The sequence below is a fragment of the Chanos chanos genome, chromosome 8 (genome assembly GCF_902362185.1).
Source record: "Chanos chanos chromosome 8, fChaCha1.1, whole genome shotgun sequence".
Lineage (NCBI taxonomy): Eukaryota > Metazoa > Chordata > Actinopteri > Gonorynchiformes > Chanidae > Chanos > Chanos chanos.
This window is the reverse complement of record NC_044502.1, coordinates 25,368,758-25,439,956: the sequence shown is the minus strand read 5'-3', so window position 1 is coordinate 25,439,956 and position 71,199 is coordinate 25,368,758. Positions and strand designations below refer to the sequence as shown.

General features: G+C 39.5%; 5 protein-coding genes across 6 annotated transcripts in view; 4 read left to right on the top strand and 1 right to left on the bottom strand.

Moving 5' to 3' along the window:
• Positions 1-22,085: 22,085 nt before the first annotated feature.
• Positions 22,086-24,589, bottom strand: tspan13a (tetraspanin 13a). The gene is made up of 6 exons (XM_030782516.1): positions 24,527-24,589; positions 23,731-23,898; positions 23,424-23,504; positions 22,840-22,953; positions 22,426-22,536; positions 22,086-22,160 (listed from the first exon to the last, which is right to left on the bottom strand). Exons 1-6 carry the CDS (start codon positions 24,587-24,589, stop codon positions 22,086-22,088), a joined length of 612 nt encoding a protein of 203 aa, XP_030638376.1.
• Positions 24,590-25,512: 923 nt separating this feature from the next.
• On the top strand, positions 25,513-33,737 carry ankmy2a (ankyrin repeat and MYND domain containing 2a). Its single transcript, XM_030781980.1, has 10 exons — positions 25,513-25,687; positions 26,353-26,417; positions 26,826-26,964; positions 27,468-27,566; positions 28,400-28,560; positions 29,058-29,272; positions 30,260-30,395; positions 31,735-31,863; positions 32,311-32,440; positions 32,952-33,737. The coding sequence occupies exons 1-10, from the start codon at positions 25,621-25,623 to the stop codon at positions 33,092-33,094; spliced, it is 1,284 nt and encodes a 427-aa protein (XP_030637840.1). The 5' UTR covers positions 25,513-25,620; the 3' UTR covers positions 33,095-33,737.
• A 688-nt stretch (positions 33,738-34,425) lies between these two features.
• crppa (CDP-L-ribitol pyrophosphorylase A) lies at positions 34,426-43,321 on the top strand. Of its 2 annotated transcripts, none has more exons than XM_030782490.1 (11): positions 34,426-34,575; positions 34,742-34,965; positions 36,285-36,561; positions 37,968-38,117; positions 38,585-38,689; positions 39,075-39,120; positions 40,180-40,268; positions 41,531-41,608; positions 41,820-41,912; positions 42,327-42,458; positions 43,131-43,321. In XM_030782490.1, exons 2-11 carry the CDS (start codon positions 34,754-34,756, stop codon positions 43,233-43,235), a joined length of 1,287 nt encoding a protein of 428 aa, XP_030638350.1. In that variant the 5' UTR covers positions 34,426-34,575; positions 34,742-34,753; the 3' UTR covers positions 43,236-43,321. The 2 variants fall into 2 exon arrangements, with proteins under 2 accessions (XP_030638350.1, XP_030638351.1); XM_030782491.1 differs by having other exon boundaries at positions 34,739-34,965.
• Positions 43,322-44,030: 709 nt separating this feature from the next.
• meox2a (mesenchyme homeobox 2a) lies at positions 44,031-56,773 on the top strand. Its single transcript, XM_030783011.1, has 4 exons — positions 44,031-44,196; positions 46,750-47,313; positions 52,158-52,333; positions 56,540-56,773. Exons 1-4 carry the CDS (start codon positions 44,031-44,033, stop codon positions 56,771-56,773), a joined length of 1,140 nt encoding a protein of 379 aa, XP_030638871.1.
• Positions 56,774-59,757: 2,984 nt separating this feature from the next.
• Positions 59,758-71,199, top strand: part of agmo (alkylglycerol monooxygenase) — a 24,220-nt gene continuing 12,778 nt past the window's right edge. The window contains exons 1-3 of the mRNA XM_030781468.1: positions 59,758-60,026; positions 67,874-68,004; positions 68,440-68,591. Coding sequence (XP_030637328.1) covers positions 59,904-60,026; positions 67,874-68,004; positions 68,440-68,591 — 406 coding nt within the window. The 5' untranslated portion in view covers positions 59,758-59,903. The remainder of the gene's footprint in view (positions 60,027-67,873; positions 68,005-68,439; positions 68,592-71,199) is intronic.

Sequence of the window (71,199 nt, the reverse complement as noted above, 5' to 3'; positions counted from 1 at the left end):
TACTCTTACTGTTCGTTTTGCTTAATCGTTACTGTTCATTAAGTAGTCAAACTGATTTGTGGTCGTTGTTGTTCTTTTGTCAACCTAGGTGTACATTATATTTGCATTGGTAACACAGACTGTAACTGAAACGTGACAGGTAAGTTTCAGATTTGTCCGGTAAAATTAATTCTTTCCGGAAACTGGACCGGCAAGAAAAAAGTCGTCGCGGAAATTCTGATATCGGGTTGTATTTTCTTGGGTGAACGAGTTTAGCAACGTTCAGAAAATTACGACCTGAAAATAATATTTACAACTGGTTTCTGGTAGATTCTTTTACTCTCTTGAGAATAACTGACTTCATTTTGTGGCACTTGCCCCTCCATATAAATTGTGAAATAGTGCAGTGTCTCTGATCCCGGTAGCCAGAAGCAGGATAGAGAGGAAGCAGAGTTACAAAGTTAATTCTAGCTTGCCAGGGCTGCAGTTAGAATCACTCTTGTTGAGTCCAAGACAAGTCCATGACCAGGGCTAGTCGAGATCGAGTCAAGACAAGTCCATGACCAGGGCTAGTCGAGATCGAGTCAAGACTGAGTCTAAAGGGGGCTGACCAAATCAAATCAAGACTATATCAAGTTTGAGACAGAAAAAAACTGTCTTCCTAGAGACAGCTCACTAACTGGAATTCAAGTGGTTCCAGTACAAATTTGTTGATTCTGTAATTGATACAGCTATAGTATACTCCTGCAAATTTGCTTTGGATAATGAATTTAAGCATGTAACAGGGTAACCCCAGTGGTTGGACAGGGTGTATACAAGACACTGAAATAAGATGAAGATGCAGCTCTAGGCCCAAAGAAAAACAGCAAGAAAAAAAAGAATAAAAGAGGAGAAAAAGATCTGGTAATTGCACAAAAATGCGTAAATAGAAATTTAATTAATCTTTTATTATTTATAGAGGGATGCTAGAAATTAATATGGTACACTAAGATGGTCCGATTGCACTTTTATTTGTGTTGATCTAATTAGGCCACGTTGTTTATTTAAACTATGGTGTTTTCGCTTGATATAACACTCGACACCAGGGGTGGAAAAAGTAAAAGTAGAAGCACCCTTGCTAAAAAAAATTACTCTCACTAGAGTTAAACTGACAACCGTTTTTGTAAATTGGAAATGAGTGACTATTTTACTCTTACCTAAGTATTTTCCAGGACGGATACTTTAACTCTACTTAGTAGGGGTGTGCATCTCTCCCTTATAAGACGATCTGATACATATCTAGATACATGGACTGCGATGCGCTTCAGGAACGATACATTTTAATACAGAATGCGATGCGATACGATGCAATCTGATACAGTTCTTAACATTTGTTTTGTTATGCCCAGCCTAGGGGTTACCGAGCATAACAAAAGTGACCCCCCCCCCCTTTTCCCTGTTCACTTTGAAAACCCGTGCCAGCGAATACAATTCAAAAAGTGATTTATTTACAACAAGTGGTAGTAAAAAGCTTCGGGGGTGAGCGCGGCCGAAACAACAAACAAAACAATCTATATTTTCCAAACTAAATAAACTACTTCACAAAAAGAAAAGAAAAGAAAATACAGAAATCTTCCCTAACTCCCTAACGAAAAACAGGAGAAAAGAAGAGCGAACAAAAATGGCTTCACACCCCCTACCACTACCCGAACAGTTAATACAAAAATTATTTACAATATTTTACAACGAAAGTCACCAACACACAAACAAAGTACAAACTACACAACGAATCTCTCTGAAAAACACACACGAGTTATCGAATCACAAACAAAAGACACGGTCAAATTGGCCAGGACAAACGAGAGGCAACCGGCATCTGGATGGCGCGTCTTTTTAAAACCGGCGCCGTCAACTGTGGGCCAATCCCCGATCGCCACCTGCATATATGGGAGGTAATCCATGCCAAAATGAAAATGAAAATGAAAACCGTAAAATGAAAGTTCAAACCCCGGTTTGACATTTCTTTTTCAATACCTGTGCGCACATATCCTGCCAAAATGAAAAATGAAATTAGATAACTCGATTTTCATTTTCATTTTCAAGACAAACACGGGTCTTTTCTGACAAAATTAAAAATAAAATTAAATATCTTTTTGTCATTTCATTTCATTTGCTAGTCTTTTCCTTTTAACAGATTTTGCGGTACAAATCGGACAAAATGGAAACGAAAAGACAAAGTTGATAAACTTATGGCAAAATCCCAGTTTGCGATTTAATTTTCGACATGAACGCGCTGAATCTGCCAAAATGAAAATGCAAAGGCAAACCAGCATTGCGTTTTCGTTTGCCTTTTCGTTTTCGAGTTCGCCTGTATGCAAATATATGTAAATATGTGTTAATGAGAAATGGGCGTTACCGAAGACATGGACAATATCTCCAAGCCTATCTAAATTACTTCGACTCTGAGTAAAACGAAGTCTTCATCCTGACAATTCGCTAACTTAGCTCACTCACCGTCTCTGAGAATGCATCCGCCATTGTTACCTCTATTAGGCTTTCGGGCACTTTCGCGGTCACGTGTCTTCGGTAACGCCCATTTCTCATTAACATATACTTGCATACAGGCGAACTCGAAAATGAAAAGGCAAAGTGGGAAACGAAAACGCAATGCTGGTTTGCCTTTGCATTTTCATTTTGGCAGATACAGCGCGTCCATGTCGAAAATTAAATCGCAAACTGCGATTTTGCCATAAGATTATCAACTTTGTCTTTTCGTTTCCATTTTGTCAGATTGGTACCGCAAAATCTGTTAAAAGGAGAAGACTAACAAATGAAATGAAATGACTAAAAGATATTTAATTTTATTTACAATTTTGTCAGAAAAGACTCGTGTTTGTCTTGAAAATGAAAATGAAAATCGAGTTATCTAATTTCATTTTTCATTTTGGCAGAATGTGTGCGCACAGGTAATGAAAAAGAAATGTCAAGGGATTTGAACTTTCATTTTACGGTTTTCATTTTCATTTTAATTTTGGCATGGATTACCTCCTGCAGAGTAACACATTAAAGACACAGAGAGACCAGAGCCGTTGAGAGAGACAAACGGGGAAAACACAACAGACAGGGGAGGACACAGCACCAAACACAGGCAGGGGGAGAAAAACAACAACACAGAAAATAATGCTCATTTATGACTCAGGGTCATAACAGTTTAATGTAGACATTCATTTTCCATTATAAAAAGACTTACGGTATGAACAAACATGTTAAGTTCTTAGCAATAAAACGGGTGCCGTGGTTACCTCAGACCTTGCCGAGCCGTGGCTAAGTTGTGGCTTGACAAAGTGTTTAATATCTGTCTTTGTATTGCCTGTTCTTGCTTGTGTTAGCTGCACCTGCATCCACGGATCCCTCCTTGCCTGCATAGGTTCCACCATGCCGTCTCACCAGGTGAGTGGTAAGATTTGTCGTGCTACCACTGTACTTAATCGCTGTTCTACAGACCTTACAAATGGCCAGACTTTCGTCCAATTTTCCTTCCTCCTTATAAAATCCAAATGTCTTCCAAACTTCAGATTTTAGATTTGATGGTGCACTGTAAACAGTGTCAGCACTGTCGGACGTGTTGTTCTTCTTTTTACTTCGCAAGCAAGGGAAATGTTACTCTAGTAACAGGTAAAAGGTCAATGCACAACGCTGTGCAGATTTATTAGCGAATGAGAGATGGTCATTATTATTTTGAGAGTAACAGGACTTGTAACGTTAGATCAGTGAGTCTTCTGCAGCAGCTAAATAGTAAAGTAGAATTAGCAGCAAAGCTTCAGTCAACCGATTTATAACTTTAGAATCAGGCCATCCACTGGTTCGTGGTACATTTAGACTGATCCAGGGGTCGGTGTATCAGTGTAGTTGCATCTTTAACATTAAAACCAGTTTCCAATTCGTATCGATGAATTGTTACACCCCTACTACTTAGAGTACTTTTTTCTTTTTTTTTAGCAAGAGTACTTCTACTTTTACCTTTTCCACCCCTGTTTCTTAAACTGGTTTTAACATTACTGGCCAGTTTGACACCAATTTCATGTCTGACCACTGCACACTTTCTGGCTGTATGATGTTTTAACATTTTCACAAGAGGGATGACCCTTGACCCAGACACCCTTTTTTCTTCTGAACACTCTACAGTGGCCTGGTAGAATGGCCAGAGCACTTGAAGGCACTGGTGGATCGTCTGATACTCCTCAGCAGAGAAGGGAATGAGGTCAGTGTTAAAACTGGTGAGAGCTGCTCCCAGTGGCTCCCTCTGGTCATAAAGCCTTTGCAGCGTTGCAAAAGTACTGTTCCAGCAGTTGTCAACCTACTGGATGAGGTTGTATTGTGGCCTGCCCATTTGTGCTTGGATCTTGGAGAGCTTTTCCTTAGCTGTGGTGCTTAATTTAAAATGCTCCACAATTCTGCATGCCCGAGTGCGGATGTCTTCAAGCTCTGGGATTTGCCCAAGTGACTTCTTCACCACCAGATTGACAATATGGGCAAGCAAGTGATAAGGTGCAAATTGAGCAGGGTTTCACAGGCGATCATATTTGCAGGACAATCTGTGACCGGGCTTCTCACTTTGCATTTAATTCCCCACTCTGCCATTAGGGTGTCCTTGGCTTCGGCTAGGTGAGCTGCAGTGTGGGTTTGAGGGAGCTTTTTAACTCTCTGTCAGTACCTGCACCTGGACTGTCACTCTGTGGCCTCCTGCTGGTCATTCTGTGTTTTTGTTTTACCATGTGCTTTTGTTTGTTTTGGTTTTCCTTGTCACTCTGACCCTGCCCTCACTTGTGTTCTATTTCCTGTCTTTGACTGTTTCCCGCCTTCTGAGTTCACCTGTTTCTCATTTTGTTTGGATTACTGTCTATTTATACCTTCCTCTGCTTGTCTCTGGTTTGTCAGATTGTCCCAGCATCTTGACTGAGTCTTTCTAGACTGAAAGCCTGTTTTTGAGTTCCTGCCTGTTTGCCTGTTGGAATCCAGCCTGTTCTGAATTGTCATTTTTTGCCTGCCTTTTGGTTAGTCTGCCTGAGTTTAGTTCTACAGCTATTTAGAGTGCTGTTTTTGTGTTCCTGCTTTTTCCTGGAGAGTCTGGAGATTTTTGTGTTAAGAGATCTTTTCTTTATTAAACCATTGAACTGAAACTGCTTTTGGGTCCGATTCTCCATTCTGAACCTGACAGACACAGAACAAGAGCACAAAGACATATCAAACTAAAAGTCCAAAATGGAGGTGCAGGCTGTGACACTCTCAGAAGAACAGTGGACAACTTCACCTCTTCTGTGATGAAGTGGCAGGTCACAGCCAGGTAAGCATTCATGTTCATGGACGTCCATATGACAGCTATTATGCTCCTTAATGTTCTTAAGCACGGTCTTTGACGTGAAAAGTATTTAGCTCCATGTCAGGTTTCAACTCGGTGTACGCACGTCAGAGGGAGTGGGGGCAGCTATTGAGAAATCCTGTCACCCAAAGTTTGGTGCTTGGTCCTGGTAGGATGGGACAGCAGATTAGGGTGTGTTGTTGAAGGTGGTATAGAATAATGATAACAATTACAAAATAAAATAAAACAAGACCAAGGGAAGGACCTCCAGCATTGCCTTGATCACTGTTGTTGGGTTGGGGTGTTGCTGTATTTTTGTGCTTGGCACAAAGGTGCCCCAACATTGACAGGGTGTTATAATTATATGCCAATTCTTGAGGACACAGTAGATGCCAAACCTTAAAATAATGAAAAATAGTGACCGTATTGAAATATGACCCGAGCAGGATTAAGTGGTTAAGAGAATAAATATTAAAAATATGCTACAATATCAAAAGTTCCACTACAGAAAAATAGTATTTTATTTACCTTATTGGGGGATAACAGGTCAAAATGCTCCCACACGCGTGATCGCCTCTTTCCACTTGTAATCTCCATATTTTATATCTCAGTATCTCTCAGCTCACTATGAAATACATGACCGGTTCTTTTATGTCCCCTTATAGCTTAAGGGCATGGGATAGAGCCAAAACTTCGAATCGGTCACACCCTTTCCAGTGTTTCAGTGATGTACGGAGCTTCAGACATTATCAGTCATGTGGAAATGGCAACAATTTGATACAAGCTTCAACTCACTGTTTCGAACCAGTATGCTTTGCGAAAGTGAAACGAGCCTTGCGAGTTTGTGATTCCATGTAGCATGCTGGATGTTTCATTGATTAAGCAATGCCTTTGAAGGTTTTCAGTCTGTATTGGGTTTTGCTCTGGTTCAGAAGGTACCCACGTACTGTATTTGGGCTCTTACGTTTCTAGCTTCCTATTGAAAGTCTTGTGCAAAGACTTAGGTCTCAACTGGATGAACCAGCTCTGCTTTACTTTAAGGGGTGAAAAGTTTAAATTGGAATTTCCATGAAGAGTGAAAGGGGCTCTCCTTATTTTTGTAGGCTGTACCATTCTTGTGCCTATATGAGTCAAAAGACAGGAGCTATATTCCCTTTTATTGCAGTAGGTCAGAATTGGTCATGTGTGCAAAAGGGAATTCGGCGTACACTCTCCGTTATCTTAAATTAGCGTGGCAGTGTTTTACATTTAGGCTCCTAGCATAGGATTACCAGCTTCCAGACTAAAGGGATTATCTTTCTGGGACTGCGTTTGTTTGGACCTCTGTGTGGATTATTACCCCTAGCTCCTCGAACCTCCTGCTGGCTCCTCCCAGGTGACTATTCTCTACCCTTCCTCCTGTTTGATATTCTGCTTATGTGGTTGGCAACTATTTCATGGGGTGAAGTGGTAGGGCCAGTTCCGAATCCCCACAAAGCTCCATATCAATAAGAGAGAGAGATCCAAAGCTTCCTACCAAGCAACTTGTAGTGGAGACCATGTACCAGTGAAGAGCAGCTGCTCCCACCAAAGTTTATGAAGAGTTTATGTAGGACTTCAAAGGTGTATTTAAGATGCTTTGGGTAGTCAATGCTGACAGCGTACAGGAGACCCATCATGAGTTCAAATGCCATGAAGACATCTGGCATATCCGTGACAACAAGCTGTTCTTCCAAAACAAGACAGATGTCGATGATCTTGTTTGGAAGCACATCTCTGCAGCTGTCTTCAGACACAATCAGAATGCCCATGTCAGTTCCCTTTACAATGCTGTCATTTGGATCAGTTGGCTGAAAAACAAGTCAACATCAAGTAAGATACTAAATTCTTAACCATGACAAGCTACTGTTGCATTCCTGTTCAATGATGGTCACAATGATCTACCTATTATCAATACATTTCATGCTTTATAAAAGATCTTAGTTAACAAGTTTGCATCTTCAGAAAGCAGCCTCTGTGTTTCAAACAATGGATCCAAATCCCTTTGTATGCCTTTGCACAGCCTTTAAACACACCTCACAGGTCTTGGAAAAGCTTGAAGAATCCTCACAAAGGAAGTGGGGCATACCAAGCAAGACAGTAGTTCGCTTGTTCTGGTTGGAATCCTGGAAAGCAAATGCAAACACACACACACACACACACACACATGTTAGAAACAGAACTCTGTACCTTAACTTTCACATCACAAAATGAAGGTCATATGTGCAATACTTACATTAGCATCAAGCCACTTCAGAATATGGAGCTTTACCATGCCAGGGTCCCTTTTTCTGTAAAGTTCAAGAAACCTGGGCAGATTCTCATCAAGTCCACCATAGAAGGATCTCATGAGATCAGCAGATACCAGACAGCTGAAATCCGCAAGGATCTTGACACAGAATGAGGCACAAAAATAATAAATATACATCAAAACAATTTTTGTTTGTGCGCATTCAACAATACAGGTTACTCTGGCAGTACCTGGTGATACCTTGAAACTAGATGAGCTAACAAAGTTAGGAAAGTGTAGAAAATCATGTTAAGAGTCAAGAGGGGAGCATACTACCTGTCTCACTGTGAACAATGCTGGCCATCTAGATTTAATTTCACTTAGAAGGGGCTCATCATCAATTATCTCCTTTCGTCTCAAAACATATGTGTTTGCTATGGTGACATGAATTATTTTGTTATTAGGATTCTTCTTTTTTAATTCCAACAGTAGTGTCTTCCTGTCCTCTTCAAGGGAGCTACAGGTTTCCCCATCAGGTAGCTCTGGTAAGAAATTGGTCTCTGATCGCCTTGGCTTCTTGATCTTTCGTTTACCTTTCCCAGCTGCAGACCTTGGGAGCTGGTTCACAGACAGTGCTGTACACCCTGCCAAACAGCACCTTCCGTTGAAAGGTGCCACCACAGCTCTGAGCAACATCCTAAAATCTGGAAACACAGAATGAGAAAAGTTATGGGAAGGATTGTTATGGTAGGAATATAGTAATAAGGAATACATAGTAATTAGGAAATCTGCCAACTCTTAAAAAACTAACTATACAATCCATATATGTAGCTTTAAAAAATCATGAGACATGGGTTAACTTTTAAATGAAAAGTTCCACCAACTAACAACAGTTCCCCATGCATACCTTGACATGACATACGAGAGCACGATTTCTCACTCACTCACGCACTCACTGATCATCTAAGCCGCTCATCCTAATTAGGGTCACAGGGGGTGCTGGAGCCTATCGCAGCATTCACTGGGCAAAAGGTGGGGAAACACCCTGGACAGGTCACCAGTCCATTGCAGCGAGAGCGCAATTTGTACCAGTAAATATGGTGAAATATGTTGTACAACCAAAGCCAGTGGGGTGAGGAAGCAGACATAATGAGAATAAAGAATTTGTAATACTATGTCAGACATGTGTTAATGAAGCAAAAAGACTTTTGTCGTCTTTGAATGGTGTAGCAATACAATGTAGTGGTTGTTCAATTCTTCAGGCTTTTTCCTGGATGAACTTGAAGGGTTACAAATCTCAGAGTCATCAATGTATAATCCTAGTGCAATCCTGAACACACCTGCAGAGAAAAATGAATTTTACTGAAAATATTTTACATCATGAAAACTTTGATAGAATCCAGAGTTTGACCCAAAAACCTCCTCATTTAAGACTTTGTCAAGGACATCATCTCTATTTAACAACTCAGTCAGCACAGGTAAAATTGGAGCATAAACCTTTTTTCCTGCCCTTCACCGGACCCAAAATGTATTCCACAAGCTCAACAATCTTAAAATTTTCCCTGAAAAAGGAAGTCCTCTTATGATCAGTACCCAATGGACCAGTCTTTGACAAGAATTAAAAGTGGGACTGTTTCATCTAATGTGTCTGCTATCAGTGTAAATGTTGACAGCCCTACATTAATATTGTGCAGTGAAAATACTTGTTCTATTGACTTCGTGCTTAGTTCCCCAGTGAACACACTAACCTCATAACACCCATCAGTTATTTCTTATGTGGCTAACTTTGATACATGAAGAAGTGATTGCATGCACAAAAAAGGGATGCCAGTTTACGCTGCAAACACACCTCATCACCATCTTCAAAATGTTCTACAGCATCTAAAACAGGCTCATCCAAATCAACCAAATCAACAATGCCTTGAACTTCAGCTTCATTCACACTTGGTGTTTGATGGTTACATGCCAATCCTATTCTTAAGTATGGCTGCCAGCTTTTGAGTCCCGCTTGGAGTGAAATTTATTTGGGGGGGGGGGTGGCATGGCAGCACTGCACTTATTTTTTTTTGCACAGTGATGTGCTTGGCCATCAAAAAGAAAAAAAAAAAGAAAAAAACCCTTGCATCACAAAAAGTGTATAGTGTTTCCTTCAATTTTTTGTCAATTTTCAAAATATTACAAGAAACACCTTGACAGATCGGAACTAACTGCCCGCATCCTGCCCAACACTACATATAGGCCTATTGCTTAATCATTGCGCATGCAGATACACACACAAAATAGTCCCTGCACAGCACATTCGCATGACAATCACGTCCCTTGATAATGGAGCCTGCTACGAGTGCCAGGCAAATAGCCAATCAACAGGTGTATTGTTAAATTGCACTATCGACATGTGACACAACAACAGAAAGTGAGAAAATGAGTGCAGACGGTGTGGAAATTGTTGATAAAAATAAGGTAGTTTAATTCTGAGATTTTGAGAATAAGGTCGTAAAATTACGAGAATAAAGTCGAAATACTAAGACTTTATTCTCATTAAATTACGCCTTAAGACAGGGCTGCCAACTCTCACGCACTGAGCTTGAGACTCATGCGGTTGACATAGATCTCACGATCTCACACCAGACACGTTGGGCATGAGTGGAGCAAGGCAAGGCTAGAGGAAAAATAGGTGCAGCTAACGTTAATTAACTACTAGGCATGCCCAGATGTTTGACTGGTACCATATATATGTTTTATCGTGTTTATAAGCATAAAACGATGTAAATTAGTGATGCAATTCTGCAATAACTTTGCTAACCCAGCAAGTCGCCAGCTCCACAACTTTACACCGACAGATCCTGACTAACACCCGACAAATTCATAAAATTAGACAAATGACCACTGCACCTATTGTTCCTCTAGCCTTGCCTTGCTCCACTCATGCCCAGCGGGTTAGCTGCTTGACCACAAAATCATTGTGATTGCGCAGAATGCGCATCGCAATGATTTGTTGTTGCACTCACTGCTGGTCTTTTGTTTAAAAATCAAAATTTTTACATCGGAGAAAGCGAAGGCGAAAGTAAGCGTGAGAAAAGACGTGTCTGGTGTGAGATCGTCAGATCTGTGTCAACCGCATGAGTCTCGCGCTCAGTGCGTGAGAGTTGGCAGCCCTGTCTTAAGTTTCTTATACAACCAGAACTGTCATAACAGCAAAGATGTCTGGTGAATGTTGCTTATACATTTGATTAGAATGAAATAAGCAATCTTGATAAGGACATTTCACAGTTTCCTTATTTTTCAGATGGCTATGTAAATGTCCTAAATACTACTGAAGATTACAAGATTCGAACCAAACTTCTCACTGTCACATGCAAGTAGTCATAGACAAAAACCCAGCCTAATTATTACAACACAACAGGGTGGACTACAGCCATCATATAACAAGTATCTGCATTGACGTTTGAATAAATAAAAAATGAACTGAGTATCCCTAAGAATATTGTGGAAAGATCTTTGAAATCTTTAACATGTTAATGCAATGTACATTATGATACTAAACTGTTGTCTAACATGTAATTGACATGCTTTAATATGTTTTCACCCAAAAGAGATGTTTTAGCTTTCTATGACATGTTCACAACGCTCAAAATAGCATCAAATAGCAAATACTCCTTCACTATCACTTATTCCCACGTGCTTAGTGCTATTATTTGTCAAGTATCAGGGTTCATAAGGTCATGAAAAGCCTGGAAAAGTCATGGAATCTGAAAACAGCAATTTCCAGGCCTGGAGAAGTTTTGGAAAAATAAATAAACCCAGAAAGTTTTGGAAAAGCCGTAGAAATTTGCTTCGCACATATCTGTTCAATAGCGTCTATGTGGCACAGCAGGGCGGTATCGAATGCCACTTCTTGCAAATCGAATTTTAGCCAAGCTTTTTCGAACGAAGCTTCAAATGTCTCTGACGTGACGTCATCGTTCTGGCCTGTTGTTTTGGAATACTCGACTTTCTAGTAATATGAAAAAAGAGATGATATATGAGAAACTACAAGTCACACGTAGGATAAGGATGCCCCCTATTCCTATGGATCAAGTGTTATTTACACACATCTCATTGAAACAAAGTAGGATAAGATTTGGACCGATACTAACACATGCAAATTTCTGTCTGGAGAAATAGCAAAAAAATCTGATGGAAGGCATAGATGAATAGCTAGAAATGGAAATGAATACACTGTAAAATAATTAACTTGGATGTTGATGGAAATGATTATGATGAAATGTGATTATTTGTTTGTGTGCTAGTTAGTGTGCTTATCATTTCCTTTGCTTGTGATAAATGTGTGTTGACTTCTGATGAACAATTGTCCCAAATAAGAACAGTAATAAAATGAAAGAACTGGTCATAAGAAAAAAAAACCCACTTTGACGCAAACATGCTCTTCCAAACTACATTTATTCTTTAAAACTATTTATTTACATTATTTACAAATGTAGGGTTGTGTGTGTGTGTGTGTGTGTGTGTGTGCGTGTATGTGTGTGTGTGTGCGTGTGAGACAGACAGAGAGAAAGAGAGAGAGTGCAGTCAGCGAGGCTGTCCATGCCAGGGTGGTGGAAATTGTGATTTGTGCCCTGTATGTGGCCTGTTCCATGTTCTTTGTCCATTAAAGCCCTGGGCTCCCTCTCTATTTGGCCTGCACTGTGAGCGACTGCCCCAGTATGGACCTGGCCTTTGAGGGAAGCTCTTGGGGCCTGGACAATCCTTTCCATGGTAGTTTCCACTGGCAGTTCCGTGCCGCTGGGGTCCATTGAATCGGGGCCTCTGGCTGTGTGGGTGAGGCAGATGATCATATTGAGGATGCTGGGGGGTCTGGTTTGTAGTGCACCCCACATTCATTGGCATCTCCACAGCTGTGGCAGCAGTTGTGCCAGGACCACCACATGTGTTGGAAGGTGGCCCATGGCAGTGCGGTGGTTGGGGATGGTTGTACTGAGCATGACAGGCGAGCTGGTTTGGAGGATAAACTCCTCCACTCATGGGCATCTGAACACTCACGTTGTTCATGTTTGTTGCTTGCATATCAGGACCATGGCCAATCACACTGTTACTCACTGTGAGAAATAAAAAAAAAACCTGATTGAATCCTTATTTTACCATAAAATTGGTGTATTTATACAATTATAACAAACTAGCATCTCTGTGATAATAGAGTGAAAATGTAACCTGGTGGGGAAGTGAATGGAGGATTTTTGCCCTGATTCTGATGCAGAAAGCGTAGGATCTTATCATAGAGATCAGGTTGCTTCAGCCAGTCGTCTGAGGAATTGGTGTCGACAGAATGGGCGGGGCTTTCCTTAACGCTAGGCAGAACAGGGGGCTGCTTGGAGCTTGTGGTAGGGGTGGAGGGAGGACAAATATGAGCTGTATTGTTAACTGGCTTCACGTTGTTCTCCTCCACCCTTCTACAGTCCTGCATATCCAGAAACATACACACACATGTCTTAGCTGAATGCACAGACAAATGACAGTAACATACAGAAAAAAATTAAATCTGTATTGTTACATTTGATTAACAAAACAATTAAATGTAACATTAGAAAAATCTTTCATCCTGCAGATATTTAGTGGAAGACAAAGTATGTAAGAAAGTGTGAAAGATGAGGGAGTGTTGTCTGCTTTCTTTCACTGACTAGGTGAGCTGCTTTTGGACGCTTGTCATAAGACTCACAGAGGCTGGATGCTGTCCTGGGAGGAGAAAATGTGAGAGTGTTTTACACATCATACTTCAAAAAATAAAGTTAACAAGATCCAGACAAACATACAAATGCACAGCTGCAGTGCAAGATGAAAACCAGACCAAGAGATCAACTGCACCATCACTGATTAACTTAAAAAAATAAAAATAAAAACTGTCTATACATGATTCCAGACACTCACCTCTTATGGCTGACAGAGGTCTTCTGCACCTCTCGCTCTCTTTTGGTGACCTTTCCAGTGCTGTTGGCTCCAGGACTTAAGAGGCTGGCAGGCCGACTCAGAGAGTGTGGACATCTCCAGTCCATCTTCCTCTCCATGGTGTCATGGTATGGAGAAGTTTTAGATGTCTGGCTGTCCATCACTAGTGCCTGCTCTGAGGCCTTTGATTTCATCACATTCTCTGAGATAAAGCCAAGAGAGAGTGTTACTAGACTATAATATTATTATTTGACTGTAGTCAGAGAGGTGCTGTGTGAAAGGTCAGTGTTGTTCCTCACCACTCTCAGATGTCCTGTCAGACATGGCAGGTGCAGCCTGAGATTTCTTTTTGAACTTGATTTTAGGTAGGTCACGGAAACTAGGAGGCCCTGGTGACACTATGTCAAATGAAAGAAAGGTTAAAAAATGTGCTTTTAACATCCTGAGACATCCAAAAATCTCTAAAAATCAGCTTTTCCAAATACCTGGACATATTTATAAGAAATATCACCAATAGCAACACCAATACTGCTCTATATTTACTTTACCACTTTAATATGTTACAATCACAATATGTTAAATGATTGAGCTCACTTTTTGTGAAGTCAAACTGTTTGTAGAAGCTCTTAACATTTGTGTTCAGAGGCTTGCATTTTTTCTCCACTGGAGGGACGAGAGATATCTTGTCCAATGTGGGAGAAGCAGTCCTAGGTTCTTTCTTCTTCTTTATCCCGATTTGAGATGCCGAATAAGGGTCAATAAACTCTAGAAGCCCTGAAAGGAGAAAAGGCAAGAAGAGTATTAATCTGAACATTCAGAGAAATCTGCTGAAAAAATACCAGTGAAGTCATCCATGTATCTTTTGGTGTTTTCTAAGCTACTACCCAAAACATCAGCAAAATTATTTGGAATTTACTTTTGAACTCTGTTTCATTTAACAAAGGCCAAATTGAAAAGTAGCAAACTCACGTTTTGTGCCTACAGTCTGTTTGTCTAAGCTGAGGTTTTGGGTCAGGGGCTTGTGTTTCTTCTCCTCTGGTGGGGTGTCAGAGGACTTGGAGCTGAGGAAGACAAAGAACAGGTCAGAGAAATTTTGAGAAGGGACCAGGTGCTGGCCCTTCCTCTACTGTCCATGCTAAATTAAATTTTGAGAAGAATATGTGCATGATTCCAATGAGAGAACAGTAATGACTCAGCTCACCTATGGCTGTCAAACACAGCAGGCTCAGTCTTAGACTTGTCCCCAGACTGGGAGTCAGAGTCTGGCTTCTTTGGAGCTTCTGGGATTTTGGTCTCCTGTCCCAAGCCTTCATCTATAACACACATCGACTTCCACTCAGTATACTCAGATGATATCATAAACTGTTATATGAAAATAAAGCATCAAATGTTCTTCATTATGAAGACATCCAGAGCCTGTAGACCTATGAGAGAATTGGAAGACTGACCAGTGCATGGGAGCTTGGCATGACTGGGAGCATGTGTGATGGGTTTTTTCCCCTTTTGTTCTTTATGCTCTGATTTTGCTCCATCTCCAGTCTTCACTTCAGGGCACACCTTGTCCTCCTTCTGTCTTTTCTTTTCTAAAAAACAGTTAGGAACACAGAATAAAATAAAATTAAAAAAAAAAACTCCAAACTTTTTTCCTTACCTTGAACCTACGTATCCATCGCACTTAGCTCAATCAAAGAGAACAGCATATGTTGTCTTTACAAATGCTTTGGCTTTTGAATGAGAAATGGTCTTTGAATGAACACTTTAACAGAAAGAGTGAGAAAGAGAGACAGAAGCAAGGAAATCAGAAGAGAATAATTACCGCCTTCTGAGGTATGACTGAGGGAACAGAGGAACATGTTCTTCCATTGATCCACTAGGTCTGAAGCCAGCTTTCTCAGTTCTGAAGGAGAGAAAGACACCAGATATAATAAATTGTTTTTGTAAGTTTAGCCAGTAAAACAACACCTTTGAAGACAACAATGAGAGGTGATCTTTGTGAGAGAAGTTTTATGGAACTTGTCCCTTCATCCATGCAACTCTGGAAAAAAAAGCGTGACATCACTTCTTTCCTCTTACCCTCTGTCTTTCCTCTCTTCTTCAGATGCCTCACCAGCCTGCCTGTATTATTCTAGGAGGGAGACAAGAAAAACAGTCCATCAGACATGAGTATGAAGAGATATCGAGAACCAGCATGTCAGAGGGGAGCTCTGTACCTGTTTGAGATGGAGGACAGTGAGCGGCAGTTTCTTCAGGCTCAGTAAAATCAGTCTGATCATGGGAATATTCTGGGTTGTTGAAGGGGAAGTGAGCCATAAGTTCAAGAGACTGTATCCTCCAACACAGATAAACCTGAATATGGAGATGGAAAGGGGGAAAATAATTATTTGTAAGAGGCTATTAATTGACTGCCTGCTTAAGAGAAGTGGCCAATAAGATGATATGATCTATTAATATGGTAAATTCATATGTGAACTTACTTGTTGAGAATGTCACAGGATTTGGTCCGCAGCAGGATTCTGAGGTAAGCACATCTGCACTCGGCTTTGTGACAGGCCTTCATGAGGCTGTTGGAAGGGACAGAGATTAAGTTAACCATGAGAATTCACATCAGTCAGTTCACTTGAATTTAACATGAAGTTGAATCTTTGCATTATCTTTTTTTTTTAATCTCACGAAAATCAGCTTCTTAAATTTTGCAATGCTGAAGTTAAAGAATGGATTAGTGAGACACTAATGGCAAAACAAGTGGCGACATTACTTGTGTGAATGTTATGTGTTACCTACCTAAAGATACTGTCAACCACCTCCATGGACTGGATTCCTCCATCCTTATTAAGCAGACCTTCCATTGCCCTCGGTACCTCCTGAGTAGGGTCAACTGGGCGACCTTCCATTACTAAGTAAGATCAATTATTTTAGTCGCTTTGCTTAGCCTTCTAAACTAACGATTTTCGGTCTGTAAATTATTCGTCGAGAAATCATAGAACTTTTAAGTAGATTCTATTGCAGTTGTTACGTAACGTGTCGACGCCGTTACTACGTTACCAGCGGATACCATGTTTATCATTTTTTATTATTTTTTTGAATGTCATCACTAATTGTGCCTGTATTTCATATTAGCGAATAAATAAGCACACGGAAACGTACACACGAAAAGACATAACAGAATGGTTTATATACTCTTAATTGGGAAATGTCATATATAGGCCTACTAATGGTTTGGCATCAGCTGAAAATATTGACAAAATAAGCGATAATGTGCAGTTTTAAAAAAAATATCAATTAATTGAAGAGTATATTGATCATTGAAATGGAAATATATAAGCTTTTACCCGGTGTTTTATGCCACAGAAACTCGATATGAACTTTTCATAGCTCAGCATTATTTTTAAATTCCGTTATTTACGTTAAAATCATTTATTTTACCTAGGCGTATGGGCCTTTGAAAGGTGGTAAACCTGGTAGACTAAAACTGTGCCCCCAGCATACACTTTGAATATCTCAAGAGGTAAATAAGTTGATTTTTTTATACTTAAATGTATTTTAGCAAAGGAAAAATCGATGGATTTATCACATCGTAATGTTAAGAGCGTTATTGAACAAAAAGGCATTTTTCTAACAGCTAATTATTATAGAAAACAGCGAAAAGCGTTACTTTTGAATGTTGCCTAAAATATCAGTGTCCTGAGCCAGAGATTTCCAGACAGTAATTTGTTGCGAGGAAAACAGAGTTTTACGTAAAGTGGGAAAAAAGATAGATGGGTTCGATCAACCAACTGTGTAAGAAATTTACCTGAAGTGATCGGACGAATATGAAGATGAATGAAACGGACGATAGAGAAATAAGTTCGTGTTAACTTGCTCGTAATACTTGGTCTTTTAATTTTTTTCAATGTCTTGGAACTTTTTAGCAAGACTGATTAAGTATTCAGAAGAACGTAACCAATGGATACAATTATTTATGAAATTTTGAGTGTCAGCACTACATCACTAGATATAGCTGTATTTCATAGCAGGAAATGTGCGCTACACAAACACACACACAACACACACAGAGACACACACAGAGAGAGAGAGAGAGAGAGAGAGAGAGAGAGAGAGAGAGAGAGAGCGAGCTGCATGACCTCAAGTGTACCACACGGTTATTTTAATGTATATTATTATAATCTCCAAATCAGCAGAGCTCCTGTACTGAATGGTCTCTGTTACCTGCTTGAAGAGGTTTGATGGTGTTTGGGCTTTGCTGGCTGATGTCTTGCATTTGGTCAGAAAGTCAATAACGTTTCTTCTACCCTCTACTCAAGCAAAACAATTATAAATGTCTTTAAAAGACAGGAGTCACACTTCTGTAGGCAAACTTGGTTGTAATATGTATTGTGTCCCTTGTAGCTCAGCTGTTCCCTGTTTTAGGCCAAGACCTGTATATAAGTCCAATATCTTACCAAGTGTGTTTTGTACACAGAGATTTCACACAGTGTTACAGTCATTTTTGATTTTTGACTGCAAATACCGAGGGAAGCAAAGGGATTGTGTCTACAGACAATTACAGAGAAAGAAACAAAGATCTGAGCTGTTGGAGGCTGTATCTTCTAATTTTACTGAAATGCTGTGTGTTCTTGTATCAGACAATGGCTCAGAGCTATATAACCTCAAGAACAAACTTTGAAATGTATTATTAATGTGTGTTGAATTAGTGGGCTTTGTTCCCTCTGGTGAGACAGCAGCTATGATTTTAGACAGTTTCTGGCTCTAGCGGAGGGCCAGTGAGTGGCTCGGTGGACTATATATACGATGAGTTTCAAAAGTCTTTTGACAGTGGAATATTTCCTCCCTGACTTTGTTTGCTCTTTGCACTTCAAACTATACAGTGAGATTGAGACGTTACAGTGCTATCCACAGGTGTTAATTTGAGGGATTCTTTTTAACCCCTATCGGATGAATCTTTTAAAAACTACAGACATTTTGAACATAGATGCTCCATTTTAGAGCACTATGAGCACATTTTGAAGCTGCAGCTGGGCTTTATTAGGCAGGTTTTTATGTTTGTGTCTTTGTGTGTACGTAAGCAGGATGTTTGGCAGTGGTCTGTGGAAACTGTTGTGTAGACCATTTCATGCTCATTGACTTCTTACTCTCTGAGTCCTTCATAAGGTTGCAGGTACGAGAGGAGAGGTATGAGTGTTGCTAATGATCTCAGTGGGGCTTGTTAGGATTCCCCTCCCCCTGGCCATGTGCTCCAAGGAGTTTGTAAACAGTGTTTGTCAGGCGATGGCTGTCCAGGGTGCTGAAATCTTTCTGTTATTGTGTATGAGCATCACAGAGTTACACTGATGAGCTGTCACAGAGTGGTACTGGTCTGCTGTCTTAGATAATATCCGTTAGGTAGATTGGCACTGACTTATCATAATTACATACCAATGATACACTGAAATCTTTTGAACAAATCAGAGACAGTTTTAACCACAAAGGTGGTCCCTTCAGGTTCTTATGAATAAGATGCTTCATAGAGGTCTGAATGGTGGATTTGGAGAATACATTCAGTGATTAAGGAGACTGAGAAACAGCTTAGGTAAAGAAACAACTCAGATATTTTCAGTGTCAATTTATCCAGTTACTACATCATTACATGACACTTGCTTTTGGTATGTCACCTCACACATACATTTTGAATTATAACGCTTAATAAGTAACAATGTGCTGATCACAAAAGTACCTTCTCTCAAAAGTAGTCTTACAAAAACAACACATCATTTAAGGATGGGAAGGACTGGATTTTTTTTCAAGTAAGAACAAAAACTTTACTGGATAGATAGAATTCAGTTTGTAACAATTTTTAAGAGGTTAAAACTTTTAATATTTGCTTGAAATAACTCAATTCTTATATATATATATATATATATATATATATATATATATATATATATATACACATACACACACACACACACACACACACAAACAGTTATCACATGCAGTACCTACATTATCAATAGTAAATTGTTTGACTCTTACTAATTCACTTTGAAACTCAGTTTAGTTGAGCTCTGGGGGCTGAGCAGGCCAATCCAGAGAAGTAGACTGACTGTCCTATCACTGCCAGTGCTCTGCCACAAGCTGAGAAAAGACGTATGGTCCTGCTGAGAGGATCTACGTGACAAAAGGTCAACTGCGGTCTGGCAGGGATGAGCCTCATCACCAGTCATGTTCACATGTAACATTTACATATTTGTCAGCTGCTAGATAGCACTGGAGAGTAGATGGTTCAGTTGGTAGATGGCACTGGAGTTGGTTGCATTTTATTAGGTCAGCTCTTTATTCTCGTTCTTCTGCACTGCATATTCATCCCATGGTTGCTGGTAACTGAGGTTTAAAGCTTGTATTCTACCTGTTATCAGTACAACTCAGTACAAATGCAATCTGACTAACCAGTCCTATAGAACATAACAAAAATCCATGTATACCACAAAAGTGCGTAATGTATTTAAACCACAAGAGGGAGACATTAAGTCACTCAAGCACGCCAAGAGTTAAAAAAAAAAGCGTTTGAGGTAACATTAATATTACTTCATATGATTACAACTACGTAAGTATTCTACTTGTATAAAACCATGCTTGAAGTCTACAGTGGTTCCTGTTAAAAACACATGCCATAAGAATATTAGAGGAGCACAGGAGGTGAGTGAAGTAAAAACTAGAAAGTACTGGACACTGTGTGAGGGAGGAGGACGCATTGGTTGCACACTGGGACAAGTGAAGTAATGAAACTTAAGCAGACCTATCTATGATAGCATAATCAAAAGGATGAGACAGTTATTAGAGCTTCTGTACAGGGTCCTATCAGCAAGTGCTCAATCAGTAAGACTGAATGCATAAAACAGCCAGGTGACAGCTCTACTGTTTTATTTCAGAAGAAGACTCTGGTATCTGAGCAGCTTTTCTACTGTGACTATAGGCTTCATTAGGGAAAACTGTCTATCTAAAACATTATTATCTGCAAGGCTGACTGAACAACCTTAGATTAAACATAAATAAAAGATTAACGGTTGTTGTCCAGTGGCAATAAACCTTATCGTTTATCGCAAAACATTTTTGGCACAAATATGCTAGATCAAATAAGCTAATTTCATAAAATTCCAGCATTGGCAGTACAGGCAGTGAAGTTTGCCTATTGTGAATGTTTGAGTTTAGCTGTGTGATACGCATGTGGTATGTGTGTTTGTGTGTGTGTGTGTGTGTGTTTTAGACTGGCCCCTTTAGGAGCTCTGGCTGGTTAAATGTTGACTGATAAGAAGTGGCTAATTGAGCATATTTGCTAAGAGGACTTTTAAAGGAGGAAGCTGACATCCTGGATCACAGATGATTGTGTAGAGATAAAAGATAAAAAGAATACAGTAATAAATGACAAAAAAAAAAAACCCTGAAATGTAAAAAGACAAACAGACAAAAGAATGACAACAGGGAAAACAGGTGTTTCCAGGGTAATGTATTAAGAATTGCCAAAGCACAGATACTCTGGGGCTTCTTCCCCTTTAGCCTTAAACAGAACTACCAGCACCAAAAATACAGGTATATACAAAATATCAAGATATCACATATACAGTAAGTTGAGATTCTGCTTTTAAGCTTAAATAACCTACTTGTGTTTGTGGAGGAAATTCAGTTCAAATTTTAAACTGACAGACAAACAGTACATCAGGCTCATTGAATATGAATGGTATGCATTTCCTCCCTTGGTATTGTCTCGTGAACAAAGCACATGCTCGTTGGACATAAGCAGAGTTTAACATTTCCTTCAAGTTAACTGGTTCAGCAGCCTTGAAGGAGGGGTAAACCATTTCTAAATAAATGACACAGCGCTTCCTGGTCACATCCTGGTTACGCAGTATGAGTGGCATATGGTGCAAACAGTCAAACAAGCACAGTGCCAAAGAGTCCTATAACAGTTGTTGGCTTGGTAAATTCAGGAAAGGAAAGTGCTCCATTAAAGTCTGGAAAGTCATTGATTTTGAGTCAGCTGAGGTTGTGGACTGAGAATTGTAGTGTAATTGTGGTGCAGGATTTTGGTCATACCACATATCTGAGCCATCAGATAACTCTGTTTGCAAAAGGTGATCAAAGGTGAGACTGAATGCTTGCCTTTGTTTCCAGTGTACTGTTTCTACTCTGTGTGTTACATATGCTTTAAGAATGCGTTCAGCAGCACGCGCACACACACACACACGCACACACACACACACACACACACACAGATCATTCACCGGTTATTTGTCATGGCTGATTTAAAAAAAAAAAACAACAACACATTTTATTTTTATACAAACAGTGGAGGTTAAAGCTGATTTATCTTCCTGCTTTGATGGAGATTTGGTGCAGTTATGGTCTTTTCTTACCTCTCTTTAACTACTGTGATACAACTGTCCATACAATAACTATGACTGCATATTACTGATTGAGTACCTGTTTAACACTCTAACTGTTACATTTCAAAGACTAAAGATATCTGCTGAAGTCAAACAAAAGCTCATAATCTGTTACTTCATCCATGACTGGGAACATCTGATTCTCTTCTGAACCTGAAGCTTGTTAAATGAAAGCGCCAGGGTTTGACCGAGGATCCTTCTGATTCCTGTACCTGTGTGTTAGCCACACGCCGAGTAACTGAAGGGAAACAAACACCAAATTAGATTCTCCTTATTTGTTCACCACAATAGCTAAAGGATATTTTCATGTGTTCAGTGTGAAGTGGCTCAGTTAAGTCCGTGCTTCCCATTTGTCCATGGTTATATCAAAAACATCATCTTCGGTTTTTTGAAAAGATGAAGGTTTTCAAGAGAAATACTCCAGAATTTGTCTGGAAGCTTAAATCAGGTGGTGACACTGAATGAGCACAGGTCCAGTCTGGTTCAGCCAAAAGCTTTCTCACCTCTGTGAAACTGAAGAAGAGGCTTATTCCCCCCACAAACCTCAGGGCGTCGTCAGCATAGCTCTCAATTTTGTCTGCACATGGTTGACAGTCTTGGGCTTTGAAACATGCCTGAAATCAGCACACGGACAATCTCAACGTTACCGGGCAGCAAGTGACGTAAGGAGGAGAATATCAACACAGTTTGCATCATGGTTAAGATGTGTGAGGCTGAGCATGTTCACATCCTATCCTATAGCAGTGTGTGCATAAGGAGATTCACGTGAATCTGGGGATTCATTCATGGTTAACCACCTTAGCAAAGCTGTCCTATTCACCACTGCGATCTAAAAGGCTATAATTCACCATTCTCACATCAGATGGTCAGTCTTCTCGTTCTTAACAACAGAAGTGAACAAGAATATGGTGTCTTACGGCATCACATGTCATGTTTTTATCGAAGTGAGAGAATCCACAGCAGTTCAGAGTCCTCTGCACGTCTTTCTGTGTCACCTCTGACTTGTCCCATCCTGCCTCTAAAAGCTGCTTCTGCAGATATAAAGGAGCAATGATCAGTATCACAAAAAACTCTTTCACAAACTTTCACAAACCCTACCACAGGGCAAGATTTTTCAGTCCAGTCCAATCCTTGTGGGACACAACCATTGCCCAGGTAAATGATGCACTTCATTGAGTAATAGTCTGTGTAAAGGTGCTCAGATAACACTTGTACACTCAAGTCTGTCTCAGTATTTCATTGTGACCATAACTGTTGAGTATGATTTTCTCTAATTTAGTTTATAAGTGTTGGATGCATTATCTCTGCCCCAACTTATTTTAGTGTAGATTTGAAAAGTAATTTCAAATTCTGGAAGCTGTTTCAGAATCTTCTCCATAATTTAACATTGTTGCAAAATTGGAGACTGGCGATTAATAGTAACAGTGTTAATTATTACCAATCTAATATAGCAGTATGAAACTAAGTTTCTGTTGATTGAGGTGGACACCACATAATTTACCTGTTGTTCTCTATTGATAGCCAGGGATGCACAGGCGATTGAGAACTCCACAATAAACAGCAGGGAAAGGATGATCATATACTTGGGAAAGTTAAGGTAATTCCTTCAATATACTAAGCTAGTGACAGTCCATTTACCTCCACTGGATCCAGTGATGTGACTTTCCCTCCCAATATTAATAAAGTAGCACTTGAACCATAAAGGGATACCAAGGCATTGATAAAATTTTGAGTGGAAGACACACATACACACACTGGTCTAGTACAAAAGCTTTGTCACGACTTTTGACGCAAATTTTTAAGGATACAAAGAACAGAAGGACTTGGTGATGCTTCAAGGCACTGCACAGTCCCAAGATGGCCACAAAAAACAGGAAGATACCCACTCCAATCACTGCAGCCACCACTTTGAAACTTGAGACCAGCCCAAACCATTTACCCCATGCTGCAACTCCAATCATGAGAAGACTCACCATCTAAAAAGAGAGGATATGATGATGATGATGATGATGATGATGATGATGATGATTTTGATTAAATTATATATTTTCCTTAATGTTTAAACACAACCGCTGTAAAAGTATTGAGAAGTCACAGGGTTTACTATAAAAATAGATTTGAAAGGGTAAATGTAAACTTCCAGACGTCAGGGCAATGGTAAAATATTCTCAGATACGGGGAAAAATGTGTTAAGCTCATAGTACTACTGTACTGCCATCAGCAACAGATTTTACGCGTACTCTGGAGTTTGTGTATAGATAACAACGGTTTCATACGAGTTTCAGTTTTTAGTACTCGCAACCTCTGTCGATTTTCATGTAAAATCGACTGAGTGTAGAAAGGTTCTATAAATGAGCCCCGAATTCATCGCTCTTTGACTAAGTACCTTAAGGTATTAAATTCAAATGTTACGTCAGCAGCACTGCCAAATCCTTACGATCCATAAAATTTCCCTTTGACTATTAAAACATGGTCTGTTCGGAATGTATGCCGGGATATATTTTAAAACATAAATAAACAAATAAATAATAAACGTTTGAGCATTGTCAAACATAATTTAACGTAATTCAAATATATTTGAATATATATTTGTTGAACACTCACCACATAGACAATATTCAGTGCGCAAAGAGCATTTTTCGAGCAAGTAAACCCTCCGCAAACCATGACGAAAACTTTAGCCTGTCTGTAGCCTATATTAATACCATACGTTACAGAAACCTTTCTCGGACTCCACGGTGAGTAGAAAGAAGAGCGAAGCGTTTGATGGCGGAAATTGTTCTGCGGTAAAGATTGGTACACCTTCCTTACCTCATGCACCTGCCCTTACGTGAATATATTATTTATGCATAAATTATTCTAATAATGCTGTAGCTCCTCCTTCATTTCGAGCAACCAACTAGCCACATTTGCGCTTCTGGGATACAGAGAGACGCTCATTGACCTGAGTGTGAAAACGGATCTCATGCGTGGCGTCTGTTCTTACGAGTCAGCGCAACTATACGGGAACTGTGCGTCTAATAAATATTAATCATATTATTACTGCCATAAACAGTTAACATAATACTACAGGAGGACATCTGTGTATAGATACTAAGTATATACTTAGTTGTCTGTCAGGTGATAGAATATCTATTTAGTCTCACGGGTGATAGATTGGCCTATAATACCAGAGAGATAAAAGCCGTATCTTATTGTTTTAAAATGTGCTTGCTACTATAGAGATTTAAGAAGGGATTCTTGCTACTATAGGTGGACACCAGTTGAACGAAGGTGCGATGCGTATTATGGGTATTATTGGCAATGTGAACTTTCTAGACTTCGCTGGACTGAACCACAAAGAGAAGGTGCACCACCAACAGTTCCAAATGTTTAAACGACAAGCAGTGATATAATTTACCAAAGATCTATTAGTATATTACGTTACGTACTTAAAACAATCATGTTTCTGTCGAGTGCTGCAAAACAGTGTGCTGTAGTAAGTGTGATGTATGATGTTCAGAACAATCTCTCCTCTGCCTTCCGTATGGTAGCGTCCGAATCTCGTCCAGTCTTCAGCAAAGCCAAACTCCTAAGCATGCAGGTTTCCACATCATTTGGACGAATAAGGCTAACGAGGTTAATGGAAAGTTAGCAAATGTACAAAACTGTCATTCATACTTTTTCCTTATAGATTAAAGTCTTCTTGATGATCGAACATGTCTACTGCAAAGAAGGGTGATTTATCTGCCACAGAGAAGGAATTACTTCAGGTTATTGCTGCAGGTAACACTAGCTAATGTTAGCATGATGCAAACCGCTAGCTAATGCACTCCACCTCTTATCTTTATGACAAATACATGGGCAACCATTTATAACATAAATAATGCGTAACGTAGTTGTGTTTGCTGGTTTAAGACATATGTCTACGATACTCTTATGCTACTCTTTATGGAGCTAACAGGTTTACTTAAGATTACAGCTTTGCCTGTGAACTTGCTAACTTAGACGCATGTTTGTTAGCCTGCGAAAAACAGTAAAAATATTTGTTTGCTCGCTGGTTATTGGCGTCAGTCAAAGGCATGAGGTAGTTAGTTTAAGGAACTATGTCATAACAGTTAACAGGTTATTGGATTAGCCTACTTTTGTATTCAGAGAAGGCAGAAAACGCATACCCAATTCTTCTGTGGTTCTGACTTCTTTTTTCCGACCCGGCTATGACAGTAACTTTGACACTGGATAAGGCAGCTAATTTGCCGGATAGACGCTATTTGTTTGTCAGTCAACCAATCTGCTAAGCCGTCTTTTGATTCTTTTTATGGAATTTCATGTGATTAGTTCAACATTGAAACTGGGCACATTAGCTCACAAGCTAACGTACGTTAGGAGCATGTTGTCAAAGCAGAGTAACAAATCATATTTAACTGATGGCTTCGTTTGTGTTTACATAGGAAATGTGCAAGAAGCGTCACGATTACTCGGCTCTAAAGATGTGCGAGTTAACTGTCTGGATGAGGTGAGTCAGCGACTAACTGCTCTCTTGACAGATGTTCGGAGGACGCTTTTCAATGAGTTTGTTTGACAGCGACTGGCAAACGCCAGGGAAGGAGACGCTGCTCCTAAAGCAACACTTAAAGGAAAGCACATGGTTACTGTCTATAGCAGATGTTACTGTCACTTGCAGGTTTCCAGTGCGCTTGCCTTTCCTAATGAAATAATTTGATCTGCTTTTTGGCAGAGTTTGAAGTAATGAAAAGTAATAAGTGTGATTCCCCACCTGAATGAATACAAACATATTTAAATATCTGTATCAGTTGTTATGTTTTTCACCTATTTAATCACATAGCTCATCTTGTTCTGCCAGTGTATTACTCTGACACTCTGTAGAAAGCTTTGCCAACTTGTCATGTCTTTGTGCCCATAGTATGGCATGACCCCACTCATGCACGCTGCATACAAAGGCAAGGCGGAGATGTGCAAGCTGCTACTTCAGCATGGCGCTGACGTTAACTGCAACGAGCATGAACACGGCTACACAGCCCTCATGTTCGCCGGCCTCTCAGGTATGTATCCATTAATATTCTGTGAATCTAGTTCCTGAATGTAGTTCATGTCTTCCTTCACCAATCTGTGGCTTTGGCCAATTAGCGCATGAGAAGACTGTGTGAAGTTTGTGATGAAGCCATAGTGTATTGTAGTCTCAACCTGTATCTAGTGTGAAGCAGCTTTGAGTGAACTATAATTCAAGTCGATTTCAATACTAGCCTCTATCATAATGCTGTTATATGACCTTCATGTCTTGTTGTGCTCTGCATTGTTGCTTTTGCTCTTAAGGCTGAATGGCTTAAAAGTGAAGCCGAGCTCATTCTGTAGGTTCAGATTTTTCCTTAAGGAAGCAGGAGAAAAATAGTCAGATTGTTCAAACATATTGTTATCCCTTAGATATGTAGGTCTGTAAATAACCCTGCAACAAGAAACAGTACCTCTACAGCCCTGTGCATTTACAGCGGAAATGAAAGTAAAATGAATGCAGTCATTCTTGAAGTGTGTCTGTTTCCATCTGTAGGAAAGACTGACATCACCAGGATGATGCTGGACGCTGGAGCGGAGACAGATGTGGTGAACTCAGTAGGCAGAACTGCAGCACAGATGGCTGCCTTTGTTGGTATGACAGCAGCACGACCAACAGAGTTTTATTTGGCCTCCAAACAAGAGATTGACTGTGTTTTAAAGTTTTGCATTGCTTCATGTAAAAAGTAAAAATGTAAATGGGAATAAAGTGGTCCCTCGTTAATCGCGGGAGTTGCGTTCTAAAAATAACCCGCAGTAGGCGAAATCCGCGAAGTAGTCAGCTTTATTTTTTACAATTATTATAGATGTTTTAAGGCTGTAAAACTTCCTTTCGCATGTCCAGTTAGCATCTTCCTCTGCCTTTTGGGTGCTACCGCAGGTGCCTTTGACGGTGCAGAACGTTTCGTCAACATTGTGGGGTTTGTTGGGGAGAAAACTTGCAAACATACAGTACAGCACTTCAGAGTCACACTGCTAGCGATCGAAGATTTATGTAAATTTGGCAAGCTGAACGCATTCTGTACTGTACAGGAGACACGGCATGGAGGAGATTGATTGACAATGGTCTACAGCCAGTCAGGACGCAGAACACAATGCGCTGTAAAAAAAGCATGCAAAATTGCACTAAAAAAATCCGCGAAACTGCAAGGCCGCGAAAGGTGAACCGCGTTATAGCGAGGGACCACTGTATTGGATATAGTCAACCTTGTGTTTTTCAGCAGTGTTTCTCTGATTCGTTTCTGGGAGCTCTCTTTATTTCACTTGTCTCCTCAGAGCAAAGCTCTCTGGGGCTGCTGGGAACTGCAAGGCATGATCAGGATGTTCAATAAGACAAATGCATGAAATGTCATGCAGTTCCAGAGGACGGGGTTGCTATGAAAGACTGCTGCGTTTCATTCTCCTTTCCTGTCTTTCCCCCCCCTGCAGGGCAGCATGACTGTGTGACTGTAATAAATAACTTCTTCTCTCGAGCGAGGCTGGATTACTACACTAAACCACAGGGGCTTGAGAAGGAACCTAAGCTGCCTCCCAAACTGGCTGGGCCACTGCACAAAATCATCATGAGCACAAACCTCAACCCTGTTAAGGTAACAGTGCCAGCGAGGTACATGATGCTGTAAATTGGGTGGAGAAGTATCTCAGCAATGGTCATCTTTGATCTAAATTAAAAAAAAAAAATGTTAGAATCCAGGGTCCTGTAACTGCGTTTTCAGTGCTACTGAATCTGAAATTCATGGCCTTGTACATAATGAAGATATGCTGTGGACAGGGTTTTCTTTTTTTTCTTTTCTTTTTCTTTTTTTATAATAAATGACTGAATTCTGTGTCACTGGCCATGTTGTACATACAGCAGAGGCCATTGGGGGCACTGTGGATAGTTTTGGCCTACAGCTTTGGGAGGTTGATTTGCAGATGTAGGGAAAACATATCTCTAAAAGAAGACTTTGACATCAGTAATACATGGTGTTAATCACGTGCAGTGCTAATGAAGCTTGGAGATAATGAAGCTTGGTAACAGAGGTTTAAAAACTGTGATGAACGGTTCTTTGACCTGTAATTTTGGTCTGGGTCTTCTCCCCTGTAGCTGGTAATGCTGGTGAAGGAGAATCCGCTCCTGATGGACACGGACGCGCTGGAGAAGTGTCGGCGTGTTATGGAGCTGATTTGTGAGAAATGCGTGAAGCAGCAGGACCTGAATGAGGTGCTGGCCATGAAGATGCACTACATTGGCTGTGTGCTACACAAATGCAGCTGTTTCATCAAAGACCGCGAGGACAAACTGGACGGACTCATCAAATGGTAATTAGGGGAAACACATTCCTACAGACCAGCTGTCGTACCAGTCACCTTCACCACCTCTAGCACCAGACAGAAACCACAGGATATTTCTCACACTTCATCCGGCCACTGAAATTCTCATGATCCCATTGTAACCAAATCTGCATGTCAGCAGTCGCACACCTTGAGTGGATGAAAAAATGCGCCATTAATAGTCGTTCTAGCCATCCACTCAGTTTGCGATGCCCCTAATCATTTTCAGGCATGTTGGAAATTTGGGCTGGAGCTTCTCAAGCATGAGCAAAGTTAGGAGTGGGTTGTCATCTGGGTTAAGATCTGATGTTCATAAACAGTCAGAATATGCTAAGCTTTTTTTATCTGAACACCCATGTGGACTTAGATTTTTAGATAGTGTGCTGTACTGTGAATTGTAATTGGCATCCCTGTTAGGATTTTAAGAGTCATCTAGTGTCTGCCTAGCCTTAATTCTGCTGGGTGAGTGTCTGTTTGGATAACTCTTGTTCTATGCATGTTGGAGATTGACAATGTGTTAAAACTGGTTTTGACAGCTCTCATGACAACATAATAACTGTGTCCTGTCAGTGTCTGGTTAAGCTTTCAGGCCATGAATCTTGATTCATACTCGGGACCTCTTTCAGTCTAATTTGATCCATTTCTGTCTGAGCAATAGCAGACTGCAGTAACTGTGTTTCCTCTTGAAAAAGCCTCTTACATATGCAGGGCTGGGTTTTTACAGTACATCTTTCATTTGAGTTGGAGCCTGAGTGGAACCTGTACCTCTGGCCCCTCAGCTGTGTCCCGTCAGATAATATGACATGTGAAATGGGTGGGGCTGTGGGATACACTTTGCCTGTGTAGAAGGAAATCTTGGATGATCGATAAGATATTCGGCAGATGCCCCAAATTTCTTTTTTTTCTGTTTTGGCTATTTTCTGTTTCTTTTTATTCTTTCTGTCTTAATTTGTGCCTCCTGTTTTCTGTGTCCAGTTTGCTGAAAGGCAGAGAAAACGATGGCTTCCCGGTGTTTCAGGAGAAGTTTATCCGTGAATGCATCCGGAAGTTTCCATACTGTGATGCAACGTTGCTCCAGCAGCTGGTCAGGACCATATCTCCAGTTGAGATTGTGAGTCAAACGTGAAACACTGTTTGCCACATGTGTGTTCTTCTAAACAGACACTTCTTCTGTCCTACACAATACTGTCAGAGGTCTCATTTACAAAAACATAAGAACAAAAAACATGAATTGATCACATGATGTATGTGTCTGTGTTTTCCTGTTCTGTTTTGGGTGGAGTACTTCTCTGTTAAAATAGCTTTAGATACTCTTATTTATAAATTAATACACTGTAACAACTCACAGTGGTGTTGGAGGAGTGTTTGCTTTTCTCTTGGCTGCACTGCCTTGCAGGTCTTGACTGTCTATGGCAAATACCCATACAGGACAGTGCAGATAAGAGCATTATTTTTCAATACTGTCATAGTGCAGGACTTTGTAACATCATAGGAAACCCTTGCCCCTCGATTTAAAATTGTTACAACAGCTCATGATTGTAGATACCAAACATATGAACTAACCAAGTTCATTCCATCATGGTTCTTTTTAAATTATCATTAGCTCATATTCAGATTAACGTCCAGTTTAGTCTTCACATTGCCTTTAACCAGCTGTAGGTGTTTAACTGAACAATTGTCAAGATTTAAAACTAAATAATAAATAAAAAAAGTTTCCCTCTGTACCACACTGCTGGAGGTTTATGCTGACATTTCCTTTAAAGAATTATGTTCATATCTGATACATGCTGTCTCTCCATGCCCCCACCCAAGACTCTAACTGTGGAGGAGATTACTTCTCAATACACAGTCTCATTTGAATGAATACTGAACTGTACTTTATAACTGAATTCATCCGTTGGTGCCGCCATCAGGCCAAACTATAAATGAACGCATTCATTTAGCACTTTTGATATAAGTTTGACTGATGTGGTAGACAGATGGGTCACTGAGGTGGCCAGGTGTAGTTATGAGTTAGAGTTTAGTATAATGCCATGACGACAAAACAACAATAGTGTGACTCTGTGGCTGGATGTTTATTGGGTACATGAGTGTTTGGAAAAGCCTCTGTGACTGGATGTTAGAAAATGAGTGTTTGGAAAAGCCTCTGTGACTGGATGTTAGAAAATGAGTGTTTGGAAAAGCCTCTGTGACTGGATGTTAGAAAATGAGTGTTTGGAAAAGCCATTGTTTGAATCTGTGCTGCTCTGGCACTGGTGGTTGGTACCTTAGACATTAGAGAGGGTACGAGTCACACCCCTCTGTTCAGTGACATGATCCTAAATGTATGTCTTTGGAGATATTGTGAGGTTGGTGATATTGTTTGATCGTCTGTAGTCTGCCTGAGGCTTTGGTAAAGTGCAGGCTCGTGTTTTGTGTTGACCTGCCTGTGACTTTGTCCGTCGTTTTAGGGTAACGACCCCACGGCCCTGTCAGTGCTGACCCAGGCCATCACAGGTCAGGTTGGCTTCATGGATGCTGAGTTCTGCACCACATGTGGGGAGAAGGGGGCAGAGAAGAGATGCTCCATCTGCAAATCGGTAATCAACCAAAATCCTCTTAAGATCTACAACAAAGTGGATCCAAGGCACATTAGGTTTTTGTTTGTTTTGTGCCTTGGAATACACACAATTCTTGGATAGGTTTATTCAATGAAAAGGCCCTTTTTCAGAAATACTCATGCTTGTGTACTTGTAGAGCGTACAAGGTCGTGGTTGTAGTTCGAACTGTCATTACACACAAACTACAATGTATCTTGAAATGTACTCTCTTACTATGTGTTTTAGTTCAAATGCATCATTTTGTGATTAAAACCTCTATTGTACTTTCACAAGATATCCATTACACCATCCATTTTCCTAGTGTTGACAGATTGTTTCTATGGTAATCTGGTAACCTCATCAACAAGTAATCACAGATTTTGCATTGCAGTGAGATACAGGGCAAACATGCAGTGTTGGGATGACAGTGTTTCTCTGTGTCCTCAGGTAATTTACTGTAATCAGGAATGTCAGAAGCTTCACTGGTTCAGTCATAAGAAGGTCTGCAAGAAACTACAGGAGCAGAGGCTCAAACATGAGGCCGAATCAGCGAAACGTCTGGAGAAACAGGCCAAAGGTACAGGCCTTCTCTGTGCTTTTATGTGGTCTAATAGTAGTAATAGTAAAAGTGTATGTAAGAGAAATAGGATGCTTCCCAAATGGAAAGTGCGAAACGTAGACTTTGTAAGAGTATTTCAGAGAAAACATGGGTTTTTATTACATGGCCAAAGGTACTGGGGGGGCATGGTGCTGATTTGACACCACCAAAGCACCTAGTGAATATTTTTTGTGTGGGTACCTGGAGCAGACTGAGAGGGAAACAAAGCCGTGATGGAATCTAAAGTACACAATGAAGAACCAACTATGCAAATACTTTAAATATGCTTTGGATTTGGTTGTGTAAAAGTGCATGTGTGCGTGTGTGTGTGTGTGTGGGGGGGTGAGTATACATAAGTAAAAATAAATAAATGAATGAATAAATAAAGCTTAAAAGTGTCGTCCAGAGCAGAATAGATATTGGTTAACCACAGGACTGTGAACTCAGACTCTTAGCATACCTGCTAATTGTGAGCTTTATTTTCGTGCAGCTGAGGAGAATCAGGCGGTAGAGGAGGTGACTAATGCCATGGAGGAGCTGAGTGCGGATCAGAATGAAGGAGCAAGCCCAGAGTCCTCAGACAACCAGAGCGAGGGAGCCATCCCTGACCCCACCCCCATTAACGTAAACTGAACCCCACCAGACAAGAAAACCCAGCATCCACACACTCGAACAGCTGTCCGCTCGTCCAAGAACATCCCGTAAACCAAGGATTCTCAAAGGCGCATGTGGGAAATGGAGCAGAGGTTTTCTCTATGGCTACATCAAACAAGAACCTCAACAAGAACAGCGATCTGTACAAAGCTTTGCAAACAATGTCGCTTATAACTGTGACATTTTTGTTTTGTTTTGTCTTTGATGCTCTCCATTGTCAAAATAATAAGGTTTACACAGTCTACCTTAAATGGACAGGATACTAAAGATGATGACCTGAACAGATCTAAGGAAGGATAGTATGGACAGCATATTTATGAGAGACATTAAGCACATGCCTTAAGGACACAAACGGGCTGCTCATAGAGTTAACTAATGATGCATAGAGAAGACTATGGCAGTCATCCCATTGAATGACAGTGGTATGACAGCCAGTCTGTTTCTGTGACTCTGAATTAAAATCATCCTGTGTTTCAAGACCCTGTTATTATTTACAATCACAGTACATTATCTATTTAATTACTGTTGTGTAATGGTGTGAGAATGGAAAATGAGTATTGTATGACATGTTTTAATGTAGGAAAGAGAAAAACTATGACTATTAAATAAACATCACTTCTAGATTTTAGATGTTTTGGATGTGTTTTGCAAAGCAGGCCTGCACCACATAGCTTGCAAAATTCAGAGCATCTCTTATTTTTAAAAACACAAATAAAAATACGTGTAACTGCATCTTTGGTCTTGACGTTAGTGTAATGGTGAAGGAAAACAAAGCAAAAAAATACTATCAACAGAAAAGTAAATGCAGGAACTTAGTACAGCATGATTCAGATTTCTCATTATTATTATTATTGTTATTATAATTATTATTAGTTAATAGTAATATAGCTTCTTTTTGTCGTTAGACGTTAGAGAGAGGATTCAGGTAATGAAGAGCAGTCAGCTAAGCTTAATTCTCATCAATTTTAATTTTTTTTATGTTTGTTTTTACCAGATGAAATAAAAACATGAGCATTTACAGATGTTCGATTTTCACTGTAAACCACTTTTGGTACTCTTAAAGAGCGCAGAGAAAAATATTTATGAAATGACGTGTCTGAGAGTAGCCATTAGCATTAGCAGGACTCTCCCACGGCTAAGTAGAGAAAAGATCTTACAGAGGTACAGGGGCGGATGAGAAGACCTCGGCACATGTATCTTGGTTTCATCCGGGAGCCCCGCCCGCCCCGCTACGTCATTTGATAGAGCCGGCCAGGTGCAAAATAGGGTCTTGTGTATGTTTTTAGCTTAGCGCTTGTATCAGGGAGACAAACGAAATGAACAAATCGTAACAAAACGGTGATTTAAGTAAGGATTCGTTTAAAAAGGACGAATTTGAAACATTCGCTGACGACACACCAATACAATGCAAAAGATGTGGTGATAGTTTACGATGCTTCAACCACTGCAGTCCTGAACAGGTTTGTAGAGCGCTGCGTTAGCACTGAAAGCAGTAGAGCTGGAAAGAGTAAACTTTTGGTTAGGTACGGAATTAGACTGAAAAGATAAAGATGACTCACATTCGCAGGAATTCATGGCGCACTTCGTAACCCACCGCATACGGCTTGTCTGTTCTGATCACAGCAGGACAGCATATTTATGCCCGACAGGCCACTGTATCCAGGGTATCGTGTAACACCTGAGACCGAACTGAGAGAACAAATGCAGGACCGTTGCACTGTTGATTTCCCGGTAGCTGTGGTGCTACCCGCTGGAGGGTCCGGAGAGAGAACGGGACTCACCACACCTAAACAGTTTGTTACGGTGCTTAACAGACCATTGATAAGCTACACAATTCAAGCATTCGAAAGGTATGGTTCGGCTTCTGTCATTACGACACCAGTAACTCATGAATTCTGATGATGATGCAAAGCGAATATCCGCTATACAGTCTAAAGATGCCTTTTCACAGTTTGGCAGTGGTCTTATTCTGCTTGCAATAGGTCCAAGAGTAGTATTTTGTAAATGTTAATTTATTCTTTTAGGTCATTGTGTCTGACTCATTAGTAGGAAGACTAACTTGGGGCAGTACTTTTTTTTATCGCCTGTAGACTGTGTTTTTTGGTGTCGCTGTAATCCATTCAACTTGCTCTTCGGTGTTAACAATGCCAGCATGGGTGTTTTGCTCATACGAAAAAATCATGACAAAATAAGAACATACAAAAAGTGTCTTACTTCTACATGTTTGCACGTCATGGTACGCAGAGAGTACGAAGCAGTCCCACAACATGGTGTTAATTGTCTTTATTATTGGTTTAGTCACTGAGATAAACCATCTGTAAGGAGAAAACACTACATTCCTTTTGTAGTGTCGATAAAGCTTTAGAGCACAACCAAAACACCATTTTCAGCGCATCAGTAACGGAGTCCATGATATCCGTCATAGTTGCTCTGCGGACAGATGGGATGCTTAGAGTTGCTACGATAAGCCATTTGAATTAGCTCTCTTCTCACGAACAGCTTTGGATGCAGGCATCGATGGAATGAATGAATGAGTGAATGATTTTGTAGGACCCTGGATAAGCAGCCAGTATGAACACATTTTACCTATGAAGATGTACCATAGAGTTTTTAAATTTCTTCCGTGAGTCTGGACTATGGCTGCACATGTTCAGATCAGTTATACAAAAGTTGAAAAAGTGGACAATGCATTTTTGCCAATGATTTTTTTTATTTAGCCACTGGAGCGGGTAACCAGAACATTATCTATGTTTATTGACAATATCTCCAGCTATACTGTCACAAAAAGTTTTTCTTCAGGCTTTCGGGTGTATCCTTTCATTCATTAACACTGATGAAAATTTGTGTTTTGAAATGATATTTTTCAAAATTCATTTGTCTCACGTAAAAACATGATTGTGATGACACCCTGAGGAACACTCACTCTGTAAGGAGTAAACCTACCACAGGACTGTTTCCTTACACAGTGTGGATAAACAATTAGTGCCCTGAATAAATAAAAAAGTCGGAAAAAATCCTTTCTCAAGCATTTTTCTCATACTGCTTTAGATACGGATACTTTTTAATAAAAAATTTTGTCCAAAAAGAATTATTAATTAAAAAAGAATCAATGATATTGTGAAATTCTTTTGAGTTGAAGCACTAAATGGTGTTTTCTTTTTCCTAACAGAGTATCATGGATCAAAGCCATAGTGGTTGTAGTTGCCAAGGAAACCCAGGATTTGATGCAGAGCATTGTTCATAAATTCCATCATGTGAAAGTGAAAGTGGTGCAGGGTGGTAGCACACGGCACAGGTCTATTTATAACGGACTGCAAGCCCTCAGTGAGCAGACAGACGGTTCAGCCTTCACCAAACCCAAGGTGGTTATCATCCACGATGCAGTGCGACCTTTTGTGGAAGAGGACCTTCTTCTCAAGGTCACCATGGCTGCCAAAGACCAAGGGGTTGGTACATTGCAGTTAGTTTCACTGTATTCATTTCAACCAGTGGAACAGCTAATTGGAGGAGGCACTTAAAAACAGTTTCATCTCAGTTGTGGTAGCATTTCTGATTACACAATATCAGATTGTTTCATCATTTAAAACTTATTAGAGAAATATACTTTTATACTAGAGATATCACATGAGATATTGCATGCCTACAAATGCAAACAGTGATGTGAAGCTGTTCGGCCTCTTTAGACCTGTAGCTTCTCTCTGATTGGTTGGTCAGAGAGTCATTCAACAGTGAAAGTCTTTGTTTATACATAGACACAACTGCTATTGCCATATAGTAGCAACTACTATGTTTGTAAATGATCAGCCACTCCAGTTTTATCAAAGCAGTACTAACTTTTTATGATGTCAGGATCAGGAAAGAAATGGCAAAAGTTTAGGAAGAACACACCTGGTGAAGAATAAGTGTGTCTATCTGCGTTTATGTCTCAGAGTGCATGTTACCTGCTGCCCACACACTGGGCAACATGCTCTTGGGGATATGAACTTCTGGTTAAACCAATTAGGAAAAAACTGAACTGTATGAAGTGGCACCATTGTTTGCTTCTCCTTGCTTTGTGTAATTTCTTTAGTCCCTGTGTTCTGATTACCTTCCCAGTTTTGATTCTGAAGTAGCCAGGATAGCCAGCTGGAGTGGAGTAAGACTGGGCGTATTGTATTTGCCTTTTAGTAGTTGTTACGAGCCCGACTTTTTTTTTTTTTTCAAAGCAGGACGTTTTAAGATAAAAAGCCCACTCAGTTCCGTAGGGGGGAAATTTTTACAAGCTTAATGATAAATGACATCAAAAATAACGGAGCGTGGCGGAACAACAACAAAAAACAGAAAACAAAGGAAGGACCTCAATCTGTCTTCCTGGGGTGTAAAGCAACTTGCCTTGGGCCCAGGAAAAGAAAAGGTGTGAGTCTTCCAGTCTGCTCTCTGACTGCACTAACTGAACCTAAACTAAATAATCATTAGCCAACACCAAAAGTCAAGCCCGTTTACAGATGAAGAAATCAAGTGTTTACAAACTAAGATCGACTTAACTAACACAAAACTTAAACGTAAGAGGTTCCCAGCATGTCTGCCTGAGGGAAGCGGAGAACGAGAGAGAGAGACATCTTTAAGCGGGATGGCTTAAATAGGAGAAGCCTTGCTCGCAAACTAATCACTGCATTAGGCTCCACCTACAGGAAAACAGACAGACAAGGAAGAGACAGGGACAGCAGCAATTTGTTAGGTGCTCCACAACATCGTAACAGTAGTTAATAGTGTCAGGAATAGGCCTACATCTAAAGAAGTAAAAGAAAAAAGATGCAATTGTTCTGAAGTAATCTGATTGAGACTTACGGACTAGAGTCCACTCTCCTCTCAGGCCTCTGGTGTTATACGTCCTCTCGTCTCTACGGTGATCGCCACGACTACAGAGGGTTACCTGGACCACTCGTTAGAGCGGGCCAAGTACAGAGCCAGTGAGATGCCACAGGGTTTTCTCTATGACGTCATCTGCCAGGCCTACCAGAGGGTAAGGGTCCTGCTACCATGAGGCTCTCAGGACAGCTCTAACTTGTGGTGTGGTGTAGATGAGCCAGTGGAGGGCGGTGCCATGAATAAACCTTAGTGTTTTCAAAAGATGCCCTTACTCCTGGACCTTAGGATGGAGTTAACACATGTTTCGACAGGATGAAAGACTCATACTATGAAAAACTGCACATCTTTTAAAAATATGTAAATACAAATTCTCCTAATTGTAGTCTCAGCGTTTGTGGATATCATACCCCTCTTTTCATAGTCAAAATACAACTGACATTATCTCTGACTCTGTCTGTGACTCTCTGTGAGAACTTCAGGAAACTACTGAAGAGTAGCCATTGTATTAATGAAACTGGTAGCTCTCCAAGTAACAGCGTTTTATAAATAAGCATATTTTATATTATATTTATATGTAATGTGTTCAAAAAGGTTAATATTTGTTCTGTTTTGTGTTTGCAGTGCAGTGAGTTTGATTTTGAGTTTGGTACCGAGTGTCTTCACCTGGCGCTACACTACTGTAACACTAATGCTAAACTCATTGAAGGACTGCCTACACAGTTTAAAGTAAGAGACAAGGATCCTGTTTACATTAGATTACATAAATACATACTTCTGCTTCAAATATTGTGTCTCAGCATGGTCAAAGTTGACTTGTGTCATTGAAACACCAACCACAGATCTGTTTGTGTGTGTGGCAAGGTTGGCCGTATGGCTATGGTGTGACAGTGTAAATGGCCATGTAGCAGTAGACTTTCCCAGTATACAGCAGTGTAGTATGTACAGCTGTAACTGCATCCAACCTCCTGTTGCTGTATTTTCCCAGGGTGCATTGTCTTTTAGATAGCTACGCAGTAATGAAGCACATAAGCTTATATATGTGTATGTATACAGAGAAAGACATGCTCAATTTTGTGTCTTTAATTTTGTACAATTGTCTGTTGGTGTTTAGGTGACCTATAAACGAGATTTGGCTGCTGTTGAATCCATTTTTAAAGGTATGCGTCATTGTTTTGGTGGAATATCTCTGTTTGTGTATGTGTGTTTGTGTGTGTGTGTGTGTTTAAGGCATTAATACACTCTATGCTGTGTGATACTGTGATGTTGATGCAGTTTAATACAGTCATTAGATATGAGATGAATTTCAGTGCTCTAGTCGGTACTGGCTGTCTCAGGAATGCACTGCCTCCTGTGTTTTACTGTCATTATTAAATACACTAATGCGCAAATCAGAGAAGGGATAGATTTATGTAATTACATAACACAGCTTTTCCCAAGAAAAAAAGGTCCAGTTAAGTTCTTTTTAAAAAGTTCTCTTAATAACAGATCTGTGCATTAATATGGGAAGTGGTTTGTTTTTGACCTCCATTTTTATTTAGAATAAGGCTCAGTGTGTCAACAGCAGGAATGTGAATCGACCAGTCAAGACAATGAACTCGATCTATTTAAAAAAAATTTCACTTTCGCTCACAGGTTGTATGTTTGCAGTAATAGAGTTGTTGTATAAGTCTACATGTGAAAACCACTCATTTTTAAACTGAGAGCAGTCTCTCAATGAAAAGTAATCCTATTTGCTAATGTATTCTGTTTCATGTACAAATATACCATTCAAGATTGCTCAGCTAGGCTTGGTCTATGTTATTCCGTGGCATTGTTATTCCATGGGATCGTTATTCCGTGGCATTGTTGAAAGTATGACTCTGATTGGTTACTGAACTGATGGCCACTGCTGCACAAACATAAATAATAAATAATCTTGAACAATGAAAAAAACATGTTCTGTATAGTTCTGTATACAGCATATCTTCTGAAAGAGGAGGAGAAAGAGGCAGAGTGGAACAATAAAAATGTCCACTCTGTCTCTTATGTAATCATTTGATTGTCATTTCTGTGAAGCAAGTATTGAAATGGAAAAGCAACAGTTTGCTGTAAAAAGTTTGCCGATAAAATCTGAAAAACCAACTGAGACGTGTATGTAATATGTATGTTACTGTGAGATTTGTGTGCTGTTCATTTACCTGCAGTGTTGATGCTCTTCACTCTCTCTGTCTTTTCAGAGACTCTCTCTCAGTCAGTGTGCATTATCACAGGCGGTTCTGCTGAGCTGGCTGGCAAATACCAGAAACACCTCTCTGCCCATAATGTGGTATGTTGGTAAATATGATTGTAATGCAGCTGTAGGGTTATGGAAGGCCATTGTGACTGAAACTGAACTGAAACAGTGCTCTTGCTCAGAGAATCAGAAGCACTATGTTTTACATTGTCTTAATATCAAGACATTATATGGTGAATAAATGATGATGAACTGTTTTTGAATACTGAGTAACCATTCAGAGCATGCAGGTACATAGGTTTTAAATATGTATTCGAGAGGTTCAACATTTCAGACGTACTTGTTTTTAACTGTGTGGTAGTGGCTGAAATGTGGTTCAGTGTGTAAATGTTATCATTAAGGATATTACTTAACATGAAGTGTATTCCTTCATTTTAGATACGACTGTTCAACTATGATTTTAACATTTCTAATCTGTATTTGAATATGCAAATATTTCTGGTCAAGAGGGATGACTGGTTCTGGTCAGATTATGAAAATTCACAAGTTTTGAAGTTGTGAAATCATGAGCAGCTCGTCAGTGAAACGTAATCCTGTTTTCTAATGTCTTTTGTCTCATGTACAAATATGTTAGCCAAGATTGCTGAGCTCCTTGGTTTACATTATTCCTTGACATTTTTGAAAACATGATTTTGAGCTGATCGCCACTTTTGCATAATTAAACATATCACAATGCATGAAATAGAAGCCAGACAGTTTGGTTTCATCATGTTCTTGTTGGCAATATAGCCACGCGTAGTGCTAAATATATGTTTGCTATATGACTAGATAAAAACAAGTGATTCCTTCAGGTAAGTCCATGGAAAGAAGACAAAGACTAGCTAGGAATAACCCAGAGAGGCTGGAAACTTGTTTTTGTTTTGTGGTCTCTTGTATTGTTTGGTTGCTTTTGGTTTGGACTGTTGTGGTTATCAATATGTTCACTAAATTAGTGAAAAGTGTTTCCTGTAATTAAGTAATATTTTCAGTTTTTGTTATCTCATCACCCAAAGCTGTTCAAACTATTTGGGTACTAGCTAAAGATCGCGGATGATTTTTCTGATCCATTTTGTGCAAAATGTAAAGAATGGAGGACACAGAGAGAAGTTACGGAGAATAATTTTGGTTGATTTGTTCTCACATAAGAACATCGTGTACCAAATAGAGTATGTGATTGAGTAATTAACAAAGACATGGTCAATGCATTTACCTGGAATAAACAGATGCACACCTGTAATTTTACAAAGCTTTTCTTTAACGGTCATGTTAAAGTACGTTTGTCAGTTTAATATTTTCTGTTTTTGGGTTTCTTTCAGGCAGTGGATATTAAACCAAACACCAAAGGAAGCAACACGGTGTCCCTTTCAAAGACGTGGAACTTCATCCAAGTGTCTGTATGTGTTTATTGCACAAGTTTGGCAAAATTAATCATAATGAGTGACCAAATTTTCATCTTATGTATGAGTCCATATTCGCAAACAGAAACCATGAGTACTGGTTACATGTTTTTTTCCCCCCATTCCTTTAGCGCTGGCACATTGACTTTTTGTGAGTGGTTTGTGGGCTCAGACTTCCGGGCTCTGACCTGCTCTGTCTGTTCCACAGGTGAACACTTCTAGCCTGTGTGAGATACTGGACCTGGTCCAGGCCTGTGAAGAGTCCAGTCATTCTCTTTTATATCCAGTCGTCATTGTGTGGGTTCGTATCTGTGGAGGGATTTTTATTGATAATTACTGTACAATTAGTGTTGTCTCTATTTTAAGGCACCTTTCATGGAATGCATGTTTAGACAGTCACAGAGTTGTTAATACAAGAGTTATTATGTAAAATAGCTGTAGCAGTCAACAATTCAAGTCAAGCAGACAGGTCTAATGACCCTGTGCTGTAATTAACCAATAGTTGTGGTCTATGTGTTGCTAGACATACATTAGACTCTCTGAACAAACGTGCAGAAACTCAAATGCATTTTTACACTTTACTCATAGCACCTTGAATAAACCAACTGATTCAACAACAACATGTGGGTTTTTCTAGAAATGTCTCCATGTTCTGGAGGACAGAAAGCCATGTATTTTTATGGGTTTTTTTTGGGATCCCATCTGTTTTTGACAGGTTCTTTTGAAGGGAAATGAGCGGACATGTCCTAGCCAAAAAACAGATGAGTCAGTCACCGTCAAGGACCTGGCGGCTGAGCTCCTACAGAGAAATGTTTTACTTTACGGTGTCTCTCTGGACTGCACTGTGGTACGCTTCCCACTCTCTACTGTTTGCTTCTTACCCTCTGAGTTCAAACAGCCTAGGTAGCTGAGCCATCAAATGGAACATGTCTTAGGAAGTCTTTTACGCAGGTGGATTAGGCAAGAATGAATTGTGTCATTCATATAGGTTTTTGTTCTGTCTCTGTTTTACTTGGGTCCAGGCTCAAACACATGGCTTCTGTTGTTGCAAAACTGTTCTGCTGTTGACAAACATTCACACTACAAATAGTTAAAATATGTTTGCTGATTAAAAAAAAAGAATCACAATGATTTGTACACTTGATTGTGGTCCCAGTTTTGTATTTGGAAGAGATCACCTAGAATATCCAAACACTGCATTTTACTAACACGAAACATTTTAACTGTTAGACAGTTTCTGTGTCTTTTTCTGATAAGTATTATTCTAAAAGCTAGATGATCGGTTGTTTGTTTTTTGTACATGTCTGTTTTTCACTGAGGTTTTGCTATGAATCAAAAGAAATTATTAACTTGATTGCATCACACAGGAAACAGGAAATCATACTTTAATATCTGTAAACTTAGTCCAAATGTATTGTCTCTCTCTCTCCCTCTCTCTCTCTTTCTCTCTTTCTCTCTGTCTCTCACTCACTCTCTCCCTCTTGTGTATGTTTGTGTCTGTGTGTGCGTGTGTTTTCAGGTCCCTGAGCAGTTAGAGAGATCTATGGAGAGACTATGTCAAATCACTCTGTGTCTTATCAAAGACAGGAACCCAGCTCTTACTGGACAGTTACTAGAAGTCTGAGAGGGAAACACGATCATACACTCACACACACACTCTCATGGTATTAATGTACCTTTTGAAAAATAAAGTTTACACACTCATTTTGATCCTTTGGTCTCAATGTCTTATCATTATGAGTGCACACCATTGCAGTCCCATGCTGATCATACTGATACATACGCATACAGAGAGATAAAGAGAGAGATGACCACTTATGAATATACAGTTAAGCCCAAAATTATCCATACCCATGCCAAATTTTGATTAATTGTGATTTTTTTTATTTGACCAGTAGGTTTCATCTGGCTGGAAATGACACAAACAAGTGACACCAGATGGTAAGACGTTGTGTCAGAGATGTTAATGATAAATTTGAACTATTTCTGTTTTTTTTTTACAGTTTTTACTAAAAATGTCGTGTCAAATTATTCATACTCCTTGAAATTGCCGCAGATTTTTGAGAAATTGCAAGCTTCTGTACCAATTATAATGGTCCTGGTCATTTTTACCATGTTCTAGAGCATTCTAATCAACTACAAATTGAGAACAGCTGATGCAGTAGTTCTCTAGTCAGTTACTAGTCAATTCTAGTACACTAGGAGAGTCATGGCTAAAACCAAAGAGCTTAGTGAGGACCTGTGGTTGCACATTGTGGCTGCTCACAGGATGGGGAAAGACTATAAAGCCATATCCAAGTGTTTCAAGTGCCAGTGGCCCCAGTGCAAAGCATAATCTATAAGTACAAGGAGTTCCACACTGTGAAAAATCTCAAAGCATGGTGGTAGGAAGCCAAAAGTGACCCCTGCGCTGGCAAGAATGGCAATGCGAGAGGCCAAGAAGAATCCAAGGATCACCACCGAGGCCATTCTGCTGAATCTGAGCAATTCTGGTACCAACATCTCAAGGCAGACACTCCAGCGAACACTGCACAACACTGGTCTCCTGGACGCTGACCAAGGAGGACTCCACTTCTCTAAGACAGGCACACAAAAGCTCGCCTAGCCTTTCCAAAAGCTTACCTGGACAGAGAAGAAAGCTTTTGGTCATCCAACCACAGAACTGATGACCAAAAGCTTTCCTCTTTGTCCAGTCTTGGAGTGTGGTCCTCCTTGGTCTGCATGCATGGAGACCAGCTTTGTGCAGCGATCCTTGGATTCTTTGGAGAGAGAAAGAGAGAGATAATCACTGATACATATACATACAGAGAGCAGGAGATGATCACTCTGATACACGCACACACACACAGACATTTTTTCTGAGTAATTGTATCGGTATACTGCTAAGATATCTGACATTTTAAACAGGTTCCTGCTTAGAGGGCTTCTAATGGAGCAGAATGTTTTCCCAGGTCTGAGTTCACATTTTATTGTCAAGCAGAGGGTTTTAAATGTTGTTAAAGAAATACAATTTTAGCTCCCAATATTTCATACTTAATACTTTCCACTGAAATACCTGAATATCATTACATGAGGGTTACATCGATTGTGGATTCTCCAAAGAGTGAACTGTGTTAGACGTACCAACACTGAGTTTGAATATTGACTGGCTGGTCCTGTAAATAGACAGTTACACTCCCTCTAGTGGCCAGAGGGTTAACTGTATTACGTAGGATATACTGACATCTAGTGGTGAAAAGTGATAATGTAATAGCCTGTTGTGTCTGCTGTAGTAACGGAATGGATGATGACCTGTGGGCAGAATTTTCCTATTACATCTGGAAAAAAAATCAGAATGTCTTATGAATGCGATGTGAAGATAACATGTGCCATTTGAGACTTTGTTTTCTTTACTCTTGATGTGAATACCCACACGTCTGTGGACAGTGTGTGAAATACAAATATTTTAACAAAACATTTTCTAAATGATGTTGTCTTGTCCTGTTCTATGACACTACAGAAAGCAGAAGTTGTTGTGTTAGACTGTAATGCACATGGAAAATGTCCGAATTAATTTTTTTCTGCTTTTCAGTTGTGTTCTGGTTTACAGGCCAATAAAAGATGTTACAGGATTCCCATTTATAAAAAAAGGCCAAACTGCGGATGAAAATCAACTTTAACACACATGCTATGTGTTGTGTACAGACAGTATTTTTGGCATTGTTAATCTGAACGACACCACAACGAAATTGTTAACAGACTGATTATGGAAAAGGTCACACAACAGCACTAATTACGAGACTGTTTTGATATTAGTTGCTAAACTTGTCAAAGACTAATCTGTGTTGCATGAAACTTGTAAGGCAAAGAAATTAACACCAATAAAAATACAGCGCAAGAAACATCGATCCCATTTTTCTGTGGCTGATTTAAGCTCTCACATATTTGTTTTGAGATAAATATTCTGCCTGCCAAATGTGGATATGAATGAGTGAATTCAACAAGACATTTCAGTGAATGACCACACCAGCATTTTCATTGTGCAGTAATAATTGTACCACTTGTTTATTACAATTAGTGTTTATTTGTACTTGGTGGTGGATTGGTGTGAGACGTGTGTTGCAGATTGTGGACTCTGCTGCATCTTTGTTGAAGTGGAAAGTTTGTGTAAAGTACATGGTAGTATATCATGGTAAATTACAGAAAATCATCAGAAAATTTAAGTGTTCAAAAACATTGAGTTCTATGACAAATTAAGTTATGACAGATTGCTGATTTATTACCTTTATGGGAACATGACACAACACACTGTCTTCACCGACAGTAATTCAGTTATAGACACAGGAGAGTGAAAAACAACTTCAGCATGTTTTAATTCATGTATTTGCATTTATTTGTCCATTCACTACTGACCGAATTTTTGCTTGGCCACTGTAATGCTTGCTCACTGTAGACTTTAGCTGTAGTGTGTATTCTTTTACAAAATCCTTTTTACAGACAGATCAAAAGCAAAATGTTGTTTTTTTCTTTTTTTTCCTTTTTTTTGCGATGGTACTGGGAGGCTCCATTAACGCTATGAGTCCTGCATAATCTAAAAGTATCCCAATGGGGGTTTCCCTTGGGTTCTTCCAGAAAACAGAGGGAAGTGGAGGTTCTGGAGGTCAGACAGTGCAAGTCCAATCTGAATCGGACTCTTTCTTTTTACAGAGACACAGTCATTTTAATGGGGCAGATTTATTGTACTGCTGAAGTTTTAGAGGCCTATCATGTGTATGCGGCTGGGAGATGACGAGGTTTCTGTGAGAACCAGCCCAGCTCTCAGGTTTCAGCCTATTTATAACAACCTCTCTTGTCTACAAGCTCCCACCACCCCGAGACCCAGTACCGCTCCCTGCCGCTGGAAACACACATCCTACTGTCTTCCACGTCCTGATCTCAGGACTCTGCTCTTCATCACGTCCACTCCACCAGCACACCTTGGATTACTGCTAAGGATCCTTTTCTGTTCTCCACACACACATTCACACATGCATGCACACACTCACAAACAAACACACATGTTTACTTTGATTTCTCCTCATTGTCAAGGCGTTTTTTGAAGAGAACAACTGGAGCTTTTGTCATATTTCTTGAGCATTTTCTTTTTGTGCTCACTGAAGATTCCTTTTTGTCATTGTATGGTTCGGTGCATCCTCCACAAGCTGGACTGGCCCCGCAGGCCGTGCCCGTGATGGATCGTGGGTTATTCAGCTGCTTACACAGCACCCTGCTGCCGCCCCAAGCCCTGCACACCGCTCTCACTCTGCACGGCTGTTCCGATCACTTGTCTGCCCCTGACCAGCGCACCTGCCCCTCCTCCTCCAGCCTCGGCCCCGGTTACCTGAGTAATGAGGGGCTCTTCGGCAGACCTGAGTATCAAGACGGACCTCCAGTTCCACCACAACAGGTCCCCAGACCACAGCAACCAGTAGATTGGCATACTTCCACTGGGATTCACCGTGCTTCAGCAGCCGCTGCCAGTTTCAGGCAGCGTGTGCCCGGCACTGAGACAGGATCCCTGGACTTTTCGGATCCTGAGGGCCCAAATCTCCGTTCCGGCACCCTGGACCATAGTGGAGGGGCTTCAGAACGGACTTTGTGTGTGTCCAGCGACTTTGGGAAACAAACAGTGCCTCCATTGGCAGCAGATACGAGAAACGGCAAGCGCAGAACTGAGAGTTCAGGTAAGAGAATGAAGATGCTTTGGCTTCAATGAATCAAGCGACACTATGTTAACTGCAATATGCAAAACAGATTTGCTGCTACTGCAGAGATGTGGGAAAGTACCTGGAGAGCAGTTTATTCTCACGTGTTCCAGTGTTTTATTGCAAGCACCTTTCAGTACTTCAGATACAGACTTAAACAACAATTATATGCCTTGAGATTTTGTGAACTTTTTTATAGCTGTAATGTTTGAAATATGGAGGGAAATTTTATATTAGACTTTTAGGAGTCGGCTGCCGTCATGAAGAGGGGTAATTTTTCTGCTCAGAGTCCTGAATAAAAAGGCTGTGTGGGCACTCATCTATTTGCATGTTATATACTGAACATCTCTACACGCATCTAGGGAAACTTAGCTTACTATAATACACTATCATACAAGCTACATAACATAACATAAAATCACATGATATAATTGTATAATTGCTTGAACAATGCCTTTGGGTGAATGAAGAGGGAAAAATACATTTTTATAACAGCTTCTGATCGTATGTATTTTATTGTTAAAATGTAGCCGTGAAAATGTTTAAAACATGTTGTAATTTTAAAGCATCTGAGGTGTGTTACACCTGGTCCACTCTCAGTTTTTATATTATAATATCATAGGATTTCAGTTACCACTGCACCAACCATGTCTTTACTTTAAAACACTAAAAACACTTTAACTCTTCTACTATATCCTCCACTTCACTCTTACTAGTGGAAATGGTTTGTTCTTTTGCTGTTATTCTCCATCAAGAGACTGGATAATAAAATACCAGATAATCAACATATTTTATATTTTAAACAATTTGAAAAATTACTTTTATAATTTTAATGTAATTAATTTTCAATAGTTAAAACTATTTTATGGAAAAAATCTGTTCTGTGCTAAGTAAGACACATTAAATGAACTATGAATGTTATATCCAGAAATGCAGAAATCCAGAAATGGCTTTCAGATGGTTTTCAAAACCTTTAAAAACAACATTTTTAATTTCTTGTGAGTTGAGATCCAGTGTAGATACTGATAGAAGGGTCTCTTCCAACACAAACTATATTTTATAGCAGTCAATTGGTCCAACAGCAAAAGCCACCACGGAAGATATTGAGAGCAATGGTAACACACAAAGCCCAATCCATATTCTTTGTCAGAACTTAATCGAGTCAACCTGGAATTTCCGTGTCTTTAAATACAAAGCAAATTTTGCTATTTGTAGGCTGTCCAGTTACTGTTTTTGTTTGCCGCTATGAGAGACAAGAATGAAAGACTGAATTCAAAGCAAATAATTTTACTTTGACTAAGTACCAAATCATACAAAGTGGACACAAATATATTTCCCATACACAAGGAAATGAGGAAATGTACACAAGGAAAGTGAGGAAATAAAAATGACAGAGAAACAATTTTCTGGTCCATGTATGTTTGAAAGAAAGATAGCTAAGAAAGACTGGTGAGTGAAATTATCCCATACAAGCTTTCCACAAGAAAGACAAAACAAAACGGAAAGTATGGAAACATGCCAACTTTGAGGCATTTTTATTTTGTAGTTGTTTTCGTTGATTCAGAAAATATTTTCTGTCTCTGTCTTAAGGGTAAATAAGAGATGCAAACAAACACAAAATTAATTTCTCTTGTTTTGTTCAGAGCACCTCTGTGAAGAGCAATGACATCTGTGTCGATTTTTGTCTTCATTCGTCTGAAAAAACAGAATTCACTCGCTAATGAAAGGAACTAAATCAAATAGCACAAACTGTGTCATCCTGAAAATACAGCGTCCTGTAAACGTAGTTGAAGAGGGGCAGTAAATCCACAAATTCAATCACAATGCTAATTTCCAAGTTAAGACACAACCAACCAACCAACCAAACAAACCAAATACATTTTCATGGTTTGTCTAAACAGGACTGACCTTTAATAAATTCTTCTGGAGCTAGCAGTTGTTGCCTCAAGGATGCAGCTATTCAAACTGTACTAAAAAAAAGTGAAAAATTGCCATGAATATGACTAGAGCAGGAGTTGTTCTTTCTGAAGACTCAAGATGATATCATATAACTGAGGACCTTTGGAGAAATGTTGACATTTTGGACAATATAAGAGGCATAGTAATGTTTTTCTCCATGGTGATTTCACCATTTCCACATCTACAACACCACACAATAAATTACTTATCATTAGCTAAAACTTCCACCTCTACAACACCACACAATAAATTACTTATCATTAGCTAAAACTTCCACCTCTACAACACCACACAATAAATTACTTATCATTAGCTAAAACTTCCACGTCTACAGCACCACACAATAAATTACTTACCATTCGCTAAAACTTCCACCTCTACAACACCACACAATAAATTACTTATCATTAGCTGAAACTTGAAGTAGTAAGAGCCTCGGCCATAGCCTCTTAAACATGTTGCAGTTACAATAAGATTTGCACAGACAACCAAATTTTGAACCTCCTCTCCAACTGTCAGAATACATTTGACCTTGTTTGTGTTATGGATGGTGAGTCCTGACACCCAGACACAGTCTGGCTCTCCCACTCAGTGACTGTGTGAGGATCCATTTTCAATGACTGCTGGTACTTGACCGACTGCTTTAGTTCTTTGGGGGAGGGATTTGGTGCATCTTACCCACAAGGCAAAGACAGAAATAAAAGTAAATAAATATATAAATGTGTACAAATGCTTACAATCACATGCTTAACACTGTCCTCTGAGTATCTGCGTTTCACTTTAAATTTATTTCTGATGCAGGCATCTTTAGTTCTCTCTGATAGAAGACAGAAAATCCTCTCAAAAAACAGACTGACTGCATTACACGGAGAAAATACAGTAGATCACTGCTTCTGTGCTGTATTTCTGAATACCAGCAGTTTTTTTTTTAGTGGATGGCTTTTATAAGGTACTAGTATAACTAATATATGCATATAAGCACTTACTACACATTACTATAAGTGTATAACTGATATGAGCTGATATGGTGAGAGGCGTGAGCTATCTGAGTTTTATATTTGGCACTCCACAAGTGCTGTAGCTGAACGCCTTTTCTGTTTTCTTCGGGAACATTCTGAGATCAATTTGAAAGGTGTAGCCAGGGATAACTCCTGTATTTAAACTTAGGTTGAGTTCTGTGGTTGAACAATCACATTAACTGGCTTTATCATTTGGTTTCAGCAGCAAATGCATCAGCTGTCTCAGTCTGAGCTTTGCTCTTTTTCCCTATAATTTCTCTCTTCTTCTTCTTCTTTCTCTTTTTTTTCTTCTTCTTCTTCTTCTTCTTCTTCTTCTCTCCCTTCCTCTCTCTCTCTCTCTCTGTCTCTCTCTCTCTGCTTGTCTCTTTTTGGGGAGGGATGAAAGGTAAAACAGAGACCTAATTGCAGTGGGGAGTCAGCTGCATCGTAAAGCCAGAGAAACATGTTTTGAGTCAAATTCAAAGCTGCTAGGAGGCAGCTGGTTGTGTTTTCCTTTGTCTTTACACAATAGCTGTCATTACCCCATAGTAAATGCACTCTGTGATTTGTTCCAGAGGTCCTGAGACAGTAAAGAAAAGCAGTGACTGCTTAAAATTACAGATCATACACAAGTGAAAGGCCAGTGTTTAAGCCCACACAGTGACATAACTATAAAATAAAAAAATGCTTCTATCTATATAAGAGCTTTGAGATTTCTCAGTCTTTTTCAAATATATAATATATAATTTTGTATTAATGTGAAGGGTTTGTAAAATGTATCACTTGTCTTGTGTCTCTCTTTAAAAAACAAAAACAAACAAACAAAAAAGAAAAAAAAAACCTGGTCTTTTCAGTCAAAGTTTCTCTGTATTGTTCCCAGAGGCTGAGATGGGGGCCAGAATAGGTGAAAATAGGTTTTGTTTACAGACAGTTTGGCGTTTTCCAGATGGATTGACACATATGAAAACAGGTCCACAGTTGAGGCAGAGTATGTTATCTTTCATGTCTTTCATATCTTTCAAAAAAAAACCCCAAAACAACAAAAAAACGCCCTACTGCAAAGTCTAGTTTATATATAAAAGGTTTTGGTAGACTGATTGCCACAGTGAAATAACATAACCCATAAAGAAATATCAATGTTTCTGGAATCGTCAAAGTTCCAGAAACCTAAACATTCCGACTTCAGTTGCTAATGCAATTTGCGACTGAAAAAGGTGATCTGGTAAATTATCCTAAAAAAATGACACCAGTTTAAACATTTAACTAATCCTGATTTTGTTTCATGTGCGTATATCACGTTTGACCAGGTAATATGGAGAGAGAGAGAGAGAGAGAGAGAGAGAGAGAGAGGGAGAGAGAGGGAGAGCGAGAGAGAGAGAGAGAGAGAGAGAGGAAGAGAAAAGAGAGATCACTCAATTAAAATTGTTGCGTGCTGGCAGTCTGGGCTTATAAAATTCTGTGCTAGAAATAAACTGGTGAAACATGCCTTTCAGTGCTGTTTTTGTGCCATAATAAAACTACAAGTGTGGCAGGTTCCATTTGCAGCAAATTAAACTTAAAGCCCACTTTTGAAAACTGTAAAATATAAAGCCAACCTGTTGTGAGAAGTCAGCGACTAGCAGAACAAACATGGAATTCCTCTGTGGGAGTCTTTTGATGTTTACAGTGAATAGGTCTGTCAGAAGCACAAAATTTCATTCATTTTCTTCTGTCTTTTACATGTGTTAAATAAAGTTAAATCATATAACTGTCATAGATAAAACAGCATCTAGAAAAAATGTACATATGGAGATGCAATTCAATGTGATGATGGTGATCTGTTTTTTTGTTTGTTTGTTTTGTTTTGTTTTGTTTTGTTTTTGGCAGAGTCCCACAATATAAATCAAATCAAACCAGATGTGAACAGCAAACCCAGAAAGGAGAGGACTGCTTTCACCAGAGAGCAGATTCGGGAGCTGGAGGTGGAGTTTGCCCATCATAATTATTTAACCAGGCTAAGGCGTTATGAAATCGCTGTGAACCTGGACCTCACGGAAAGGCAGGTATGACAGGTTTCTGTGAGCTCACACTCCTGCCATTGTGACTCTGAGAGTACTGTTTTATCATCCCTCATCATACCTAACCACACCTCCCTGCCTCTGCTGCAGCTCTGCACGTATTTACCCAGTCAGAGTCAGGACAAGGTTAGGAAGGGCTGTTTAGCACGCCACATCCTACTTCCTCTCTCTTCTTAAAAGGCCGTTTTCGCTTTGGAAAAGTTGCTGAAAGTAATGTGGTTTACTGAACTCCTCTCCTTGGGCGAAAGGAAAAACAATGAATTGTAACTGTTTCATTTTCAGGAAAAATACGGCATTTCTTCTGCAAAACCAGATCACAGCATTCAGTGACATGCTACATTTCTTTCATGTCCTTTTTCATAGATGGACAAATGGCTACATGCAATAAAGCACGCGCCATGATAGAAGTGTTTTTCTTACTCTAATTCAGCAATGTTTTGGTTATGGACTTGTTCCCTTGTGCAAATAGCTTTAGCATGCGATGGGTGTGAAATGCAGTTCCTCTCTGGAAACACCCACGTTTACTTGTCAGTGTTTTATTAGTACACCTCTGAATTATATGATGGATTAATTGTTATGAAATATCATGTATACTATGAAATAATAAGAGGTATGCAATTGAAAGTGACACAAATATGTTCTCTTGTCTAGAGCTACACCTGGCTGAATATGTTATGAATATGTTTGCTAATGCTTCAGCTGAGATCCCGTCCTTTCTGCAGGCCTATGCTTGCCTTTGGGTGTTTAGATCTCTAATCATGTGAAATACTGAGAGAGAAAAAAACAGAGCTTGTTCTGCAGGGAGCAATTTGTTCTTTGACCTGACAAATCTGAATGACAAATTTATTGTGTGCTGTGCTTTGAGAATATTTCAGTTTTAACATATGTATATACATTTGAAAGGTTGGCTCAAGGTTTAATTGTGTTAGATACATGTCAGATAGTTTAATACAGTTTCCAAACTTACAAATTTATTTATATAATGTATATAATTGAGTGTGCTGATAAGTTTACTGAAATGCTAGCACCACTGAACACTCGTATCATTATACTTTCATTTCACAGCGTTGCACTTAGACTAAGTACAGATACCCATGAACACAGTAGAAGTGCCATAAGCATATTAAAAAAATAGTCTTTTGACACATTTCCTCTGAAGCCAAACATTGATGAACAGAATTCCCAGGCTTCTTCCCATTAGCATGATGCTCACATTCCCTGGAATGAAACCCAGGGGACAGTGGTCTTCACCTCATCCACCAGCTAAGCAACAGTTGAGTCATCTCCCTGGGTGGACGTGAATACCGGTCGTTCTACTGAGTAAGGGAAAGAGGGAAGAGCTTGACATGGCAGAACAGATGTGCATGGTGTTTCAGCATGTTACTGCTGATAGGGGAATACTGACTGACGATGAAACTCAGGCAACCCCAGTGCCCCCACTCTACACATACACACACACACACACACAGACACACAGACACACATGAACGCGTGCGCCCATCCACAAAAATACAAGCTTCTTGGGAAAGCTTACTGTGAGTGAATGCTTGTGGGAAACAACCCCTCTAAAGCAGAAAGATAATTAGATTGAGTATAGGCAAGTGTATTACAGTGTTAGAATATTTGGTTATATGGCAACGTTGTTTCTATCAAATATATTTTCAATCAAATCCCTGTTTGAAAATGCATTTGGTCAATGGTTTAGATCTGATATCATTTTAGAATAAACTACAGTTTGTCGGCTTGATAAGACCTACAAGATTGTAAATTGACACCAGTTTGTTAAAGTTGGTACACACACTTTGACGAGGATGACAAACAGGATAATGTGCAGAGCTTGGTTATGTTTATGGAGAGCTCTGAAGTCCTCTCCTGCTGACTATGACATAACATCCAGCCTGCTCTTCTTATCAGGTCATTTCCAGGATGAGCACATCTTAGAGCAAAGGAATTACAGGAGGACCACAGCTACAGGGGTAAAGGACAAATGGCCAAAGGTAGAACGGGTCACGTAGAGGACAGACACAGGACAGTCAGACTGCTGGACTGCACGGCAGCCAGTGCAGTTTATGCTCCATGGTGTGTTATGACACACTATGCTTATGCAGTCAGAGATGCTTATTGTTACAGATGCTTTACCTTTGCTCTTAGATAATAGGTTGTATTACATTCTTCCACATACACAGAAGTAAATTTCCTCTTCCAGATTACTGTAGGCGTTAACTATTTAGAAAACTTTCCCAGTTTGGTCAGACACCATAAAGACATAATACCCAATCCACCTGGATTCCAAATGCAGGAAAAGCATTGAACAGGTAGTATTCTTGCAGTTCATTGTTTCAGACTGTTTACAGTCAAGGAATGATTAAGGATGAATGGATGTGAATGAGGAAACACTGCTTGCACAGGGAGGCTTTGCATGGAGTCTGAGGACTGGTGCTGTTTTGTCTGATGCCTTGAGATCCGGTACCATGAGAACTGATACAGTTTGGTCTTTTGTGCATTTTGTCTGCTGCTGTGCGCTCCAGTGCTGTTCTCCCTCAGACTGTGAGGTCTAATGCCATAACATCTGATGCCCCAGTGAATGCAAGATAAAGATGTTTCGTCTGACATTTTCGTTTGAGGAGTAATACTGCAAAGCTCAGGATGTGAGTGGTAATGGAATAGGCCTGGTAACTGGATGGTTGTGGGGTCAAAACCCACACATGACCGACCACATGCCGCTGACGTTCCCCTGAGCGAAGCACTGAAACCCAAGCTTGTTCTGGAAGTGTACGGTCTAGGTATTGTAATAGTAGCAATACTTCTTAAGTCACTCTGGGTAAGAGAGACAGCTAAACCAACAAAACTGTAATTTATTCAGACAAGTGGAAGCATTTGGCTCTGAGACATGGTTTCAGAGGAGCTTTGAAAACTGGTGCTGAGTTCTGAGTATGTCCTAAAAAAAAAGCACAGCATACAGAGGGTGGCACGACAGGGTGGGCTTTTTAAGAGCCTGCTAGCTTGCATTGAATCCACTGGTATCCTACAAATTTCACCTAAACTGGACTTCACATACAGGTTTTTTTAATGCCCAGTCAAATATAAGAGCTACAGAAGAAGCGTATAGATTAAAAGTCGTTGAAATATGATTCGGAATAGAAGACACAGAGCACATTCTCCAAAATCTATCACAATCTAATTCCACATTCAGGACTTACCACTTATTTCCCCTTTCTGTTTGTGTTTAGTGGAAAAGCAGGACAACTTTCCGCAGTGTTGTCTTCTGAGATATTCCATGTGATGTCCCATCATAAACAGTTCCAGTTTGGCTGTCATCTGAGCAGGGAAATCAAACATTGGCAGTCAGCTGTAAGTGTACAGTCTGCAGTCTGATGTGAACTGAAGACTGTATCCTAATGACTACATGATCACTTACACATGTTGGGAGGGTCTTTCTTTCTCCTGATATCTAAAAATAAAGAAAGGTCGGGATGAAGCAGAGCAGCTTAAATGGGACAAAATTTGGCCCCAATGAAATGAATAAAAGCAAGAGCTGATTACTGCTCCACGAGGGAACTCACCTCGTGTTCATGCATTTCATTAAGGACAATGTTATGTCAGAGGAGATGAAGTAGATGTTGGACATGTGGCATTTCATACTTGCTAGGCTATGCTCATTTGAAACTTGGCCTGGTGGTGGCAGTGGAAAGTACAGTCATAAAGGGACTGTTGCCATACTCAGAATCCACTGATGAACATATTCTCCATATTTCGTGACAGCTGGAGGAAGTGCTGAAGAGATATTGTCATTTGACATTTGGGGGTGGTAAAGAAGAGATGGTCAAATAAGCCAATTTCCAATTTCCTTTTTGTGTGTATGTTTTATTTTTTTCAAAGTGGCAGAATAACATGATGATTAACATCAATGGTCTGAATTAGAAAACTGTCTCAGTGTTCAGTCAGATCTGTTCAGTTGGATAATGTTGGGAATAACTGTCCAGTCATACATTGGTGTGTTTCCCTGAAGGATGATTTAGTCTTGTGTGACCAGAACATCCTATTTAAAAAATGAAGGTCTTGGCAAGTTGAACACTTGTGACATGTCATCTTGTGGAAAACTACTCTTGTTAACACCTGATTTTCGACAATTAACATGCTCCTCTTTAGAGAAAGACCCTGACTCAGCTTTTTGGTTCTTCCTGTGTCCAGGTGAAGGTGTGGTTTCAAAACAGACGAATGAAATGGAAGCGAGTGAAAGGAGGGCATCATGGAGCAGTGGTGAGGGAGACAGAAATGATGAGCGTGGAAAAAGGTTCACTGCTGCCATCAGAGTTTGCTGGAACCACAGAGCATCACCATACTGTAGACTCACCAGCTAATGAGGACAGTCATAACAGTGACCAGAACACTGAGCATGCTCAGTTAGAATGGCAAGGAGACTAAGTTGGAATTGCTCTCAAGATGCTGGTTGTGGGTGTCACTTTTGACCTTGCAGGTTTATCTATTGGAAATGTGAACTGAGTGATATTGGCTTATTTGGGCTGACTTGGCTCACCCTCATGGCAAGCATCTAACACTAACAATAAAACAACACCAAACATCAAAAAGATCCATGTGGGAACGAGAAATTCTGAAACAGAAACTCCATCACGATCACATAAGGAGTGCAGAATTCACTACAGAACAAGGAGATACCGACAAAACAAGCAGGATAAATAAGGCCTGTGCAAACAAACAAACAAAAAAACTTTACAATCTTCCACTCCAGTGTGAAACAGAGGTTGTATAGTTCAAAAAATTTCAGACATTTACTAAGAACTACTTCAGAAGAATCCTGGACTAGTGGATAGTCAAAGTTAGAAACAAACACATCACGACAGGATCCTACAGAATGAAAAATCTTAAAATGCTTTCATCATATGAAGGTATTTGAATTTCTAAATCCAAGAAGGGTTAAGTCAAGGGCAACTGAAGACGTTTCAACTCTCATCGAAGAGGCTTCTTCAGTTCTGACTCACTGGTGGGGAGTCTCAGGTATTTAACTCCTCTGGGGTCGTTGTCAAGGCCATCATGTGACTTGGTAGCTGGTTCTCCTGGTAGTTTCAACGACAGTCATCAGGGGACACTGGAGTCACCTGTGTCCAGGTGTGAATGGATGTTAAATGTCCTGGGCAGGGATGAAAGGACAGTATTGTAGGTGGGTGATAAGTGGTGTTGTAGACCTCCTCCTCTTTTGAGGGATGGTTGCTCTACTTTGACGTAGATGGCCTCCTTCACACCTCCTTCAAACCAAACTCTTTCTCTCAAACCAAAATTGGATCTTAATGCAAGGTGTAAACAAGGCCTTTGACTCCAACCAGGAGAACTAACTACCAATTCACATGATGGCCTTGACAACGACCCGCAGGGGTTAAATACCTGGGACTCCCCACCAGTCAGTCAGAACTGAAGAAGCCTCTTGGATGAGAGGTGAAACATCTTCAAGAATCTACAACCAAGTCCAAGTGCCCTTGACTTAACCGATCTTAGATAACTATGACCTGGATGACTGATAATCTTCATGCATTTCTAAATTGCTTAGTTAAATTATTTCAATTAAACATACTGAGTGTGGAAAAACACATACACACATTTGGAATGTGTCCTAATATGAACTCAAACATTCTTGAGTCATGCAAAATATTTAACATTTCATTTTATGTCATGTGGAACTTAAAAAAGAGGAACTTATTTGACCTGTAAAGTGCATGGCATTCTATTGTCTGTATGTAAATAACCGTCACCCTGTGCACTTCGTATGCATAAGTCAATATTTTATGTGTTGTTACTGATTTCATTTAAAAACGTGTCTTTTTTTAACCTTCCATACAGTGGCTGAGGACAAAGCCTGGTCACAGATGGGAATCTGTAATGAGGATGGGGTGACTCACTTGATGCAGGTGGGGCCATGTCCCTCAGTACCAAAAAAAAAAAGGATAAAAAAAAATCCAATTTGAATGCAGTTTGGTGACATACCATCATTATATGTCAGCAGATACTATGCTGTACTTTAACAATTCTGACATGTGATGTATGCTTTTTATTTGCATAATGGTACCAAAACAATATGCGATTTCAGGAGCACAGGTAGACTGGATGGTTATTCCAAACACCACATAGCCTCAGATGATACTAGTCAACTAGAGAGCTGAAATATACGTACCTCAACTTGATATTTGGAGGAAGATCAAAACTTGTCATCAATCATCTCTTCTGTCAGCCTGGACACTAAAGTATAGAGATGTCTTCATTTATCTTAATTCATATAAAGTTCTCACCTGCAAATGCACCTGTATTGTTCTCACCTGCACCCAGAATATGAATTATTGACATATGACAGACCTTTTCTCACATACTAAGCAGTGACGTTACTTTTCGTGTGGGGCATCTTTAATCTTAAAATCTGTTTTGTAACTTGACATTGTGCACAGTAAGATTTATCATTCCTAGGAAGCTAGTGAAGCAGGCTCAGTTGGATAGTCGATGGAATACACAAAACGAACAACAACGTATATATCAGGGGTTCCGAATCATTCAGAGTGCTTGATGTGATATATAAGTTGTATATACAAAGGCTATACAATCACTCACTCAGTCATATCAGAGAATGCTAAAGCAATAATGAGCAGAGAGTGTTGTCTTTATCATTGTATATAGCTAATGTTACAACTCTTAACTGACTGTTATGTTCAGTTCTGTCTAACTCTATACTAGGCACATGGCTATTATGGCTCGTGATGTTTTCAGAACATAACTATTGTTTGCCGTTGATAACCAAAGAGATGTTAAACTTTTTTTGTTTATTTGTGTTTATTTCTTATTTTGAAAGAAGAAAAACAAGAAAAAATAGATATTCTGAGCCTCCTAAGCCAGTGTCGGAGACCTGCAGGTCATAAACACAGAGTAAGGTCAAAATATTAGATCAGAACACTGGTACCAGTCCAGTAGAACCCAGCCAGGGTCCGCTGGATGAACCGTCTTCATTCTGAAGATACAGCAGTTTAAAGTCACATGGACACACTTTTCCGCTCTGGGTCACCATTGTTTGTAGCCTGTGTAAAAGCCAATTTATTTATTTGTGATTTTTTTTATTTAGTGATTTTCCTTTTTTAACGTTGCTGTATGAGTGAGAATAGTACAATACTATTTTCGATTCCTATGTACATTGGTTCTTAGCTTGTTCATGCTGAAATATGCATTTCATTCGAGTATCCTACATATGTAGCATATTTTCAACTTTGGTGGCCACCCAGGAAAGCCTGTATAACACCCTTGTCCACCCCACGAAAAAAAAAAAATCCTAGAACCGCCCCTGTCTGAAAATAAAAGTCACTTGTAGGTTTTTCAGAATACCCACGTCCTCTGCAGGCCAGCTCAGCAACTAGGTCACCATTCTCTCACGCGGCGTCAGGCGAAAAAGTAAACGTTTTCATGAGATCAAGTCCGTATCACAGTGCCTTACAGTGCGGTGAAGTTTCTGTGCGCTCTTAGGAATAGCCTACGTGTATATCGATTTGTTGAAATCATAACGACAATGTCTCAAGGGGGACTCAGCGACATTTCCTTTTCTCAGGGAGCTCGTCTTATGTTTTATCTTGTCACACCCAACGAGACCTCTTTTTCGCATGTTGACGAAGTTCCCCAATATGTACAGAAGGTAAGTGAGGGGAACTGGTGTTCAGTTACTTTACGATGTTCAACAACCCCAACTTAGTCTGAATGGTTATTATTTTTATTATTATTTTTGACCGAGCCTTGAGTTGTAGCAATGCATTTTACACAGTTCAAGTCTGTGCTCTTTCAGATACCCCAAGACTTAATCAAGAAGAAATAATTGATTGCTCTGTCATGACAAGCTACGGTTACATGCACACATTTCTATCATTCGGAATGAAATTATTCCGGTTGATAATTCCGAATGTACTGTTTACATGAAAGCGATCGGATAGTTTGTTCGCATTTACATGCCATAAGCGTACAATCGGAGTTCATTGCAACTGCGAAGAAATTACCTAGCACCGACCTGTACGATGCAGTCGAAGAGAAAAATCTCTGAGCCTGTCATACACAGAAATCAGTAATGTTACAGTGGTCAAAAGAACGCTCACTGTCAAGCATTGTAAACAGCCAGGGCAACGACAGCTTTACTTGAGGTCAGTGCTTTGATTAGTTAATTACTTAAGACAACTGTAACTTTAATTATAATAAAAATAATTACATCATCTCTGCGTAGAATATTCTTCCAAAATTGCTTAAACAGCTCCTTGTTACGGGATTTGCGCTCATCCGGTCGCTCGACTATTCTCAATTCTTTGAGAATGTTTAACAGAAGCGTGTTAAATTTCTCGCACTGTCCGCTATGTTTTTAAAACTCTGTCATGCAAGGTGAAACGTCAATACGTCATTACTTCGCGTATTGAACTTGCGCAGAAAGTTTCACGTGCAGAAAAGAATCCGATTGGTCCTCTACTCGGGTAGACCTAATATTTTCCTACCGAACGGATTATCAGAAATCTACACCACAGTATTTCATTCCGATCGAGGTGTTTACACGAGGCATTTTCATTCCGATTGAACTTGAATCCGATTATTAACGGAATATTAGCCTCCGTATAAACGCACCTAGTGTTTGTAAACATTTAATTAACTTGCCTAAGTCCGTGGAGCTATGCGTATTGCCGTAATGATGTGACAGTTCTTTAAACCTAGAGCATAACCTCAAGAGTATAGTAGGAAGTAGTTACCACACAGCTACTTTTAGAAATGTCTCTGATAAAATCTATGGCATATATAAGCCAATGTAAGCATTCTGGTAAAGGGTTGGACCAGGTGTGTGCTGACACATGCGTCTCCCAAGACAGTCTTGTCCTAGAGAGAACTGATACTTTTGGATGTTAATACAAGAGGCCAGTGTCGGAGCAGGGGGAGATGTAAAACGTGTAGCTGTGGGCGCCGGGGTAGCAGGGTGAAGAGACTACTCTAGGTTCAGTGGACCTAATGAATGAATCAGTCAACCCACAAGTGGCAAACAACAACTAAGTAATTTACATTAGCAATGCGGGGAGTCAACGAAAGCAACCCAAGAGCAAAGCCATGACCAAGAAAGTCTAAACCATACAAAGAAACAGCAGTTTACAAACAAAATTAGCTAAGAATGAACAGGTTCAGTCTCAATACCATGAAAAGAATAAGTTAAGTCTATTGGTCTATGGTTTTTTTTCAGTAATAATGAATGCATTTGTTCCCTTAATTTCTGTGCTGTGAAGTTTGCTTTACTGCAGTGCTTGCAAACAGTCTACTCAGAGATTTCAAAAGAGATTGCAGTATATTTTATTTGCTTTACCTATGATCTGTGTAGCATAGAATGAAATGCATGCATTTTGTGAAATTATTTTTATCAAATTGATTATGATCGTATGTTATTAATTAATTCTTAATTGCTTAGTGATAATATGTTTTTTGCCTGCTGTCCTCTCTCTCTTTTCAAATTCATGCAGGGATGGCCCTCTATGGGAGCAGCAAATATACCAGTTTTATTGGCTGTTATAGGGGTTAATTCTGCTGTAGTGTTTGTTGTTTCAAAAACAGATTATGCTATTCTCACCATGCAGAGGGAGACAGACAGGACTCACAGGCATCAGAAGTAAATCTTATTTATTATACTATATTTTGCATTTGCATTTTTTCATAATTTTGCAAGAGTTTTAAGAGACAATGATTATGAGTTATTTAAGTATTGCAAACTGCTACAGTAAACCATTGGGAACACCAGTGATATCTACTCTTAAGCATCGTTTGTAAGAATATACACAAACTTATAATATTACAGAGAGTGATGGGTGGTTTTAGTTCCACACTGCAGTGGGACATGGAGGTGGTGTCAGCATGTGACTAAAGCTCAGATTATATGTGTGCACTGAGGAAAAAGGTTTGTCACTGCTAGGGCACAGTCCCCTCAATAATCCACCTGAATAGACGTTACCTATGGGAACAGTTTAATACAGATGATTATTTGTAATGTGTGATTATAGCTGTTAAATAAAACATCTGCCAGGTCTTTGCTGCTTGGTTCCTTCTTCCTGGCTCTTTTAAAAGACATACTGTAGTCCAAAGCAGTGTTCCTACCTATTATCAGGCTAGATAAAGTATTACTGAGGATCATTACTTGGTCACTTGACACACATTATCACTAAGAGACATGAGAAAGATTAGTGCTACAAATTATGTCAACTGAGTTTTCACTGAATAACCTGCAGTTTTAGAGGTCTTTCTCTCACTCACTCTCACTTTGAGCATGGGGGAGACAGACTGCCTCCAGCTTTGCAGTTTACAGCAACATGTTTGTGTGTTTAGGTCAGATTGATTTGCTTCCAAATCAACACATGTTTGTTATTTGAGAAACAGTAGGTGTCTATTAATAGACAAATGGCAAAAAAATTATTGCAATTTTGTCACAGTTATGTATTCATGTGTCAGGCAGCAATTGGAGGAGAGAGTTTTTACATTGCATTATGGGCAAATAAAAGTTTTCTTTTTGTTTATTAGAAACATCATACACTCTACCCCTACCCCCCTCTTGTCACCCATCCTTGACTCCTTTTCCTACTCTCATTCTTCCTCTCTGTCTCTGACCCTGTCCCATAGCTCAAGCCCCCCTTCATATCTGTAATGTCTCTCATATCTGAACATGGCTGTGCCTGCTCTTCTTCCTTCCCCTTTCCTCTCCTTCCCTCACCACCCTTTTGTGTGTAATTAACTCCAGTAGAACATCACTCAGATAGTTCTTTTGGTTAAGCATGCATCTTCCTGAGTAATACCTCATACTTTCATAGTTGTTCATTCATACATACTTAAGGTAGAGAGGATGTTGTTATTGTCTACCGTTAGTTTTTTGTCTTCTTGTTAGCAGTTTAGATGCTGTTGTATGTGTGTGTATAGCAGATGTGCCTTATTGCCACTGGAATCACAATTTACTCAACATCAGATTCATTCTGTGCCATTCAACTTTTTCAGCTTTTGTAATAAACACATACATTTGCATTTCTACTCTTTGAGTACATCGTAAATCATTTCCAGGTTACTGAATGTGGTGGTCCAGGAACTTAGCTAGAAGTATTGAATTCAGAGTATCATTGTATTTAATGGCTCTTAATGCCTGATGAAGAGTATTTCTGAATAATTTCTAGGTTCAGTATTCAGAGTGTTGAGCTATAAATAGAGGTTTTCCAGAATAACTGAATAATAACAGAATAACTCTGGGTTCAGGTTTCACTGGGTTCAGGTTCTGAAATAAGGTTATGGTTACAACTAAGTGATATTAGCGTTAAGTGTAATAATTCCCTTTGTTGCGGCATTGTTGCGGCCTAAAATGCCTGATTTCGCGGCAGCTTTTGTAAACAATTGCGTTGCATGTTGCGATGTCCTTAGGCGTTTTTTTGCAATGATTGCGGGAGCAAGTAAAATTGCAAAAACAGTTGCGATTTTTTTTAAATTATAATTGAATCTGTCACCGGAGTTTGCCCCGCGAGAAGGTCGTAACAGTTCTACTGCCCGCTTGTAGCCACAGCTTATGTTTGGCCGTCTTTTATGTCGGCATTTCTACCGTGCGCGACCGAGAATGTACTCCTGTGTCTGCAGTGTGTGCAGAACACAGCATTTACTTTGCCGGCTAGTCCATGAAGAAACGGGTAGCCTTCTGGGTTTTTTTTTAGAAAGGACCGACTTTCTCTTCCGCATGATGCCGTTAGCGTTCTTGATTGGGTTTGGTAATAAAGGGTAGGAAAGAACAGGATAAAAGTGTTTGTAAACGCTGAAAAGTATGGTACTGTAATTATTATTTTAATTGTGGTGAAAACCGGGACAGTTTAGAGGTGAATGTTGAAAACCGGGACATTTTATTTGTTGGGACCCGGCCGACACCCAGCTTAAAACCGGGACCATCCCCGACAAACCGGGGCGGCTGGTCACAGTTAGCAGTTATTTTTGTTGGTAAATGGGAGACGTTCGTGTCGCGCCTGTCTGAATCTTTGCAACATAAAACAAGTGAGTTTTGTGACGTATGGCTCAATGTTTTGCGCAAGGCACTGCTATGGTTGGTGAAATTCGCGGAAAACTACGATGATTGCGCAAATTTGCAGAAAAGTTGCGAAGACTGGACAAAATTACAAGGGCGCGCGAAATTCAAGGGGATTGGTTGAATTTGCGTTAATAGTTGCGATCGTGACGTCGCGAAATCCTGGAGGAACTGTCTAATATTCACAGTGAACCATTACCCACAGAATTCCCCTTTACCATTGGCACAACACATAACGTAACCTAACTTTTGTTTACTAACTTTAACATTAACTATTATGTAACTTAAACAGCATTCAGTCAGAACATAGACTAAATTTGTTTAACGGATTTAACACAGAGAGAGAGAGACGATTAACACTCGAAATGATGTGTGTAGATTTCAGTGGACCAAATATTGCACAGCAGATTTAAAACTCCCACAAATACTTTGCAAATGTCAATTTACAAGTCTGATCCAGATCTAGAAATAGGGATTTCGATAAAACTGCAAGTGTTGCTCTACAATTTTCACCAAGCCAAACTGTGTTATTACCCCAGTAATTACCCTCAGTTTTAAGTTGTCCTTTTGATTTGAAGCAGACATGAAATAGCCATATTATAGTGAAGCCATGCCTAAAATAAAAACTTGACAATGAAGAAGGAGAAAATCTAAAACTTTAAACATATTGTGTGTTACTTTCCTTTGAACCAAATAGTTTCCTTGTCATTTCAAGGTTGGTGTGAAAATCTCTGCTCCAACACTGTAGCAAAATGTGTGGAGTGTAGAAGTGACAAAAGTCTCTTTATGATGTTTTTTCACAGAAATTGTTTGCAAGTATCTCAAATAAAAGGCAGAAAGCGCTTGACAAAAAAGGTGTGACTCACGAATAACACATGAATTTGTGACAGTCTTAGAATTTTCCTGCCTCACAGTTTTTTTATGTTCACTGTTATAGTGCTTGCTTTGAATGAGTGAAGACGGAGACTGTTTGGTGACTGTGCCCACCATATAAACATAAACACACACAAAACTGATATCAGTATCAGGAATGTACAGTCTCTTTAAGACAATGTGTGTGATGAGATACGGTAACGAACTGATTGTGGAAAGGTACATAAACTAATATTGCATTTTCCCTAACTGGATTTCTACATGAAGTGATCCAGAAAGTAACCATCAGCTAACAAATCATACACACAAAGTTTTAGTTTTAGTTTCAGTCTCACAAATCAAGCCCCAGTATCATGGTTCGAATTATGAGGGGGACTGGGGGGGTCTGACCCCCTTAAATTAAGACTTGAACCCCCCCAAATGAGGTAAAAACAATAGGGGGGGTTGTTTATAGCATTTGTTTATATATGCTATCCTATATAGCCCTGGAGAAAAAGTTGACCCCACTGATTGTCGTTGTATAATTCACACTCTGCCCAGTATATTAATATGTCAGTCATTGGGAGATTTGGCATGAGAATGATATAGCAGTTAGGGAATTCCCACCAGTTTGTCACTGTTCATTTCCAAGTCCTTCTCTCTTTCCCAAACTGTCTTCTTAAGTCTTGTCTGCAGCCCTCACTGTTACGCACTTTGAGATTGATGGGGGAGGAGACTTCCAGTGGAGTCCAAGGCCCAAACACCTAAACACACAGAACTTAGTGTGACCAGATGTCTGCCCTTTCTTTTTTTTTTTTTTTTTTTTAGCAATTCCCTTTTATATTGATTTTTAGATGTTTGCGTTTTAATCATGCTATGCAAATTAGCAAAGCAATACTTCTGCTTGTAATTCGTTCACTTCTAGAGTGCAAATATGCCTGTGAAATTCTATTTAGCTAACTATATCTTTTCAAAGTTGGTAATTATTTGGGTAACCAATCATTAAAAATAAATTATAAGCAGTGTTTCAGTATTTTAAGAGACATTTTATCGTCTGGGATCATGTTCAGGGTTTCTTTGGTGGCATCTGGGCAGTTCGAGTGAAGAAGAGATTTTTTCAGTGCTGTATTTTCAAATAGATCCACAGAGAGAGAGAGAGAGAGAGAGAGAGAGAGAGATTTGCAGGCACTCTGTAAAACTGGCCTTATTTTAAAGCAACCCTATGATCATCCCACATCACGAGATCTGAGAAAAGCCGTTTATTTTTACTCTCCATTCAAACAGTGGAGACTGCCACACACATTCTGCCAAACCTAGTGCAAGACACTGCTGAGGCAAAAGGATTAATCTTATGGAAAACACTGATTCCTTAACCTGAATGTGTTAATGCAAGGCTTGAATATTTCAACATAAACTTATGTAACCTAAGTTAAACACACAGTTTGACAGACACTAAAAATCACTCCATATTCTAAAATTGTCGGGTCTCTGTCTCTACCTCCCTGCCTCCTAGCCAATGAGAGCCAAGTTGGATCTTGGGGAACAAGGTGACTGGTTAATCATCTTGGTCCCCAATTATTGTGTGCACCTTTCCTCAGTTTATTCCCTCATTGTCCGTGTATATATACCCCTGGTTTTTCCATTGCACCCTTGTGAAGTCTCACACTAGCTGTAGGTACTGAGCTGTTTTTTGTTCTCCTTGTTAATCTGTACCTTGTTAGCCTGTTCCCTCTGTTAGCTCTCCAGTGTATTGACCCTAGTTTGTTACCTGGCATCAGATCTGCCTAGCCCCCAGGAGCCAGTGTTTTGTGCACTGGACCCTGTGTGTTTATTGACCACAATCTAGATTACAAATAAAGAATTGCCTTCACTTTTATCCAGTCTCTTCTCAGTTTGTGACAAAAATGTAGTAATGATATGTTTACAGTAAACTATTGGTCTAAAAGTCAAGGTTGGTTATTAAGGTCGGTTACCATTTCTCAGATAAAATAAGACAAACAATGTTATGACATCAACCTATTAAAAGGAAGATAAGCAAGACAGCTTAGGTATGGATGCATCAGCTGAAAAAGGCAAATCTTTATATGCATAACTATTGCTCAACTACTGTTATTGAAATTAAACAGTCAGTGTGTTGAGTTAAGGATTATAATGAGAATCTATGATGGCAAAATCTCCTCTGAGTGTTACAGTGCACCAAACCTTTGCTACAACACTGGGACTCAGGTCAGAAAGCATGAACTTTCTACAAACAGCAATCACTTGGATTGTTTTAGGTGCAGATTTGCTCTGTTACTGGAGGTAAGGAGTTGACCTAATACACATATGACACAATGCGGATGGAGCAGGTTACTCACAGTGGTGGTCTTAACCTATGACAACAAATAACATCTATAACATGTACAATAGAGTGTCTGTGCACCTTCTGATGCCATTCTGAACAGTGATCTTCAGTAATGTCTAATGAAGAAAGCATCTACAGTACAGGATTTCAAGCATGAAGCCCTGCTGATGTCTAATTTTCAGGTTTATGTTGTGTATTCCAGTTCAAATGCTATTGTCTGATTGATTCTCTGTAGGCCACTCCGTTCTTCATTGGCTTGATACTTGTGGAGTTGCTGGTGGGCTGGTTAAAAAGAGGACATCTGATAGTGAAGATTCATGATGTGACCACCTCTGTCTCAGCAGGCATGATGTCTCGCCTCCCACAGTGAGTGTGCTCTATCCCTTGCCTTCTCTGTGTAGCTCTGTTTAGTGTAAGATGGTGGCTTTTCAGAAACTCTGACCAAAAACATGAACCCACACCATAGCAGAAGTTGATATATTAGCACAGGCATAAATCTGAACACTAAACAACAATAACAACAACAAGAAAAAAAAAAAACAGTTATTGTAATTGAATATATTCAATTAAAACGTTACACTGCTTTTCAGATTATTTGATGTGTAGACTTTTCTCTTTTAGCCAGGAGCACAAAACAAATGTACCTTTCAAAAACATGTGACCACATGCCCTGTATAAATTAAATCAACATAGAGTTGTATCAGGGGGAATTTCATTCTACATAGTTATTTGGTTGATTGTGTTGGGAAATATCATGAATGTATACATTTCTATATTCCTAAACAATATATTTCCTCCTAGGCTCTTTATGAGAGGTATAGAGATATCCAGCTATGTGTATATTTGGAATAACTATCACATTGTGGAACTGCCTTGGGATTCAGCATGGACGTGGTGGATTGGAATGCTTGGTGTGGACTTTGGATACTACTGGGTCCATCGTTTCAGTCATGGTATGATATTTGTCTAAATGTTGCTCTCCTGATATCAAGATATTCCAGTTTTTAAAAAAAACACACTGCATGACACTTTACAGTTTTTTAAGAGCATGTTAACATTTTTACTTTTTGTAATTTTGGTAGTGTTTTAAAATAAATCTTATATTTGTCTTAGTTTATTGTTGCCATAATATTATGGGATAAAGAGGTTCAGTTTTATTCAAGGCAGGAACTGGAGGAAATTGAGATGATTTGCAAATCCAGATCTATGTCTGTTTGTCATTTCTGTTAACTCAAACCCCTCATTACAAAGGTAGATTTTAAAGGTATAAAGGCAGACTCACAGCCCCTGCCAGCTCATTTACGGGAAAGGTAAACAAAATTACAAATTTTTGAATTCTTTGACACAGAAAGAAAACACCTTCAAAAATACTTTTAGTAAGGGAATTTACCAATGTGTTCATAAAACATTTTCCTAAAACTCTTAAAATCAGTTTTTGAACTTGTGAGCTGGTTGCAGCATGGCTAGATGACATAATTGTGAGTTTGTAAACTTAAATATGTCACCAGAGCTTTGATTAAAAGCAACTGTTACAAATCTCCTGCATATTGGACTGAACTCACTGATGATCTTTTTTGGAGGAAAACTTTCAGTCTCTCATAAAATGATTAGCCAACTAAGTTTTGTTTTCAGACTAATCTCTTCAAGCTATCCCTTGAAGTCCATTGCTCTGTGTTTGGCTGTTCTCCTTATGTTGATTAACTAAACAAGTTAACAGTGTGTTTGAGGGCAGTTTGCTGAGCTCTGCAGCAGATAAAGGCTATTGTTGAAGATCACAGGTGGACAGTAACAAAGTACATTTACTTGAGTACTGTACTTAAGTACATTTTTCGAGTATCTGTACTTTACTTGAGTATCATTTTTTCTGGAAACTTATGACTTTTACTCCACTACATTTGAAAGACAGATATTGTAGTTTTGACTCCACTACATTTCTATGAAGGCTCTCGTTACTCATTACTTTGAAGCATAACTTTTTTTCGTAGGTGGCTGTGATGTAGTGCCCACTGCTCACTTATACAATCATGTTTGCCACAGTAGATATGAGACGTGACTTGAAAATCGCGAATAAGTGTTTGTGAATATGTGATGAATCTAGTGACAGAGGCAGACCACAACTGCTGCTGTTAACACAGCGTGTGAATGTATACGGGAACCAGTTAGCTTGGAAACCAGTTGGGACGTAACACCGGGTTCTGTGTGAATCCACTGCTGACGCATACTAATAGCGAGCGAAAATGCCGAATTAATGTTACTGACTGAAGTCCTTTCAGAAATATATGTAAAAACTAAATGTTCCATGGTCAGTTTCTCATTTCTGCTTTTTGACGCACTGAACTTGCATACTTGCCTAATCATAATTATGATGATGATGATGATGATGAGAAAGATTAAAATAAAAAACTATAATTGTTTCTGATTTACAAAACACACACACACACACACTCTGCCAGGGCTGTGTCAGAGTGCTGCTGTGCTGGTCTGTGGGGGTGGGGTGGGGTGGGGTTGGGGTAGGGGTGTTAGATAAAAAAATGAAAATGACAGTGGCTGTCCTTTTGTCGATTCAATTATGTTTTCTATAGGCTTTGTAGCATATTCCACAAGCTTTTTATTCTACAGGTTTTACAAGCAAGTCAATGCATTCAGTAGGTTGTTTCAGAGTCATTAGGTTCTGTAAATGCATTGAGGCAACAATACAACAATGCGCTGACATTAAAAAGAAAATGTACTTTTGAATACTTTGGTATTTTTAAAACAAGTGCTCCAGTGTTTTAACTCAAGTAAAAATTTGATTGAACAACTTTCACTTGTATTGGAGTAATATTTGACCAGGAGTATCTATACTTTGACTCAAGCAATGGAGTTGTGTACTTTGTCCACCTCTGTGGAAGATAAGCGTTACTGATATAAGCTATGTTTCTCAACCCTGTCCTATCATATATAAATACAAATACGCAATCTTTCCTCTAACCTCTATGAACAGACAATTTTACAAATAACAATTTTAAAAACAACTTTTTTAAAAACAACTTTAAAAACAAATTTCATTTTTCAGAATGAAACCAACTTTTACCTTGTTTGAGGTATTAATACTGGCAAGTCCTACACACAAGGTTGCTTTCGCCAGTTATGTCTTTTAATAATCATCATTAGTCTCTAATATGATCTTTTTTGTCCATTTTACTCAATCTCTTAGGCTTTATGTCATTCATCCACCTAAAGAGCTAAACAAATACATTTTGAGATTTAAAATTAAGTCATTCACTAAAGTAGAAATATTGCCTCTCCAGTGCAGAACTTTCTGTTTTGTTTTTTATTTTTTTCAAAACTTGATGGCCCAAGCCCTGGTGGCAACCATTCACTTATCCATTATGCAATAAAATATTCACATGCAAATGCATGATGTTGTGTAGCATTTGCTTTACATAAATCCTGCCCCATGTCTTTACTTTTATTGAGGAACAGTAAGAAGGTAATCTAATCCACATCTAATCGTCTGTTTCTGGTCTCAGCATGTATTACACTATACAGAGGTTGAAGTATCACCCAATAGACCTGCCC

What these genes read in the sequence shown, in the direction of transcription:
- tspan13a (XM_030782516.1), bottom strand. Translation starts at nt 24,589, where the DNA reads ATGGTTTGCGGAGGGTTTACTTGCTCGAAAAATGCTCTTTGCGCACTG. An exon ending in CACTGAATATTGTCTATGTG is followed by an intron (nt 23,899 to 24,526) that starts GTGAGTGTTCAA and finishes CTCTCTTTTTAG; the next exon opens with ATGGTGAGTCTTCTCATGAT. An exon ending in AAAACATGACATGTGATGCC is followed by an intron (nt 22,537 to 22,839) that starts GTAAGACACCAT and finishes TGCTGATTTCAG; the next exon opens with GCATGTTTCAAAGCCCAAGA.
- ankmy2a (XM_030781980.1), top strand. Translation starts at nt 25,621, where the DNA reads ATGTCTACTGCAAAGAAGGGTGATTTATCTGCCACAGAGAAGGAATTA. An exon ending in ACTTCAGGTTATTGCTGCAG is followed by an intron (nt 25,688 to 26,352) that starts GTAACACTAGCT and finishes GTGTTTACATAG; the next exon opens with GAAATGTGCAAGAAGCGTCA. An exon ending in CATGTTCGCCGGCCTCTCAG is followed by an intron (nt 26,965 to 27,467) that starts GTATGTATCCAT and finishes TTCCATCTGTAG; the next exon opens with GAAAGACTGACATCACCAGG.
- crppa (XM_030782490.1), top strand. Translation starts at nt 34,754, where the DNA reads ATGCCCGACAGGCCACTGTATCCAGGGTATCGTGTAACACCTGAGACC. An exon ending in TGGCTGCCAAAGACCAAGGG is followed by an intron (nt 36,562 to 37,967) that starts GTTGGTACATTG and finishes CTCTCCTCTCAG; the next exon opens with GCCTCTGGTGTTATACGTCC. An exon ending in ATCCAGTCGTCATTGTGTGG is followed by an intron (nt 41,913 to 42,326) that starts GTTCGTATCTGT and finishes TGTTTTTGACAG; the next exon opens with GTTCTTTTGAAGGGAAATGA.
- meox2a (XM_030783011.1), top strand. Translation starts at nt 44,031, where the DNA reads ATGGCAATGCGAGAGGCCAAGAAGAATCCAAGGATCACCACCGAGGCC. An exon ending in ACTCCACTTCTCTAAGACAG is followed by an intron (nt 44,197 to 46,749) that starts GCACACAAAAGC and finishes TGCTCACTGAAG; the next exon opens with ATTCCTTTTTGTCATTGTAT. An exon ending in TGGACCTCACGGAAAGGCAG is followed by an intron (nt 52,334 to 56,539) that starts GTATGACAGGTT and finishes TCCTGTGTCCAG; the next exon opens with GTGAAGGTGTGGTTTCAAAA.